This window comes from Corylus avellana, chromosome 9, assembly GCF_965113065.1.
Source record: "Corylus avellana chromosome 9, dhCorAvel1.hap1.2, whole genome shotgun sequence".
Taxonomy (NCBI): domain Eukaryota; kingdom Viridiplantae; phylum Streptophyta; class Magnoliopsida; order Fagales; family Betulaceae; genus Corylus; species Corylus avellana.
Genome location: NC_142498.1, coordinates 15,670,173 through 15,731,120, shown reverse-complemented (window position 1 = coordinate 15,731,120; position 60,948 = coordinate 15,670,173). Strand labels below are relative to the sequence as shown.

The window sequence follows — 60,948 nt, the reverse complement described above, 5'->3', positions numbered from 1 at the left end:
TTTGGCCCAATATAAATAAGAAAATGGTCAATTTTCTTTTGGATGATTATTAAGAAATGGTATTAGAATGCGTTTGAAATTGCGATTTTGTAAGAATAATCTGAGTTTTTAAAAGATATTGCAAAACATAAGGCGTTTGACATTGCAATTTAAAAAATACTTAATTTAAAATAAAAAATAAAAAAATCTGCGATTTATATAAACAGGCTAGGGGATACTTATTTGAAAAAACATGAATTTAAATTAAAACCATAATTTTGCATAACAAATATTTGATAAAAACTGTATTTTTTAACATATTTTACCAAACATCTTTACGATTTTAAAAATAGCGATTTCAAAAACACAATTTTAAATATCGTACTTATTAATACCACAATCTCAAACGGGCTCTTATAATCTGGTTTCATTTCTTTAATTTTGTTTTTCCTTTACATGGTGTTCGAAAAGAGGGAAAATTGGGAGAAGACACGTGCATCCCATCCAATTTGAGGAAAACTTTTTTTACCTCTTCCTTTAACTCCTTTGCAATGCAGTCCTCCAATACCAGCTGATTTATCACAAGAAAGCGAAAGCTCACGCAGCTATTTCTCAATGGCCGATTCCTCCGGAGGCGTTTCAGGCAAAGGACTCGTCACTCACGTCATCTTCGACATGGACGGTCTTCTTCTCGGTAATTTTATCAAACGCTTACCCATTGCTCTCTTTCCTCTTTCATTCAATTCCTTCTTAATTTGTTGTTGAGTTCCGTGTTCAGATCTCTTGAATTTGAGCCAGAATTTTATTGCTGATACTGCTTGGTTCAAGCGGCTGTTGTTTTAAGCTAGAATTACCCAGATAGTTCGTATGGCTATCCTAATCTATTTGAATTTGTTACATAAATTTTGCAAACGAGTGAGAAATTTCATGCTGGACATAAACGTCTTCTCCTAAATATTTTGCTACTTATGAGCGCTATTTGCTGATTGTGAATATTGTGGTCAGAGTTGGAGGTTAACGGTGTGGATATGCGGAGTATCTGCTGTTTTGGCCCTTACCCTCAAGTTTTGTTGTCTACCCAATGTTTAGCAACATGAGAAATGCTACACTCTCACTCCCACTCCCACACTCCAAGTGCCTAGTCCCTGACATGACAGTAAAAATCACCATTAGATTATGGATGGATCACGTTTGATCCAATGATAATGTTCACTGTCCATCAGAAAATGTGCATTTGGGAGTGCGGAAGTAGGAGTGTTTTTAGCATTTCTCTTAGCAACAGAAAACAAATTGGATCCATTTGTTAATGCTTTATAGAGGGTATTCTTGTTTGGAAAAGTGTCCTGATGTGATATAAAAGTGAAAATAGTTGAGTGTTTCATGTTTTGGGTTGAGAAAACAAAAGGGAGAAAGAAAAAGTTTTATCAAACAAAGCCAATGGCTGACTCTGGCCATAGAGACTGCAAAGATGTACCTAACAAAGTCCTACTTTTTTGGTGTTTGGTCCAAAATAGTCCTAATGGGTTGAGCAGTTACGCTGGTGAAGCTCTATCATTTGAGAGCCAGCTTTGCACTTTAATTTTAACATTGTCAAAATAATTTTCCTGCTTCTGCTGCTGCTGCCCTTGTTGTTTTGCAAAATTGAAATAAAATTGATAGGTTGGGGACTTGTACTTTAAGCCAAAGTGCTGGAAAGAAACTAAGATTTTGATGAAAATATTGCTGCAGACACCGAGAAGTACTATACTGAAGTCCAGGAAATTATACTTGCTAGATACAATATACCTTTTGATTGGTCCCTGAAGGCAAAAATGATGGGAAAGAAAGCAATAGAAGCTGCACGGGTCTTTGTTGAAGAGACTGGAATCAGTGATTCTCTTACTGCTGAGGACTTTCTTGTAGAAAGAGAGGCCATGCTGCAGAAGTTGTTTCCAAATAGCGAGCTCATGCCAGGTATTACCTTTTAGAATATAACATGCTTCAAAGAATTAGAAAATATATTTTCTTATGATACTTAAGGAGGAGATAGTTAAGTTAATGTACATGCTAGGATGTTCTCTAGTTTATTTTTAAGGATATTGCAAGAGAGCTTAATAAGTGCACTGTGATAAAAGGTTATCATTGTTTTCCTGTTAAATTGGATCATCTAGGAAACAAAAACCACAAGTTTAAACAGCACTATATTATCTTATTCATACTAATATTTGGTGATATTAATTTTGCTATATAGATTATGAGAACAAAAATACAAGCCTCGTCTGATTCCCCGTAAGACTTGTCCAGAGACAACTACCATTTTTTTGTAGAAAATGGGCGGAAAATAAAGAGAAAAAAATAATATTTTTTGTGACTTTTTTTCTTGCAACCAATTCTCTCTCCAAATCTCTATTACATTGAAGAAGATATTTTGGTGGATGTCAGAGGAAAGTTTGGGATTATTTTATTCTCTCCTTTTCCCTTCTCATTTACTACCCAAACAATTGAAAAGAAGACGAATTTTAATATTTCACTTCTTTTACTCTCTAGTTGTAAACCAAACAATGTTAGTGATATGAGTCTAAGCCCAAAATTGCTTCTTCTTTTTTTGTTTGCCCCTGAACTAAACCAAAACAGATGCTTAGATCTTTGGTAATGGGATGACGGAAGTGATGGGAGTGCTCTTTGATTATTTTTGCATAGTTTCACTTATCAAAAAAAAAATATTTTTGCATAGTTTCTTCCCTCACTCTCTTGTGGTCAAAATCATTAGTATTGCCTTATGATCAAGAGAAGAGAAATGTGTTAGGAAGTATATGTTAACCAATGGGATGAGTGTCTGGTGTTGGGGTTCTAAAGAGTCAAGGACTTCATAGATGGAACGGCTCTCTAAATGAATAGTTCGTGGACAATATTGTACTATTTCCTTGGTTGTATTGATTTTCTTTGGGGTGTTGATAAATTTAAGGATCAAAGGTGCTGATGATTTTCCAACATGGTTAATTATCATATTGTTTTCAGGGTAAAAGTTATCATTCCATCTTCTATGGTGATTCTAATCTTCAATAAAATGAAAGACAAGATGAAGTGATTTGACAAGACACTACAAGATTTGGTGTGCTGTAGCTGTTAATAACACATTAACAAATGAAAAGTATCAGGGGTGTGATATAATGGTTAAATTGTTATTGGTGACATCAACCAGTAGCTTTAGCAACAATCTTCAAATTTATGTAGACTACCCAAATGTGTGCTGAAAGGTTTGATATATGTGTAGGGGCTAGCCGCTTGATCAGACATCTTCATGCAAAGGGAATACCAATTTGCTTGGCAACAGGGTACAGTTTATTCATCTTTCTCACATTTAATGTGTTTTAATTGCTTTTCTTTTTTGTATTTTTTTTCTTTTTTTTTTTTCAGAAAGAGATTTGGACTAGTTCTTGTTGCAGCACATTTCCAATTTATTTTAGATTTGATGCAAAATTTATGGAATTTCAGAAGCATTACTCATTTGAGAATGTACCTTACAGTTCTCACAGGCGGCATTTTGAATTGAAAACACAACAACATGGTGAACTTTTTTCATTGATGCATCATGTTGTTCTTGGTGATGATCCAGAAGTTAAACAGGGCAAACCATCACCAGATATATTCCTTGCTGCTGCCAAGAGATTTGAGGTATAATCATCTTGCAAATCTTCCTTTCTGACTTTGATTGTTAACAGTATTCTCTACTGGAAATTATTGTTAGTTATGTTCTTTGATTACCCTAGAAATTTGTTTTTTGTTTTTTTTTTTTTGTTTTTATAAAAAAAAAAAAAAAAAAAAAAAAATTATACCCATGAATTACAATGTAATGGCTCATGATAAATTTGTGGCTCCACAGGGTGGCCCTGTAGATCCACATAAAATTGTTGTGTTTGAAGATGCGCCATCTGGAGTTCAAGCAGCTAAGAATGCTGGGATGTAAGTGCATTTATATATATATATTCACTTTTGAAAACTAATGATAATTATGTTATTGGTAGTTTATTTTGTCCACAACGTGCAAAGTTCATTAACATCACCTAATTTGATGGGTCGTTTATATTCCTTATGTATGAATAAGTTACTGTTCAATGAATAGAATTGCTTAACAATCAACTAGGAAGCACGAATGTTTAGAAATCCTGAAGTCTATTTGACATGGCTCATTCACGGATACAACTCAGTCATGGTACATATTTGATGAATTTTTTTTAAAAAAAAAAAAAAAAAAGAAAAAAAAAAGAAAAAAAGATTAAATTCAAGTCGGATGCTTTGGAGCACAACAGCATACTTTGACAATATGGCGAAAGACAATTGGGATCAAAACAATTTTTTTTTAATAAAAAACGTGGTTCTAAATGTTATTTTTAAATGCTTTGGGATCAAATATTGGAAAGAAGGAGCTGAATGCTTTATTTTTAAACATTTGAAAGATCAAGTGGTGAATTGATTAATATTATTTTAGGAATATTCATGAATTTGAGGGTATTTATAAATGCTGGACATAGATGATACTTATTTTAGACTCTAATATGTTTTTTTTTTTTGGTCCTATTTATTATTGTTCAAATATTAGTCGTAGATATTTTCTTTATCCTTTTGGTGCTTGGTCTTCTAAATAAAAATAATAATACATGTGTCCTAACCATTACGTATCCTAGTTTTTCATGGATTTTTGAATCATTGTATCTGTATAATATAGCACCCGTTATCTTGTTGGTATCAGTGCTTAGATTATTGATATGTTGCCACTATATCTTATGATTTTACATTGATTTGATGTTGGTGTCAATACTTAATGGAACAAGTCTAATGGTAACAATTTACCTTCCAGCTTCAGTATGTTAACATGTGGTTGAAACTAGGGTTATGTTTGTTAATGTGTTTTGATGGGTATTTTTTGTTTTTTGTTTAAAAAAGTGTCTTGATGTGACATAAAGTTAAAAATTAATTTTAGACGAGTTTTTTGGTGGGGTCCACATTTGAGAAAATGTTTTATATATAGTGCACGTTCTTATTGAGAAAGCCAAACAGATGTAGAGCCCTAAATTAAAAAATTATGAATTAAAAAGTCAGCTGCAGTAGCCGTGTAGCCACCCTGAACAGCACAGGGATGGCCACATTGTCACCCTAATCTTTTATTTTTAAACATAAGTTAGCTTTTCACCCCTGTAAAAGCTAAGCACCTGTTTTGTTAAAATATTTGTACAACAAGGAGAGAAGATAGATTTATAAAACTGTTTTGTATTTTGGGTTGTTTAATAATATATTTGTCTTGAGGATAGAAAATAAAAAATAAACAAAATGGCCAGTATTATCTCAAATAAATGATAAGGAAGAACTCTAATACATTAAAATCACGAGTTTTTGGTGGCCTATGCATCTAGATTTTAACAGATGAGTTTCTTTAATTTAAAAATCGGTCATGCAAGTTCTCTGTAAGAAACAAGCATACGCAATTTTTTATTTTTTTAATGGATATTTGCTAATATTGAATTTAACACATCGAGTATGCTTGTTCATTTTGTTTCCTTTCTAGAGGGAATTTTTTTTTTTTTTTTTTTTTTTGTCTGGGAACCTCTCCAAGGTTGAACCCTTCGGACCCACCCCTGCAGAGTAAACTCTGGTCCCGTGCACTGCACTCTCAGAAGTTTCTCTATACAGAACTGGTTAAATCGCTGGCTTTCACCAAGGGGTGTTGCCCCAAATGATTGTTTGCACCCATAAGGTGTTGAACCTTGGACCTTGAAGGGGATGATACCTCAAGACCAAGGCCTCCACCACTTGGGCCAACCCCTTAGGGTTCCTTTCTAGAGGAATTGATTGGAGGGTGACATTTTTGCAAAAATTAGGGTCCACATTTGGTAAAGCAGCTTGTGCCATTGTTCCATTACTTGCTTGAGAGGTTTTAAGTTATTTTTGTTATGTGTCATTTGTTTTGCCATTCTCACCCGTTTCTCAATTTTCTGCTTTGTCCTTATGTGACATCCCAAAAAATTAGTTTCACATTGGGAGGATGATTTACTCATATAGAGTGGTAGATTACAAAAAAACTCATGAGTGTTAAATTTCACATTAGTTTCTTATTAGGTGAGACTAAGCTTTATAAGTGATTATAAGGAGTTCTAGTTGAGGATGATTTACTCATATGGAGTAAATGGATTATAAAGAAACTCATGAGTGTTAAGTTCTACATTAGTTCCTTATTAGTTGAGATCGAACTTTATAAGTGATTTTAATTGCAACCTAATTAGTTTTTTTGGAGTAATAGCGCAAATGAGGTTATCGTTTTCATTGGATCGTTTCAAATGGTATTAGAGCAATCTAGTAACACCATGTGACATTGAAACACTATATGATGTGACTCTGACGAGGGAGACTGACATCCCAAAAAATTAGTCTCACATTTGAAAGATGATTTGTCACATTGGATTATAAATGAGCTCATTGGTTCCTTAATAGGTGGGACTAGGTTTTATAAATAATTGTAGAGAGCTCTAATTGCAACTTGACTAGTCTTTTTATTGTTATAATGCAAATATAACTAACGTTTTCTTTGAGTTGTTACACCATTGAAGTATATATCCTCCTATACGTTTTTTAGATTCTTATAAGAACTCCTGGTGATTAAGGCCCTCTTTCCTAGAGCGTCATGCTAGAAAATTCTCGACATATCATATTTTTCTTGATGACTGTTGAAACCTATAAACACATCAGATCATAAAAAATATTCTATGTTGATTAACTGTCTATCTTTTGCTTTATTATTATTGCTCCTTGCTGCATAATTGTCAAACTGCACAAAGAGCAAAAATTAGAATTACATATGCTTTTAACAATCTGAAACACAGGTTTTAATTCAACTGTATAGTTTCTTCTTATTCATGGCTGCTAGGTTTTTTTAACATTTTATATACAGGTCTGCGGTTATGGTTCCAGATCCAAGGCTGGATAGCTCTTATCATGGTGCTGCAGACCAAATTTTGAGCTCACTGCTTGATTTCAACCCAAGTGATTGGGGTTTGCCTCCATTCGAACTAACTGCAACCTAAACTTGCATATCCATCAATGTTGGTATATTTCTGATGAAGATTGAGGAAGAATTGCAATTATTGCCCATTTTTAGTAACTTACCCCACACTTTGATTCAAATTTTGCCAGTGTCAATGACACATGTTTTTTTTTACCATATCCACTTCCCGGTAAAAACATGACTCTGGGCACCTATACTGTTTGATAAGGATCAGCTTTGAGGTATTAGAGGGTGTATTTTTTTTTTTTTTTTACTGCTGAATTATGATAGGTAGAAAGAGATTTAGGATTTGAAACACAATTGTTTGTTTGGATGTAAAATGCTTTTTAAGAGACTATTTCCAGGATACCACTTATTTTCCATTAAGAATGATGTTTGAATACATTTTTGGGTGATGCATTATTGTTGACGCATGTGAGCCAAGGCTCTATGGATCTAAAGCTGTGAAGCCTATGAATGGGCAATCTTTTAGGGCAGGCAAACACGCAATAATACGCAACAACTTTTGCTTTCTGAAAAATTGATGAACAATTATGAAAGCACTTTTTAGAAAATTAACAAATAATAAATCTAGTGACAAGACAGTTAGTTGAGTCGAGTGATATATGTTGAACCTTGCCTTTGTTAAAGAAGGGTTCCTTGGAATTGAGTTTGTTTGTTGAATTAATTGTTGCCATCTCTGAAAGTGAAATAATTCATTTCCTCTCTTAATTTTTTTTCATTTTGATAATTTTTAAAATTACCCTTAGATCTATAGGCTAATGTGCAAGACTCACACATGAGCCTACATAAATGATATACTATTAATTAATGCTAACCATAGTAGGCACATAAATAGTGGGGGAAAGAAATCACTAGTCTTCAAACATAAATGGAACCTAGCACAAAAGAATGTGAACACCTAACTGAACACCTTTCCGTTTGGGCTGTGTTGTTGGGGTGCCCAGCTCTTTGTTGTTGTCCAACTCATTGTAACCCGCTCTCCATTATTTGAATAGAAAAAAAAAAAAGGAACAATTAATGGAGTGAATTATTAGGTTAATTTAGGTACATTAGGTATATATGTGGGTGTCGATCAAAAGCTAATTCTCCATAGTGTACAACATAGCCTTTGTGCTAAAGGGATATTAATTCTAGACATTGAAATGCTTCAACTAGCTAGCCTTCGCTATTGGAAAGCATACCTACCATCCATGTTATAGATCATTCATCTTTTAAGTAAAGGCCTTTTTATTTATTTATTTTTGTTTAGAATGAGTGGGCTAAAGGGGAATAGAAGGTTTAAAGTTTTAGGCCGGTTTGTTTTGGTGTAACATGTTTTCGACTGAAATCATTTTTCCAAGAAACTTATTTCAGATGAAAGTATCTTTCGGCATTTAGCTCGTACTGAAAATCAACAAGTATTTCTTAAATTTTCATATAATTTGAGGAGCTGCAAGCAAAAAAAGTGACCGCAAAAAAGAGCTATGAAAGAAGAGAGTGTGTAAGAATAGATAGAAGGCCTTCGTAAGTGAGATTAAGATCCAGTGTAATTCCATATTTATCAATTTGCCCATGCAATTATGAGAAGCCCCTTTGTGGAGCTTACTGGAAGGTGGTCAAGCAAATAGGCCTCATAAAGGGGCCCTCTCACAATAGCCTGTTCAAAGCATAGGAGAGCAACAAAAAATGATTTACCTAAACGACAAAATGTTTTACTTAATCGAGAAGCGTAAATCATTTTATGCTTTATGAAGATTATTTTACTTGATTAATTAAAAACGTTTTTAAGTTTACCAATATTTTACGTGGTGCCCAACACTATACGATAAGGAAAAAAAAAAAAAAAAAAAATCTATTTTCAAAAAATATTTTACACCAAATCAAACGAAACCTTAAGCTAATAACCTTAAACTGTGATCCATTAATTTTACACTTTAAAGTTGGAGTGCGTATTAAGTGGTAAAGTAGATTGCAATTAAAGTGGGAGGTTGGAGTAGTAGTTTATAAATTCCATGTGCCATATACAATTTCAACTACTCAGCAACTTTGAATTCATTGAGATTCTCCAAAATATAATATTAATAATTAAGATCGAATTCTTAACAAAAGATGTACAGCAAACAAGGATGCATGCTGGACGGTTTGGCCACTTTTTGAACTACTACAACCGTTTTTAAATATATGCACGTGCACATATATATATATATATATATATATATATATATATATAAAAAAAAAAATATAAAAAAAAAAAAAACTCTCCAAATTATCAGCCGTTTTCGATTTAACTTCCTAATGTTCCAAAAGTGATAAAATAACCTCCCAAACTATTGCATTTTGGCCACTCCGTTAGTCAAAACCATCAGTTTGAATGAAAACTGTAAAACGACGTCGTTTTGTTATGGGTAAGTTACTACAATGCCCTTTTATGAAAAAAAAAAAAATTTTGGGGAAAAATATAAAAAAGCCCCCCAAATTATCAGCCCTTTTTATTTTAGCTTCTTAATGTTCAGAAAGTGATAAAGTAGCCCCCAACAAAACGACATCGTTTTGCAGTTTCCGTCCAAACTGACTGTTTTGACTAACGAAGTGGCCAAAATGCAATAGTTTAGTAGTTTTGGGAATTACTTTATCACTTTTAAAACATTATAGAGTTAAATCGAAAACGATTAATAGTTTGGGGGACTTTTTTATATTTTTTCATATATATATATATATTGTATCTCCTCCAAAGAGGGTAGGCTGTAATTTTTTTATTTTTTTTTTTTGAAAAATATTTTGGGGTTTAGTCAGTACAAAAAATGAGCAACAGGGAAAAACGGCTGACGAAGTTGCGTTATGGCAACGTCATGCATGCATGTGATGTGATGTGATGGTCCATAGTGAAAGTAGATTGAAAATGGCGGTTGAGCGTATAAAGTTATAAACCATATCGACAAGTACTTTCACAAGAAGATTTATTATATTGTTGCATGTTGCCTGTTGGGGCCTTGATTGGCAACACTTTTATGATAAAGCATTAACAATTATTTTTACATTTATATTACGTTATAATTAAAAAGCAAAAAACACAAGATAAATTTTTTGCCAAACGAGCCCTTCACGTGATTGGTCAGGTCCTAGCTAGGCCAATGGATGGTCATATTTTGCTGCTCGATCAACTAGTTATCACGTTACACGTATGAGATACACCTAACTAATTAAGGAAAAGTTTAATACTTAAACACGACTAAAATCCTATAAAATCACTAGAACAACTGCCTTGCATGTTTGAACGGATCAACTAGGATATAATTCTAAATAAAAATTTCCAATTACATGCATGCATCTCGTAGATCTGTCTTTCGAAATATGTGAGCAGTAAGATATTATTGGTGAATAAGTATGAATTCATATTTTTTCATTTTTAAGGAAAATATTTTCCGATAAAGAACAATCAAAGTCGACAAAATGTTATATAACAAAGTATAAATAGTCCAAAGTTTATGTTGTGCTCAAATGGGGGTAGCCGAAGAGGGTGGTCGAACCATGCATGCACCTTCTAGCCATTCGGAAGTGGTTCGGTCACCTCATGACCATTTGGGAGTAGTCGAACTACTTCTATAACCAAGACAATGGTTCAGCCACTCCTTATTCCTTTTTTTTTTTTTTTATTAAATGTATTTTTGTTATTAGAGAACATTGACAATTATGATAGTTTGAAAGAAACATTATCGCAATCTAAAGTTTAGAGAAATATTGTAAATTGAGTAGTACATGGACTTTTTCCCAAAAAAAAAGAAGAAAAGATTGGAAGGGCATGAATCTTTCATCCTTGAAGATTAAAGACTTGTTTTCAAATAAAGAGCAAAATTTACAATTGAAAAAGTAGAAATGCAATTCCAATAAGGAATAGAAAGTTACATTTCCATGTTCCCATTGGGGTTTTTTTGATTAATGTAACTTCCCAATTGCCAACACCACCACCCACAAAATGCCATAAACCAGCAAGGTTTTATATCATATCCCTCCTCCTCTTCCCTTCCTCTTTTTTTTTTTTTTTTTTTTTTTTTGACATGTCCACACAAGAAGGGGGATTCAAACTAGTGATCTCCGGTCTATGAGGGGTAATCCCGAGCCGATTGAGTTACCCCTTGGAAACTCCCTTCCTCGTATTTGACTTCACGGGCAGTATCCGAATTCTCTTTGCCACGCGCACAAAATCCCTGTTCACAAAAACTCACAAAACTAATTAACTAATTAATTTTTTTTTTGAAAAAAATAGTTTCAGTTTTTTTCATGAAAAATAATAAATAATAAATAATAAATAACGTACTTCCAATTAAGGTCGCTGGCGAGAAGAAGATCGTTTTCTATGTCTTCATAAGCAATGAGATGGCCGGGAATGGCGTTAGAGAGGTCAAGATTATCGTTCTCCGAAGTGAAACCATCGTCGCCGCCGTCCACAAACATCTCTCTCAGGGCCTTCGCTAGGCTATGGTAACTTGCATGCTTATGAAGGCTGATGCGCTGGCAGATCGAACGGCCTTCCAGCACGATTGTCACCGGCGGAACCACCGTGGAAACGATATCATCATCATCAAGCTCAGGGAACCGCCCCAGAAAATTGTTTTTCGGGTTGGGTCCAGAAGAATTAGTTGGCGGAGCTAGCGCTGCACCACCACCGACAATATTCCTCCTTTTCAAAGAGTCTTGTCTCTGAGCATCAAAACCATTCATTTTTTCTCTTCTTTTTTCTCGCTGCTTGCTTATCTTTTGGGAGGAGATATATAGGTAGGTAGAAAGCTGAGAAGGGTTAATTTGGTCCTTAGAGAGACAGGAATTCATGCAGAGAAGTTTGGTGTTTGGTGGGACAGATTGTGTGTGTGAGTGAGAATATGGTGAGATGAGAGAAAGAGATATAGGGAGTGAGAGTGAGAGTCTTATTAGGCCCAATATATAAATAGATGATCAAACGATTCCCAACAATTATCTGTTTGAATTGTATGCAATTAATTTGAGTAGATAACGTAAGAGTAAGAGATTTTATATGAATTTTTTAACTGTTTAAATAAATTTTAAGTTGTTCGACTACATAACTATCTGAACATATAGAATTTCTTACCTTTTTTGTTGAGAAAAGTCTACATACCTTATTCAAATTGCCACCTAAATGACAATGTCCTCCCCCTAATCTACCAAAAAATTAGCAATATCTCTCTTAACGCCAACAAAAAGACAAAAATAACCCTAAAATTTTTTTCATAAGATAAAAAAAATACTCAAATAAATTTGAGAAAAAGAAAAAAAAAATTATTTAAGAAAAAAAATGAAATTCTTTTGAAATTTCATACCTTGGTTTTTAATTTTTATTTTTTAAAAAAAATTTAGTTTTAGTTTTAGTTTTTTTTTTTATTTTTAATTTTTATTGTAAAGGTGAAAGACATTGATAATTTCTGATAGTTTAGGAGAACGTCATCACAATTAAATTTTTTTAAAAAATATAATCAATTAAATGGTAATTTAAAAAAAAGGTACCTTATGTTTAAATTGTTGGCATGGCTAAGATGCAGGGGAAATAAAGAAGTGCGTGGGGGATGTTTGCTTGTGAGTGTCTTAGTTTTTGCTGTTTTATAAAAATCCTATTGATTTTGCATTATCTAGGGCAGGTGTTTTTGTGACTAATTATTTTTTTAATACAACTTACAAAAAAATATATATTTTTTTAGTATAATATTTATGGGGATGGTGATAAGTCGCGTGGAGAACAAGCAAGCTGACAACAACAAAAAAAAACAAGTAATTGAAATTTAAAATAATGAGATTATTAATTAAATAATGCAAAATACACAACCTTGAAAATCGAAAGGCATTGGCTACGGAGCCGACCGCGTTGCGGTCGCCGAACGGCTCGCTTCTTTGACTCTCAGATGGTCGGAAGCACCCGCCATTTGCGCCTTAGAAATTAATACGGGCCGCTCCCACTATGGATAGTAGAGCATCACCATGTCCACAAAAAATCACCTAATTTGCTTCTTTCTTTTTTCTTTTTTTTTTTCTTTTTTTTTTTCTTTTTTCGCAATTTGCTTTGCTTAAATTTGATGGATATTTTCTTTTTGGTCTCGTGCAGCAGATACAATTGGCCTGTATATGGTAATTGAGATGATTCATTTCATGGTATATATTAAATTTTATAGATTTAATAGTGTATATGTTGCTAGAAGGTAAATATGTTATCACGTCTTTTGAAAATTTTAAATGATATGATATCGTGTATATTATTAGAATAATGTAATAAACATTTCATAAAAAAAAAAAAAAAAAGAATAATATAATAAAAGAAAATGTTAACGGTAAAATAGATTCTATTCCATGTACGGTGTACCTCTATTCTTTGGTTGAAAAATGCTAGATATTCCAAGATTTTCTTTTTAAAAGTTGGTTTCCAAATGATGTGTTACCATTCTATGAGTTAGTAACACACTTCTCAAAATAATAAATCTTATGAGATTGTGACACATCATTTGAGAACTAACTTTTGAGAGAAAAATTTAGGATGTATAGCACTCCGCTTCTTTGATTTTGTTTAGATTGCGTGTGTAATAACTGGGGTAAATAAATACGAAATAAAAATAGAGAACTAGAAATTATAGATAAATGTCAGGTTAAATAGGAATTGGATTGAGCACAGGGAGGGTTGTAGGCGCTCAGATCAAAAGGGGAAACAAAATATTAAGTTAGAAACTTTAGAAATTTGAGAAAAACTCAATGAGGTATAATTTTCTTACACCATCTTCCCTTTATTGTCATTTCCTTAAGTTTATGGATTATGACATGTAAATGTTGAGTTTTGAAGTTGTTGTGATGGTTGAATGGAAGTGTATTATAGTTATTGCTAAAATGTTTAAGGTGTGATTTGGAGAAAGTGGAAGATATAGAAAACTAGGATTTTTCACAACCAAAACAAAAAGAAGAAGAGATTTTTAACGTAAAAGTTGGTATTTTTAGATGCATGATTGATTGGTTGCAAGGGCGGAACTAAATGGGGGCTCGGGGGCTTCCAAGTTTCTCCAAAAAAATTTTAAAATGCCTTGATAATTTTTTTAAAAAATTAGAAATTTACCCCGTCTTCTTAAATTTGTGATTTTTTTAGTTTTGTCTTCTTCAAACTCTAAATGCCAGTTCTGCCCCGATTGGTTGTATGGACGGAGAAGAATTTGGAAGTGTTGGAAATCGATTTAAGTGAGTTTTTCATTAAGAAAAGAAAAACCCTAATGGTTAGTTTGCGTAGCTAGGTGATAAAAATCACAAAAGCTGCTTCATTAGCCCAAAACAAATACTGGTTAATTAGTTTGGTTTGACGATAAAACAAGCCTGGCTTTGCAATTTACTCTATATACTAGTTGGACTTGGACCCGTGAGTGGACTGCTGGCTTTCGACATTCGTTAGAGGGATGTGGCCCATGTCGCATTGGGATATATAGCAATTTTTTTTTTTTTTTTTTTTCTATAGCATTCCATATATTTTTAATAATTAATATGCAATTTAATTAACAGAACTATATATATATATATATATATATATATATATATATATATATATATGTTAAGTATTATTATTATTATTATTTTTGCTTATTAGACATGTTAAGTATCGAAACACCTTGTGAGCTCTTAATTTTCACATTAGATTATACTCAAAATTAAAATCTAAAATATCATATTTAGTTAATAAAAAATCCTAACAATAGAAGTGAAATTAAAAAAGATTGAAAGATAGAATATTCACATTATAACTTTTGATAATTCAACTATACGCAAAGAAATAAATAAATAACTAAACTTAAATGGAAATGAAATGAAATTAAAACAAAGGACAGTGTAAGGCATAATTAACTACCCTATTTAGTTAATTAACTACCCTACAAAAAAAAAAAAAATACCCTATTTAGTTTCATCCCTTGGAATTACCGTCATGACTATCACATGTGAAAAGACAATTGATTGATTGATTTTTTGACATGTCCATATAAAATGAGGAGAAGAATTCGAATTAGTGACTTTCGCTTCATTATGCGTGGTCTCAGCCGATTGAACTACTTCTTAGGGACAATTGATTAATTGATTAATTACCTTTTTTGGTTGATTTGCAACGCCGACTAAATTAAGATTTGGAATTTGGTCACCCCTTATTTTCAGATCCAGATAACCTTTTAAGATTAAGTAAATTAGTCATATTATCAATAATAATTAAAAAAATATATATTAAAAAATAATTGAACATTAAAAAAAAAAAAACTCCATTTAAATTTGTTGTCTTGACGAGTGTTTTGTCTTATACCACAAATACAAGGTGAGCAAACAAGAACGAGTAGAAGCTGTCGAATTAGGAGGAAAAGAAATTGTCAACATAAGACATGAATGCGTCATGTTTTTTGTTGGACGAATTGGGAGGCCTTCTATATTCTTCAGTCTTTTTTGGCAGTTTCGTTTGCTGTGGTTGGTGGAAGTGGCCGGGGAGTTGGTGAAGCCTCTACTTTTTGACATCATCATTATCAAACCTACCCTAATTATCTTTACAATAATCCATTATTATTATTCTACAACAAATTATAGTTTATTTTTTTCCTAGTGATTATAAATTATTTCTTGACTTTTTGAAACTGACAATTTCAGATTTGATTGAAACCTACAACTTCAACGTCAGGCCCCGTTCAGATAAAGCCATATATACATATATATATATATATATATATATAATCAAATCTTTTTACAGCACAAAAAAAATTTTGTAACACTTTTTAGATATATTAATTGCTTTTGGATTAAAAAAAGTGTTTGGAAAGTAAAATTAGTTTTGAATATTTTGTTTTTTATTTATTTATTTATTTATTTTTAAAAAAAGGATTAAAATGTGAGAAGTGAGATGCACACATGATATGTGGAGAGTACAAGGTACAAAGAAAGGACTCATGGTGACGGTTGTGGGGTGCATGGGTGGTGCGTGGGTGGAGGCAATGGAAGACTATATATATATATATATATATATATATATATATATGGCTTCCAAAAACGAAAAGAAAAAGGGAAAATAAGAAAGGGAAGGGTATATATTCTTTTTGGTAGCATATATTTGATATACTATACATGAGCAGTTTTTTTATTTTTTATTTTATTTTTTAAGTATACACGGACCATATTTTCATGTATAAAATATCTTGCTAAAAAAAAAAAACTATAATTTGAAGAGGTGGGAGACCCCAACAAACACCTTAAAATAGTCGTTATAGTGCATGAAATTAAAAATAAAATAAAACGAAAAATAGATTCAAAAAGATTCAGTCTCATAATTCATTGACCAAAAGGCCAAGGAGAGGACCGCCTTGATGGTGGTATATGATATAGGCCAATGAAGAAACGCTGAAAATAAAAGTGCACTGATGGTAACTACGATGCGGAGGTCTAAGAAGATCGCATTTCCTATATCCTCGAACAATAATGTATGCTATGCAGCAATTGGATCTAAACATCCTCAGTCATTCTCATTTCTTAAAGGAATGGGGGTGAGAATGAGCTCTCAAAGGGAAAAGTTGGCTCAAGACATAAGTAGGGGGCAATGCGTTGGTCTCACACGCCGTTGGAGAGGTTGGATGGTGGCAGGGATGGAGCGAGCTTGATTTTGGAGGGACTCAAGGCCAAAAAAATTTTGAGGAGTGACTAATTGACAAAAAAATACCTTAAATTATTATTTTTTTACCTAAAAATTGTTTTTTTTTTCTTGTAATCTGGGGGGACCAAGGCCACTGCCGGTCCCCCCCTAAATCTGTCTCTAGATGGTGGGCAGCTGAAGGTTGGGAGGCCAATGGAGGAGCACGTGTGCGCGATAGAGATGGACAAACAGTGAAAAATCTAACTTCCATCTTCCAACAAAGGAAGAAAATTAGAAAAAATAAAAATAAAAATACAAAAAATAAAAAAGAGGCAAAGGAAGGGAAGAGTAAGTGGCGGAGGAGAGGGAGAGAAAAGTGGGATCTGATGCCGCTAGGTGGTGGCGAGTAGGTCACATGCACCACTGGAGGGGCTGGATGGCCGGTGGCTTGTGGTGGTGGATCATGAGTCGGGGAAGGCCAAGGGGCGTGCATGGGCTAAAGTGAACGAATGGCAATACATCTAGCCTTCAATACAAAGACCGACTTATCTTTTTTATTTTTATCAGAAATCGCACAAGAACAGTTGTAGCAGAGATCATTACTTTCTGGTTGTCACATTGCTATTTGTCGCTTATTAAATAATTATATCGTTCAAAAAAAATAATAATAATAATTATATCGCTACCCTCGTTGATTTATTTTTTGTATCAGCGATAATCTTTGATTTATATTGAACTTGAATTCTCAGGCCAAGGGCAATCAATATCATGACAAAAAGAACTTGGTTACTTCATAGTAAGCATAAATCCACGCAATACAATTACATAAAAGGAGAAAATCATGTGTCATTGAACCATCTTGCTGGTTCATACAAGGAATATTGGAGCTCATAACCTCTGCCTACCAATAATTATAATACTTAATATATATATATATATATATATAAACAAAAAAAAAAAAATCGTTCATATGGAACATGTAAAAAGAATCACAGAACCGACTTCTAGGGGGTAAAAACATGTGCAATTGTCCTTAAACGGTAATTGAAGGCATCACAATAAGCCACCCGCCCGCACACTTGTTTTACCCCCACCCTTGTATTCTACCCAATTTCTATAGGCTTCTTCCTCCTTTACCAGATGCTGAAAGGAATCGTTACCATACATCACGCAGATACCTGCCATTCATTTGCAGATTCTTTACCATGCTCTCAGCTTTGGAGCTGTTGAGAGATCCCTGAAATCCATAAGCCAGCTTTATTAGTGATTTAAATAGATAATATGAAAGAGTCTATATGAGATTCACCCGACTCGGTAAATGGTCAGCCATCCCAAAATTTATTTGTGCGCAAATATCTAATCAATCATTTTTGACTTCACCTGTTCTTGCACGATGGTGTGGAGCGTTCGGTGGACATCCCTAGCCATGCCTTTGGCATCCCCACATACATAAATGTAACCTCCTTCGGAAATCGCATTCCAAATATCCGCAGCCTGCATGAAAGGGAAACACGTGGCTTAGCATTTTTGAAGTTATTGTGAATTTTACTCCTGAGGCTGAAAAGGGGTGGTGGGTGGGTGGGATAGGTCTGGTACCTTCTCGATCATTTTATGCTGCACATATTCCTTTGTAGGCCCCTCACGCGAGAAGGCAACAACTAGCTCAGAAAGAGCACCAGTCTCCACAAAGTTGTTCAGCTCATCTTCATAGATGTAATCCTGGGAACAATAAAGATAGATGATGTGACTACACTTTCTTTTTTTTCTTTTTTTTTTTTTTCCTTTTTTCTGTCTTTTTTATTTGATAGTTGCCTGACTTACCATTTGACGGTTCCTGCATCCAAAGAATAAGATGGAAGATCCCAGTTCAGCTCCCTCTCTTTTGAGAGCTAATCTTTCCTGAAAAAGTAATAATTGCTTGCAATTAGCTCAAGCTGCTTCAATGCAATATGAAGAATCACGAACAAAGTGACTGAATATCAATGCAAGTTTTTTTTTTAAAAAAAAAACCTGTAGGAAACCCCTGAATGGAGCAAATCCGGTGCCAGGGCCAATCATAATAACAGGCACTTTAGTATCTGCAGGGAGTTTGAAGTTTGATTGCCTAACAAAAATGGGAGCCCAACTGCAATCATGGCTTTTCTCCATGGGCACAGCATTCTGGAAAGGAACAACGAAAAAAGTGTATCACTATAAGAAATCCAATTGACACATTTAACAGCCACATGAATTTAAAATTGTTTGCTGAGAAAATCATGGATATAAAGAGAATGACAAAATAAACTAGCTACCTTCATCCAAGTAGAGCAAACTCCTTTGTGAATCCGCCCAGCTGGTGTTTTCTCATAAACTAATGCACATGTAACATGAATCCTAGAGGGCGCCATCCTGCAGAACATATTTGCATATCATGATTAGATAGATAACAAAATAAATGAAATGCCAGGAAGAGTGAAGAACTAAACAGACAGTAATCTATCTTATATCATTTGCCTGGTAGTTAAGCAAGTGAGGATTACTACATTGTTTTCCTACATCAAAACATCCTTAGCACCTCCTAAAGTTCCCTTCCTCTATTGGGATTATGAAAATCTGACATGTAAACATATTTATCCTCAAGACCTCAACTATAAAAAATGACAACTTTTCCCTTTAGTGGGACCAATCCTTAAAACTTATTTTGCTCGAATTCAAAGAAACAGTATTCAGTCAGCATAACTGACAAGCATAAAGCAGGAAATAGATAAAAATCTTGATACGATGTAGATCATCACAACATCATTGGTCCAAGTATCACGAAACCTCTCTTCTCTGAATAACATGGTTGAAGTCTGATACTTTACTATTTGCCAAAGAAAGAAAAGGGAGACAGAAAACTAAAGAGCATACATATGTACCTTGGGGATGATGAGATTGAATAGTATCTGGGCTGCAAGCGTGGGGCAACTGCTGCAAAGAAGACACCAAGTGGGGGCTTTGCTGATGAAAATTCAGCCATGACTTCCAAGAGGCTTCTCTGACTAGCAACCACCCATTGTGCATATTCATCCTGTACAGGTTTACACTAAAACTTACTTCGATGTATAAATTAAAAAGGTCAATAAGTGACTAATTTCATATCAAAATATTCACAACCTTTCCAGCAGGTGATGCAAGATGTCTTAATCGGTCAGCTTCAGTTGGATCAGAAGCATGAGCTGCTAATGCGAGTAGGGAAGACTGGAATATATGCACTTGGGTTGTTAATCATTCAAAGTAACAAACAAACTTCATTGGAAAACATGTATGAAACATTGACCCAAAACAAACCTTTTTGGGTGAACTCAAAAGATCAGCATATCGAGTCAGTGCTGTTCTTAAAGAACAGGGTGGGAAAGGAGGTAGTAAGGAGCCTCCGCTAACTGGTGTGCCATCCTCTCTTTCAGTGTGGATGGAGAAATAAGTATCTGGTGACAAACCCAATAAGCTTAGTGCCTCCTCTACAATTTCGCTTAGATTCTCGCAGTAAACACCAACATGATCCCCAGTTTCATATCTGAGAAAGAAACAAGAATGACTACAAGAGGAAATATTTACGCATTACCAATATACAAGTAAGTATTTCTTTCAGCTTTTTGTTAATCTTCAAATTGTCACCATTTCTAGTACGAGAAATATTTGATAAATCATCAGGAACAAATGTAATTACGTAATTACACCATTTAATAACATATTCACCCCCCCCCCCCCCCCCCCCCCCCAAAAAAAAAAAAGGGGGAAAAGTAAGCAGGCTTACGAAAGTCCAGAGTCAGAAATGTCAAATTCCAGGTGGGTGCAAGAACGATCAGATGCAGAAGTGTGAAGCTCCTTTCTCACAGCGACATTGGACCTTCATGCAGTGATCAGCTAATAGGTTAGTTACAAAGAAAAAAAAAAATTGAAATGAATTGCAAACTGGAAATCCATAAAGTACTTTCACCATTCATACCTGCATGGATGTTGAGCATCATAAACCGCATTGCCATTTCCATTAGCTAAACTTTTGTCAACTACTGATGCATCAGCACTGTCATAGAACACAACCCGATATTCCAATACAGCAGCAGTGTACGGGGTAGTAACTGTTGTTGGATCATCCTCATCTCGAAGCAATTGATCCAACTCAGGCCACACCAATTCCCGCCTAGACATAGTAAAAATCAATGAAGAAAAAAATGAGTTGCTTAAAACATAATAAAAATAAGTAAATGGTAGAAAGAAGTTTGTGCAGTCGATCAACATAGCAACTAAGGTTCCCATACCAAGCAGTGAAGTCATCTTCAATGCATTGATCATCATCTCCAAGACCCACTGGAACAAGGCGCTTCCCACCTGAAAATGCAAAAATAAAGATTATGTTGGCAAAGAATATCTGCTTAGTAAAAAACAAAATTGTTGGCAGACAAGAAAATTAAGGAGAAAACATATCAGTACATATACCATGTCAGAAACCTTTCAAATTCAAGGTCCACATTGCCGAAAGGAATAACATTTTTCTCCAATAATCTTTATTAGTCATTTAATTTCTGTTTATTCATTTGGATACAAGATCAACAATTCACCAAAAACAACCTATGCATTTTAGAGAGAATGAAACCAAAATAGCAAGTGCTATTCTTATCGAAAATTTCATAATCAGGGGAGCAAGCTGGTAAAGTAGCATTAAAAGTAACAATCACGCATGTGAAAGAAGCTATATATATATATATATATATATAGCCTAACATCCATTCGATAAATCATCATCATATCAGAGTGGAACATCTTATAATCCACAAATTCCTAAAAATTTCAACACCGACGAATAATTAGAAAACATAAAAACATACCCTGCTCGGTAAGGATGTCATCCACCACCTTGGCAACCTGTTTCCCAGTGACAGTAAACATGAATCAAACATTGCCCAACACAAGGAAACAGAAAAACCTATAACTCCATAGCCCGGCAGCTATAAACTGGAGCGACATGAACTCAATATTAAATAAGAATCTGAATGCCAACCTTGTTGAAATGTTCATACTGCCTATTGCCAAGCCCAAACACTCCGTACTGAAGGTTCTGAAGCCACTCCCCTCTCTCCTTCCCCTGAATCCACAATCACACATTAAGAAACGAAAAAGATTACCATCAAATCTAGCTCTTGATAACCCAGAGTTATAATCCTTCCACCCAAAAAAAAAAAAAAAAAAATGACATATCCGGGTTTACCTCTGAAAACCATTTATAGAACCTGGCCGCATTGTCGGTCGGTTCACCATCTCCATATCTACACATCCACAATTTACCAAATCGATTAACCACATGAATTTTTTTTCTAAATAAAATAAAATAAACATTACAGCATAGAAACTTACGTGGCCAAGAAGAAGAAAGCCAAGCCCTCTTTCTTCATTTTCTCCTCGTACTCTTCGTCGTCGGCCGCATAATCGTCCTACAAAGTCGATTACCAGACTTTCAACAACGAAGAAACGAAATTCAATTCCACATAAAAGTCAACCATACATCCACAAATACATACCAGATCAACTACTTTAAACGTCGCCTTCTCGTACCGCACTTTCGCCTCCTCGGCTAATGCCTAAATCGAGTCAATCAAGATAAAGCAACCATAAGCTCAAAGCCTCACACATACATGCACGTGTATGTATACATAGAAATGAAATTATGTATGCATGTAGAGGCGAACCTTTGCGAATCCTTCGGCAGTACCGGTCTGCGTGCCGAAGAAGATGGTGACCTTCTTTGAGCCATCGTCAACTTCCAGCTCCGGCGCTTTAACGATCAACGGCTTGAGAGGCTCCACGGTTTTTGGTTTGGAACCGTTGGATCTCCGCCAAATCAAGACGATGACGCAGCCGATGAGGACCGCAATGGAAGTGGTCAAAATCATTACAATCTCACGGTTCTCGAAGATAAGGGAAGCCACCTCGTTTGCGGAGTCGGACGACACGTTGGAGGGGTCCACTTTGCCCTTGATGATTGCCGACATGAGATCCAACGGCGAGCTGGACGACGATTGCATAGTTGTGAAAGACGGAGAACGCCGGCGAAGGAAACGATTGCAGCAGGTAAATTGGAAGAAGCGTAGGGAGGGAAATGAAGAGAGCCTCTCAGCTTGGGTAGTTGGTGGGTGCGAAGTAGTTGAAGAGAGACACCCTGAGAGAGAAAGGGGCGGGGTAGGAAGGGGTTATATTGTGGAGGGAGGGAGAAAGTGCGCGAGCGTGCGACGAACCTCAACCAAACCAACGCCCACCAAACCAGACTAGTCAAACCCACCTAACACCCATGTTAACCATGGTTAACACCCTGGGTCAGCTTGCATTTTTCCCTTTCCTTTTTTTTTCTTTTAAGCCGTGGCTGAATGAATGCGACAGATTTTTTATTTTTTATTTTTTATTTTTTGCGCGCTAAAAATAACGCAAAACAGAAATTGGAAAGGATAATTGGAGTTCCGAAAATGCCATTTTCCGTCTTTTTCAGGAAAAGGTGGCGAGGAGGAAGGAAGGAAAAAAAAACTGCCCTGGTGTGCTTCGCTCTTCCACAGTCCACACCAACCATTTTTTAGTCTCTCCCTAGAAGTTTTTCTTAGATTTTGGTTAAATTTAGAAAACTAAACTTCTTTTCTACTTTTCTATTTAGATAAATTATACGACAACTTTCATTACTCTTTTTCTTTATGCTATTTAATTTTATTTTATTTTTCAAATAAATATTAAAAAAATTATATTAAATTAATATTAATATAAGTAAAAGTGCTATCTTACATGCCCTTGCTTGGTTTAATCTAAGATAACACTTTTAATTCTTTGGTGTTCCTTTGGTAGGAAGTATGTTTGCATATGGCTATTTTTTTTTCTTTTTTTTTTTAAAAACATTTAACATTTAAGGAAGAAAATGAGATCGAAGACGGTTGTTAGTGTGTTAACACTTGAATTATGTGAATCGTGAATCGTGATTTTTGCTATAAAATGATGTCTCGTTCAATAATTTCTTTTTAGGGAGATTTTATTTTATTTTTAAAAATGTTTTAATGTGACAAAAGAAAAACGTTACTCAGCATTTTTAAGTAGCATTCTTGTCTTTTTTAAATAAATAAATATGAATATACCACGTAAATGCTATTTGAGATTGAGCAGCATCATTTCTCGTGACAGAAATAAAGTAATTTTAAATGTTTTGTATTTTGTATTATATTTTTTTAAAAAAAAAAAAAATCAAAGTGAATATTTTTAAAATTGGATTTTTTTTTTTTTTTTTTTGGGCATCTGAATATGTGACCCGGGTTTTTTTTTTAAGGTTTCACTTTCACAAGGCAACAGACGCCGGGGTACACCGCACACAAACGTTGGGCTCACAACACGACGACGTGGAAGAAGTGGAGTCACAGGAATCCCAGTGTTTCAATTCAGGTGCGCCTACGTCACGCCCCAAGTGTTTTGATTGGGCAATTTTGTGGGTTAAGACCGAGTTTACCATCCAAGCCAAAATATATTAAAAAAAAAATCAAGTTTGTGGGATTGGGATTTGCCTCGATTTTCACGTCAGTTGAGTGCCGACCGTTTCTCATCCAACCGTTTGCTGGATGGGAAGACGTATCGTCCTGAAGAACTCTTTTCGGACAAAGATTCCCTTCGTTTCCCTCATAATAATTTCATGATCACATTTCTAATAATAATTTAATCCAAAAACTTTAATTAGAAGTTTTGAGAAGATTACTCAAATTCTAAAAAATCTCAATTATCCAATTTTTAATAATAATTTAATTGAAAAACTTCAATTAGAATCTTTAAACTATTACATATTTTGAGAAAATTTCTAAAGTTTTAAAAATTCTCAATTTTACCATCGTAACTTTAAACATGATTAAATGGCATTTATATCTTTGAATTTTTTATAAAATTTTAAATTTACCATTTTGGCCCATATATTTTTCTTTTAAAAAACGAAAATTAAGGGTATTTTTGTCAATTTTTGTTAAAGTTGACAAATGGGATATATTATGTCAAATTGAAAGTTTAGGAGTTAAAATTGAGAATTTTTCTCAAAACGTCTGATAGTTCAGGGTCCTTCGTAAAGTTTTCCTTAATTTAATACTGTATTATCCCTTTCCTTTGGACAAAGAAATTAAATTGCTGTTCAAAAGGGCAAAAAATTTTTTAAAAAAAATTCAATAATGTTGGTTGATCACGAATCGAAGAAGACAATATAGCTCTTCTAATCAGTCTACGTAAGGAAATCTGGTGAAGATAATAAGCCTAATTAATAATTTAAACTTGTTTATCATGCTGACATGTAAGTTGAAACTCGGATTGGTAGAAAGAGTTGTTGGGGCAGTGGAGAGAACAGCTATTCCTTGGATTGTCAATGCACTTATTCGTTCTCTCCTTTTCTGTATACTTATCATACCACGTTTTTTAGTGAAGAAAATTATGATACCACCAACTTACAAATTATGTGGGGATATTCTTTTTCTTTTTTTTTTTAATTCAATTAGCACTTTTATTATTGAACGCTAAGGAGTTACAATTTTTTTTTTTAAGAGAAAACTTCACAAAATTCTCATGAACTTTATCAAGTTCTCCCAAAATGAGGGAGAAACAGAGCAAACTCTTCTATGCGGATGAAGAACAGAGCAACCAATTTGGAAAGTTTAGTATGCGGTAGAGATTGAACAAGAACCAAAAGATAATCAATTAAATATCTTCTTTGATTAATTAATCTCGAGTTACAATAAGAATGAAATATACTTTATACACTGGTTACATTGAGCTTCGAGTTAACATAATGATAACAAGAAGAATAACTAACGGTTTAAACTAAGTCAATACAATTGCATTAACAACTTGAACTATATTTACAACTGAAAAATATTAGTTAGCTATGTACACGTGTGTGCAGCTCTTCGTGTCTTTGACTTGCTAATAAACTTCTACGCCTTTTAAAAGTATCTTCAAAGTTCAAAAGCTCTCAATTAAGGTTATCAAACTTTCAATTTCTTTCAATGAAAAAATACTTTTTTGCCCCTTATCAATGGTGTAACAACTTTATTTCCGTTTTTTACGAAAGTTTGACGGAGATACAGTCTCTGTTTTTAGCCATTATCTAAATACCATCTTTGACACAAAATGAAACTGAGGGGGGAAAAAATAAAGTTGTTAAACCACATGGGGTCAAATGTATTTAACCCTTCTTTTAATTACCCTATTCCGGTAGAATTTTTCGTTAAATCTTATTAAAATTTTCAAAATATATTATTTTTTTATTAGAAAAAAAAATGAAATAAAAAATTATAAAGATTCATGTGTTTATTTTATTTTTTAAAAAAACAAAAAACAAAAAACATATTTTTAATATACAAGGTAAACTGGATGATGTTCTTGTTGCTTAAGCATTGCCTCTTCTTGAACAAGCATATTGACCAATTCATTTACATTTCACTTATCCTTAATAATTTTGTAATGAATTAAAATAGCCCATACTGAGGAGGAAAGGGAATCAGTATAATTTGCAAGAAAAGAACTCGTCCACATTCAACCCAAGAGCTTTTAGTTTAGCAGCTAGATTTGTCATTTCAAGGATATGCTCATGCATCAAATTCATAGTAGTAAGTTCAGTCATCAATGTCACAGTAAGAGACTTTTAGCTGAACGTAAACGTTCTTCCATAGTTAGGAAGCATTAACTTAATATTATTCGCTATGCTCATTCGCATAAACATAATGCTCAATCTATCAAGACCTGTATACAATCTTTTCTTTTGCACTGACTGAATCAATAATAGCAGACAATTTCTCGGTATGAAGTACCGAATCAAGATCTAGAACACCAAGGTGAGACTAAGCTTGTTCAAACCAATTTAAGAAATTCGTTCCATTAAGAATTACAACAAATGAAGCATACAAATGTAGCGAAATAGGATTGACACTTCAATTAAATAAATGCTCACTACATTAATGATTTGAGTTAATACACGTCAAATAATATTCTAAACAATAAGGTACTATTTTAACTCACATTTGGTTGAAAGTTACGATATACTAAAATTTAATCATTATGGTGATTCCCTTTCATATGTAGGAATAATTAATAATGCATCCGTAATTTGGTAGGTCAATTACCTTTGAGTATCTGGCTCCAACTCTCAATTAAGGATACACACTAATTATCATATTTCAATTTATCAATCACTTGAAAGGTAGTACACATTTGGGCCAATCCAAAATATTCATGTAATTAAAAAACCATAAAAATTTTGCAATGTCATTATCTCAATGCATGGGATATGGACAGAGACGGAGGGAGGGGGGACCGGGGTGGGCCATGGTCCCCCCCAAAATAAGGAAAAAAATATTATAAGTAAAAAAAATAATAAAAATTAAAAAAAAAAAGTAAAGTTAAAGTTTTAATTTTAGTTATTTAGCCCCCTCAAAAAAAAAAAAAAAAAAAAAAAAATTGGCCCTATTTTTAATTTTGTTAGCCCATACCCACTAAGTTTTTTTATTTTTGGCCCTTACTTTCAAATGTCCACTTTTTTTGGCTCTTACGGTAGTCTTTAGTTTATAAAAAACAACCAAAATAATTTTTTTTTTATAAAAAAAATTTTGGCTGGCCCCCTCCCATAGAATTTCCTGGCTCCGTCCCTGGATATGGATATTAAGTTTTAAATATATGACTTTAAATCTATTAATCTTTCTAGTTGGGTCACTTTGGTGATTACCAAATTATTTTATAATATAGATTTCAATTCGAAATAATGACAATGCAAAGCTAAAAATATAAAGCTAGACTCCAACTACACTAAAGGGGGATGAATCGATGTTTATCAAAAATAATGCGAAATTAAAACTAAGAAGCATGCAACAATCAATCACCGAAAATCATCGAAGCAATAAACAACAGACACACGAATTTTGGTGACAAAGTAGAAACCTTTGAAAAACTCTTCAAAAGGAAAAAACCACTCAATCATGTACTATAGAAAAATGAGAAATTACAAGTTGTTCACATTTACAAAACCTTTGAAGTTGAAACAAACTTGTTTAGACAAGCAGTGGCGGAGCTAGGATTTTGGTTCAGATGGGTCAAGATTAAAAAATAAAATTGAACAAAAATTTATTAAAATATTAAAAAAATATAGTTAACAAGATTAATTAATTAATTAATTAATTAATTATTGTTTAAAACATATAAATGTAAATTATAATTTATTTTTTCTTTTTATATTCATAAACAATTAATCTATATTGACCAATCTAAATATAAAATTGTAATTAGACATTTTTTATTCAATAATAAATTAGCGTGAAAAATTGATTACATACCTCTTAGAAAAAAATAATTAAACACTTTATTTGGATTTTTTAATGGCTTAAAGAAGAGAAATTTGGCTAATTGAATTTGAATTTGCAAATCACAAATTTGAAGTCACCAAATCGCAACACAGTTTATGAGTTTAGGTTTTACTTTATATATATATATATGTGTGTGTGTGTGTGTGTGTGTGTGAGAGATTACATACCTCTTAGAAAAAAAAATAATTAAACACTTTATTTGGATTGTTTAATGGCTTAAAGAAGGGAAATTTGGCTAATTGAATTTGAATTTGCAAATCACAAATTTGAAATCGCCAAATCGCAACACAGTTTATGAGTTTAGGTTTTACTTTATATATATATATATATGTGTGTGTGTGTGTGTGTGTGTGTGAGAGAAAGAGAGATTACATACCTCTTATAAAAAAAAATAATTAAACACTTTATTTGGATTGTTTAATGGCTTAAAGAAGAGAAATTTGGCTAATTGAATTTGAATTTGCAAATCACAAATTTGAAAATCGCCAAATCGCAACACAGTTTATGACTTTAGGTTTTACTTTATATATATATGTGTGTGTGCGCGCGTGCGTGTGTGTGTGAATCAAATGCCAGAACCTCTGACAGGCTTGTGTGTGTGAGTGTGTGTGAATCAAATGCCAGAACCTCTAACAGGCTTATTTGTGTGTGTGTGAAAATCAAATGCCAGAACCTCTAACAGACTTGTGTGTGTGTGTGTGAATCAAATGCCAAAACCTCTGAGAATCAAATGCCAGAACCTCTAACAGGCTTGTGCGTGTGTGTGAATCAAATGCTAGAACCTCTAACAGGCTTGTGTGTGTGTGTGTGTGTGAATCAAATGCCTGAACCTCTGACAGGCTTCTTGATTGTTGATGAAGAATGGCTTCTGAAATCATAGCAACACTCTTAAGAGAAAATAATTCTGAAGCTCTGAATACTAATAATTATCTCTTAGCACAATATAGAATTTGCTCCCTTAGTTACTTAGAAAAATCGTGCTCAGAAGAGCCATATAGTATTGTGTGTTGATAGAACATCTGACAGGCTTGTGTGTGTGAATCAAATGCCAGAACCTCTGACAGGCTACTTGATTGTTGATGAAGAATAGCTTCTGAAATCATAGCAACACTTTAAGAAAAAATAATTTTGAAGCTTTGAATACTAATAATTATCTCTTAGCACAATATAGAATTTGCTCCCTTAGTTGCTTAGAAAAATCGTGCTCAGAAGAGCCATATATATAGGCAACTAAGAATTAGATTTCCTAATTGAATTAAAAAACCTTAATTTGGAAATTCCAAGCGGTGGTGTTCGGACATTGCGTTCTCCCGTTCGAATGGACCTAGGGTTTTTAAGAAATCCAAGTTGAAATTGGAAACCCTAACACCGCTATCGCACATTGTCGTTCCGACGGTCTTGTCTACTGTTTGAATGCGGCAAGGTTAAACACCATCCTAAAGTCCCTCGTTCGAACCACCATGGAACGGCCTAGCGAACGAAGCTCTCTAGATTCACTATGTGCATTACCCAATCGGATGGCCCATCAAACATATAGCGAATGAAGTTCTTAGGTTTTACTATGGACTGCACTCGTTCAAATGGCCCTTCGAACGAGTGCAGTCTTCTTTATACTTTATCTGTTCGGATGCCTTGCAAACGCTCCAGCGAACGAGGCTCTCTGGAAATAGTACCGAGGCTTGTTGTTCAAACCACACCGAACATGCTTGCAACCGAAGCTTCAAATGAAGAAGAATTATAAAGTTTGAGCATCGAATTAGCCAATATAAATAACTAACAAAAGCAAATAGTCATAATATGCCTTTAACATTGATTGACATAAATATTTATGTATATAAATAACAAAATAACACATGAAATAAAACAATCAATGTTTTAAAGACAAAACCGTTAGTGCCAAAACATTGATTTCTATTATTTAAAGCAACAACAAATTTGAAGCAATGAATCTTGCGAATAGTAAATATGTTTATAACTTGCACTATAAGATATTTGTAAACTGTGCACTAAGATTTTTCCACAATAAAATAAAGAACTCGATGAATCATATGATAATAAAGATATACATGTGTACACAATAAACACTATATTGTTCATATGTATATAATAAAGATCGAATCCGCTTTTATTGCACATAATAGCCACAAGTTCATGCTTTTAATGATGCATATGTTCTATAATTATACACTTCATGCAAGCCATCGTTATATATTAAAATCATTGGGTAATTTCACTTAGCCCCCCTAAAATGTCACGCATTTTGCAAGCATCTCTCCAAACTTGAAAAACTCTCACTTTGATGTATCAATCTTTTGATTTTTTTCCAATTATCCCCCTCCATTAGGATTTAATAAAAAATCTTAACGGAAGGGTGTGAAATTCATAAAATGCCCTCATTTATTTATTTATTTATTAAAAAAAGAATTAGAAAAAGCCCATGACCCGTGGGTTCACCGTTGGATCTAACCCACCCACCTAGTGACCCACGGGTCATATTATTATTATTATTATATATTAAAAAAATAAAAGTGACCATTGAACGGCGGGTCACTTGGTAACCCACGACAAAGTGACCCAAAGGAGGGTCATTTGTGACCCGTTGTGGGTAGGGCTGGGCAAAAACCCACCCAACCTGCCCCGCCCCGCCCCGATCCGCCCCGCCCCGTGCGGATTTTAAGTGTATTTTTGCGGGTACGGGTAGATTTTTCCCAACCCGTGCGGGGCGGGGCGGGTCGCGGGTTTTGAAATTTTTTCCTTGCGGGTACCCGCCCCGCCCCGCCCAACCCCACATAAGTATAAAGCATAAAAAACCCTAACCCTAATATTTTTTTCTTGCATCGTTTCTCACTTTCTCCTCTCTCTCGTCTCTCACGCTTCTCTCTCTCTTGCTCTCTCTCCATCTCTCGTCTGCTTCTCTCTTCGTCCACGTTGCCGCTCGACATCCTCCGGCCACGGGCTATTGCGCCGCTCCCACCTCTAGACCACGATCCAGGTTTTTTTCTCTCTCTCAAGAGATCTCAAGTTTTTGGTCCAGATTTCAATTTTTTTTCTCCCTCAACCAGATTTAATTCCAAGTTCTTTGGTTTAGGTTTGATTCAAGGGTTCTGATGTAGGTTGTGTAACTTGTGTTTGTTTAGGAGGTGAAGAAACCTGCAGAAGAGATGAAACGAAATAGAGAGAAAAAAAGAAGAGAAGCCGGTGGAGGAAAGAAATGAGAGGATCTGAGGAATAAAGAACCCAACCCGCACAACCTGCCCCGATCTACCCCGCCCTGCAACACTCGAACCCGCGCGGATTTTCTTCATTGTGCTCGGGTGGCGGGTTGGAATTTCCAGAACCTGCACTGTGCGGGGCGGGTGAGAAAAATGGCAATACCTGCCCTGCCCCGACCCGTGTCCACCCCTAGCCATGGGTCACCGAGGTGAACCACAATGGGTCACTTTTTTTCTTTTCTTTTTTTAATATAATAATGATAATAATAATTTTTTATTTGTAAAGAAGGGTAAATTTGGAATGTTAAAAAAATTTTAGGGGTATAAAAGTCTTTTTACCCCTTCTACCGTTTGATTTAACTACAATCTCTAACAGAAGTGGGGTAATTGAAAAAAATCAAAAGATCAATACACCAAAGTGAGTTTTTAAAGTTTGGAGGGGTATTTAGAAAAAGCATAACATTTGGGGTTAAGTGAAGTTACCCCTAAATTTATATTCATATATGTCAAACAAGTATGCAAGATGGCCACTAAATAAATTAGCAAGCTGGTAAAATATGCATTATATTCCACAACAATAGCAAACTATTACCAGCAAGTGCAATTCATGTAAGTCATGTAGTTCTAAAAAAAAATAAATAAATAAATAAAGAAAAAAGAAAGTGCAATTCTTGTAAAAGGGTCCTAATTCTTTATTCTTCATACAATAACTTTGTTAGAAATCATAACCTAAAAGAGATCACCAATATGCTTATATATTGGAACTTTACTATAACAATGTTATTAATTAGTCACATACCATAATTATGAAAAGGAGTGTACGTGACATGCATAAATAAACACAAATTTCAAATTCAATGTACTATAATTATAAAAACCTCAACTTAGCATCTAGTCATTTTGTTTTTGCATAAACAAGTGACAAATACAAAACATCACATTCGTATGGGAAAAAAATAAATTAAATAGATACGAATTTGATTAAAAGGTTAACTATATATATTTAACATATTTCTAATAGAAAATCATGAAAATTATATAACATGTAAACAAAAATTGACATAAGATAACTTCTAAAATCTTAACTACCATGCATTTCACTATAAATTGATAAAAAGAAACATACCAGAATTCATTGCTTCTTTAATTATTTTTTGAAAGCTTACATATCATAAATCGATTTCTCTCGCTTCACCCACTTGAGATACACAAAAATGATGAAAATTGCTTATAGTTATAGGGATCCAGATCCCCTCCCATTAGTAGGAAATATGAGATCCTCATATTCCTAATCTCAGCCCTTAAATGAATCTAAGGGTCCAAAATATCTCAATATCAAAAACCAAAAATAAACACAACCACACTGAATTATATATCAAATTTGAATTAAAAAATTAATTAATTAATTTTTTTTAAAATGATAAAAACCAGAGGGGTGGCTCCGCCCATCTGGAGGCAGCGCATGGCCACCCCATCACCTAGGGGTGGCCGCGCACCACCCTAGATCTGCTAGGGTGGCGCATGGCCACTCCCAACATATCTAGGAGTGGCTGCGCGGCCACCCCCATGGCTTAGGGGTGGCCATCCGCCACTCCTAGATGGGCGGAGCCGCCTCTCTAGTTTTTTTTTTTGTCATTTTGTTTAAAAATAATTAATTAATTAATTTTTTAATTCAAATTTAATATATAATCCAGTGTGGTTGTATTTATTTTTAGGTTTTGATATTGGAATATCTTAGACCCTTAGATTCATCTAAGGGTTGAGATTAGGAATATGAGGGTCTCATATTTCTACCCTATAAATATTATTTATAGGGTAGAAAGAGGACTAGTTTCCTTATTCACCATTAATTGTACTTCACATCAAAGTAAGAGTTAAATAAAAAACAACTTCTCTTAATTACTTAAGTCTGTTTGGGAGTGCGTTTTTAAAGAAATAATCTGCGTTTTTAAACTAAATCGTAATTTTGGAGTGTTTGAGATTGCGATTTTAAAAACTCAAATTTTAAAATAGTGAAAAAATCCTGTGCGATTTTAACATGTTTTACCAAACGCTTATGCGATTTTAAAAAATGGCGATTTTAAAAACGCAATTTTTAAAATCGCATTTATTGAAATCGCATTCCCAAAATCAACAATTTATTAAGGATTAGGATTAAACAACCTCATAACTTTAAAGTCTAAGATCCACAACCGATTAAGCTACTTCTTAAAGATATCATGATTTGAGAATTATTGAAAGGATAAATCTTCTTCATTTTTTCTTCTTTCTATCAAAAGTATTATAGGAACGTGTTATTTTGCTGATGTTTTGCATGCCCAAAGTTCAAACACAACCAAATAAGAGAGTGCCGTTGTCAAAAGCATTATAGGAAAATGTTCATTTTGTTAAAGCCACGTTGTCAAATTATACGCATAACACCAAGTTGAAAGTACTGTATAGGTTGTTAGATTACTTTTCATTAAGAAACAAATGTTTGATTTAATGGTGTATTAGGTCAAGTTTGAAAGTGGAATTGTCAAAGGCTCCAAAATGTTTATTCATGCAAACAGTGAAAGTCAATTATTGTGTTGACCATCTGCTTGGATTGACCATTCCATTACCTTCATTTTCTCTTGTGAATCACATGGTCTTCTTCTATTTTTTCTTGGGTTAAGGAACACCTCTTATTATCTCCCAATTATTTTATTATGCTCGTGTGACATTCTCAATTCACCGGAATCAACCCTCGTTAAAAGATAAAAAAAAATATTGATAAATTAACAATTCCACATTAACATAGTAAAATAATAATAAAATAATTGTATGGTATAAAATAAATATTCAAGCTTATTTTATGTTCACAAACGATTCATTTATTTATTAAATCGAGATTAAATCGATTTTTTACTAACCGGTCCCAGTGGCCAGGCTCCTTTAACAGGCTGACCACAGATAGGTCATCTTTTTGCAACAAATCAAGCTTTATTACAATAGGCCTTACTCATCCTGCCTAGTTTGAAGGAGGATTTTAGAACCAAAAGCCAAGCCATGTAAGTACAATATATATATATATATATATATATATATATATATATATATATATATCAAATGATCATGTTAATATTAAAGATAATAAATCAACCCATCGTCCAGGAGGAAGAGTTCCTCTAATTCTATGAATTTTTCTATAATACTCTTTTCTTGCATGATATTCAAGAAAATTTTGGATTGCCTAATATCCCACCGATTAGTAACCCAAGATTTCAGACTTTTAGTAAATGAGAGAGATATACCAGGGCAAAAATCCTATAGATGCAAGATATAGAAGGGGAATGAATACTTTTTTTTTTGGCCATTTTTTCGTCTTTGAATTTTTAATGAACTCGCCTTATTCTCATTTGTCGACTCCATATGATATTAACTAATATTCATATCAAGAATTTCAAATATATATATAACGGAAATCTTTGCGATTTCATTGATAAAAAGATCAAAACCAAGCATAAAACTCTGAAAAATCATAATCCAATGTTATGAGATTACAAAGTCATAAATACAATTACAGTTCTTACAATTGAGCATTATTTATGATCTCAACATTTATGCTAACATGTACAACTGCAGTTTTGGAACAGATCTGCTCTCAGGCAGACTAGATCTAAGACATGGATAGCCATATTCCCAACCTTTATTTTCCGGCCATATTAAGTCTAGGGCAAAGATCAAGAAATAAATTCAATAGCATAATCAAGAAATATGACCATTATTGTTTTTCATTTTTTTTCTCACATAAATTTCTTTAAATAACTCTTATAATAAGAATATTGATGTATACATATAGCTCATGCTCTCTCAACGAGACAAAAATTAGCTATAAATCAGTCTAATATATTGTCATATGTCTCTTAACATGTAAAAAACACATATTTTTTTAATAACATATAATTTTCACGTATTTTTTTTATTAGCGTTAATAAAAAATAAAAAAACATATACTTTTCACATACTTTATGAACACATATTACTTTATTTGACTAATTTGTAACTAATTACTGTGGCTCTCAACATATAAAGAGAGAAATAGTGATCAAAATCCTCTATTTATACACACTTATTCATTATTAATTAAAGGCATGCATTTTCTTCCAACAACCAACAACTTCTTTCCTCGATAATTGAAACCTTTAATGCTGCATTTTAAAGAACTATTGTTTTCCTGCCTACCCATCTGTGAAGCAGTTGGAGAGAATTTTCTAATAAACTGTGATTCTTCATGCTAAAAAACCATGTTTTTGTTACTATATATATATATATATATATATATATATATATATATATATATAATAAGAGAAAGGCTATTTTTATAATATATAATCAGATGCTTCACATGCTTGCATTTTCATTTATAATTTCTCTCATATTAATATTGTATTTCAACTCTCACCAATTCAGCTACCGATAATAACCATAATTATTCATTCCAATTAAATGACAACCACCAATAACTATAGTTATGTCATCATCTCGCTCATATTTATAATTCCATATGGACCACCAACAATAACAATAGAGTAATGATACCTATCATTATTTTATGTGATTTTTATATTTATTATTGAATCAAAATTTAAAAATAATTTATTTCAAATTCAATAATAATTTTAAACATCCCATTTATTTTTAGAGAATAAAAAAAATAAAATAATAGCATATAACATTACTCGTAACAATAACCCGGACGAGTATCCTGAATTTCTTAATGACATTGTATTTGATTTATTATAAATGAATGAATGATAGCTGTAATAGCTGTAAAATTCTTTATTTGATAAAATTTTTTTTGGAAAAACTTCATATACCCCCTCTTTTATTTTTTATTTTTTGAAATCCATATATCCCCTCATTATGTAAGAGAGAGGCTGCCAGGAGGCCCCAAAGGAATTAGCAACATTCCCAGCATATTTAAACACCGAGAAAACATCTCGCATTCTCGCTCTCTTGTGAGCTCCCTCTTTCTCTCCTTTTGGTGAGACTTTTCTCAAAGACTTTGTCTTTCTTTTTCTGCTTGTTTCAAGGGTTTGGTTCCTGTCTTCTTCACTGTCTTCTACTACTTTGTGGTCTCTGTTCTAGCTGGGTTTCTTACTATGGCCGATATCCCAATCTCTCAAGATGCTCTTCAAGTGCTTTCAATTGGAATTAATTCAGTACAAGTAATGAAATGCTAGTTTTTTTTTTTCTTTCTTTCTTTTTTATTTTTCCTTAATTTTTAAATAAGCAAAAAAGGGCAAAAGGATATTGGCCATTAATTACTTTAAATCAAACAGAAAATGGACGACGTAAAATATCTATTGACAATGATAATCTCAAATTCAATAACGATTTTAAAAGTCACATCATATCATATTTAGAATGATTCAAGAAAGACTTTAATTCTCTTTCTAGTTTCTAGCTTCTATCATATTGTGCAATGCTTAAAATATTTAATTTTAAATGTAGGTAATTGACATCGAACTCAAAACCTGTATATAATATTATATTAAATTACCACTTGTCCTTTACATAAATAGATAAATTTAACCATCTCAAACTATCGTAGATGATGCAGCAAGTTCTTAAGGTAAAGCCAGGAATATTTCAATTCTGACTCTGATGTTCAGACCTCCGACGTCGTTTTTGGCCATTAACTCAGGCCGGTGCCGATTGATGCAGGGATGGTGCAAGACGCCATTAGCGAGAAGGTAAAAGAGTTGTTGGAACCACACTACACGTGGCTTGATTACAAGACAACAACAAAATTACAAAACAAAACACCCCAAACCGCGTGGTAAATAGTTGATACGGGGTATAGCGGTCGTTTTATTCAAAATGGGTTAATTAAAGAAGAAACACTCTATGAAGACATATATGTCTTAACCGTTTCCTAATAAAAAATTAAAATAAAACCAAAAACATGATCTCATAAGTTAAAGACAAAAGGTGTTTACTTTTTAAAATAAACTTTGATGTGAGAGATACGTTTCTAAATGAAGTGATCGACAATGATATGTAGGGACTCAAATCTACTTGAATAATTTGTTTTCGATTTTTTTATTTATTTATTTAAAGTTGATGTTTGACGTTCATGTGAAGTGGGTCTGCATTACTTATGTTGCGATGATTTTGAGAAAATAACAGAGAATGAACCAAATTATCTAAAATTATTTGTCTCTATTTTATTTTTATTTCCATAATTCTCTTTATTTTTCTATTTGTTTATATTTTCTTTGATCGAAAGTAGTCTAATTCTTTATAATAAGTAATTCTTTATAAGAAGTAATTTACACAATTTTTTCACACTTATAGTTGGCTTTTAAAACCACCATTGAGTATGACCAAAAAAAAAAGAAGTTAGGCGTCAATATATATATATATTTTTTTCCATATTTGATCAATCTCATCTTACATATCAATCATTAAATTTGTGTGGTGGACCCTTCAAATCTAATGATTGATTTATTTAATTTGTAGAAGAATATGAGTTAAATATGTGAAACTTATTGACCCATAGCATTTCTCAAAAAAAAAGAAAAAAAAAAAGAAAAAAAAAAAATGAATGTTAGGCTTACAAAAAAATCTTTTACAAATTGATGTAGCATAACATAATTGGAAATGAAATAAATTTAAATTTTGAGAAATCCAATCATATTTTGTTACATCAGTTTGTAAATTTTTTTTAAAAAATTTATTTGTAAACCCAACATTATCTTAAAAAAATTGTATAAAAGTTGATTAGTGTCCAAGGATAGGGAGCACTCTTGGCTATGTTTGCCAAGAGGCTGGGCTCGACCAAGACCTCAATACCCAAAAAAAAAAAAAAAAAAAAAAAAAAAAGTCTTATACATTCACCTCAAAATTAACTTCAACATTTCTAAATTTTATATCACATCAATTATTTTTTTTATTATTATTATTCAAATAAAAAAATCACTACAAAACAAATTTTTTACATATTTTCATACAATATATATATATATATATATATATATATTCATTTTTTCCAACAAAACATTTTCACTAAAACAAAAAAAAAAACACATTCCTAGTCAAACAAAAAAAATAGCACTACAGACCAGACCGGCCCGGTCCAGCCACTTGGCAAACATAGCCGAAAGAGGCGGCCAAATTGACCGCCAGCAAGGCATTTCCATTGAGGTCATTGATGACTGCTGAAGCAACAGCGAAGAGAAGTCAAATGGCCACGTCAAAGTTGACCTTTAGGGAGCCAAAGTGGCGACCAGTCCTCTCAGCAAGCAGAAATTTCATTGAGATGAATGCCCAACTGCAAATGGAGGTGAATTAAGTAAGGCCTTCGACCAGAACAGCAATGGGGAGAGCGCTGAACACGCAAGTGTTTAATGGCCATTTGGTGGGATGCACATGCTAATTAGCCTCTTTCCTTATAAGCCATGTTTTATTTTAATGTTTTTTCGGTGCAACTGTTTCACCATTATCTCATAAAATAATAATAATAAAAATAAAAATAAAAAAAAATAAAAATAAAAAAAGAAAAAAAAAAGAAAAGAAAAGAGAGGAACACAAAAAAGACCACTCCAAAAAGACTTCACTCGGTGACATTTTCACTTATGTGAAAATGTAGAGTCATTTTACTTTTAAATTGGTGGTTTCAATTATTTTACCCATGATGTCAACATTGTGTTGCCAGAAGTTGGGCGTGCCTGATTTTAAGAATATAATTGCTAAAAAAAAATGAAAATGAAAAATGAAAAAAAAAAAAAAAAAAAAACCACTCCAGAAGGACTTCACTCGGTGACATTTTCGCTTATGTGAAAATGTAGTCATTTTACTTTTAAATCGGTGGTTTCAATTATTTTACCCAAATGATGGTAACATTGTGAAGAGATTCTGACCATTAATTAGATAAAGGATCTGTTCCGTATAACAGTCTACTAAATAGATTACTCATTTATTTTAATAAAAGAAAACCAGAGTTAATGCTCACAATCTTTTGAAACATAAGGGATGTGATATTAAGTATTGAAGTTGCTTGATGAACATTATACGCCAAAAAGAAGAAAAGGGGTAAGCAAGACAGCCACCGGCCCACCAAGAACACTTAAATGAGTTACGATAGCACCCTTTAAACAATACATTGCCGGTCTCATTTGGTGGCCAGTGGCCACAGTAGGTAATGGGGAACCATCTCCAATTTCCTCTCTTGAAATATGAACTTCACTTTTTGACTTTTTTTTTTTTTTTTTGTAAGATTTTTTACTTTTCTTTTAATAGAAAGAAAACAGCCACTGACTAAGAGTTAAGTTAAAAATATATTTATTTATTTAGCCTTCTTTTTTTCTTTTAAATTTATAGATTAATTATGAAGGAGATGACATTTGAAAGGTGTTTGATATTAGAACATACTTCAGTTTCTATTTTCTATTTGAATTTTTTAAATGCTTTGTTGTAAGTTTGGATTTTGTAATTGTTCTTCTAAACATTTTATAATAAATTTCTTGTTTTAAGACATTTACTTGTTCGTTTTTTCTGTGTATTTTTGTGCTATCTTTCCTTTTTTCTAATTAAAAAAAAAAAAAAAAAGAAAAAAAGAAAAAAAAGAAGAAGATAGAATAGAGCAACCAACTAATATGACTATAGTAGCACTTACCCGCTAGAAACTAATGTCAGCAAGAGCCTAAACAATGGGAAACCACATGCCTTCTCTTAAACGTATGACTCAAAATGATTAATACTAATTAGGCAAGCTAGTGTGAAGATTCTTATTGACCAACGCTCTAATGCGTGACCAATCACTTAAAAAAAATTGAGGCCACTAAACCACCACCACTAATAATTGTTATCTTTCCCTTTTGTTATAACATTTGATATTTTGTGCAATTGAGTAATCACATATTAAGTTTATATCTCTGATATGGAGCGGTGAATTGGAAGTAACTTTTTTATCTAAATTTTTCACTACTTGTTCTTGCAGAACTTGGATTGGATAAATTAGTGTTTGAAATTGTGTTCCTAAAATTACTCTTCATGCCCTATTTTAATCAAAATAAATCTCGTTTTGAAACATATTCTATTAAAGAGAAGCGCATCTAAAATTTCCTAACTAATTTTAAGTTTCAATCCATTCGCAGAAGATTTTTCCTCTACTTAGATGGCATAATTCCTTCTTAGATACAATTCATATCAGAACCTAGTTTTTAAAAAAGATATTCAGTGTCTATTACAATTCTTATTTCTGTAAATCTTTTTTTTTTTTTTAATTTATTCTTCTAATTAGAATCAGTTTTGAAAATTAATATCCATTTCTATAATTGTGAATTAGAATTTTGGGAGGAAAAAAAGAAAAAAAACTTTGAAAAAGAGGTTAAAGGGGAAAGAAAAGAGAAATGCTATACACAAATTTTATGTCATTTTACTGATGTAACGTTGCAAATCAATCCTTACTAAAAATAAAAATAAAAAATCTAAACACTGATTTACAATGCCAGCAAAGTGAGATAAAAGTGTGGAATAAAAATATGGTTATACCGTAGCTCCAAAGAAAATGATGATAGAAAAGAACCCACATGCGCGAGCTTCTGGCATGAGAATATTCCATTCTCCTTACAACCAGGCTGCAACCACTGTAATAAAGATACTTCACATAGATAGAGGAAATAGCATCACATGTATAAGTTTGATTTCACTAAGATATTACAGGATGAAGCTAATTTGATTATAGATCTTGTAAGCATACAAGGGAAAGCTACATACTATTACATTAACATCACAGCTGAAAACAAGGGCTTCTACGTTTTACAGACAAAAGGATAGGATCAATGTGTACACTCTGCTCAGAATAAGTCTACAAAATTACAAGCTTGCTACCTGCAATTCGTCTCCGCATAAAAGCTTACTTCAATTCCTGGCATGACCCGAAACTTTGCCATACTTGTTAATTTCTTACCACCTGAACATCAGATAAGCACGTCAGACCAACATTACTAAAATTGTGGCTATTATGGTTGACACCACAAACTTCACTTTACATAATCTTATTCTTTCTTTTTAGAAGGAAACCCTAAGCTCCCAAGGAACTCTAATTATCTAAGAAAAAGATTTCAATTAAATAATAACAAACAAAGGAGGGATATAAATCCGTTGTCACATAAGAAGCCTGCATCAAACACATGGGGTGGGAAGAGCGTTTTGTGGGGAGAGGGGAGGAGTAGACGGACAAACTTTCAGGGAAACCTTGAAAATTGTGGTTGCTGCTCTCTAACTTGCTCCGATATATACCTAGATTGGGTACAATACCTAAAAGGTGCACATCCATTGACAATCAAGTTATTGGTAAGTAGCCCTCTAGCTTCATAATTTGCATTCTAATTGATGAGCTTAATCCCCTTAGACGAAGTACCACCTTATTAAATTTTTTAGTGCATTTTCTTATTTGGATATGAACAAAAAAAAAAAAAAAAGAAGTTTCAAACTTTTTATGTCCTTGACTAGTAAAAAGAGATATTTGTATTCGAAAGAGAAATATACTTTTGTTTTAAATAAGCAATTGGCCTAAAGGGAAGGGGGAAGGGGGAAGGGTCGAAAGAAAAACGTACTTAAAATATAATGATGGCTCAAACTCGTAACACCTATAGAATAAATGGAATCTCTTTTTTGGCACAAACTCTTAGCATCATATCCCGGGTTTCCTTTAAGTGGTCTTAGGAAACAAACCATTCAGCATCTCAGTATTTGTTTTCATATCATATGGTACTGATACACACTGAATATCATTAAAATTTGGGCACCGCTTTCAAATTTCAAGTCAAAACACTTGAAGAAAACAATTGACAACATTTCTTAGATCTTAGGAAATGGTTCATTTTAAGTAGTGATTTCAAATCCAGAAAAGACCAAACATCAACATCCCTAGCACAGTGGACTCCAGACTTCCACAATATCCTCAATATTATCCCATCAATTCACACAAATATAAGAGTGTTCATGACATTAATTTCAATGAGTACGTTTCTAGCATCTAAGCCAAATCCCATAAGCTCCGAAAAGAACCAAGAACTAATTACCATAAGAAACTTTCACCAATATATACCTAGTCTCAGTTTTACAAGATCCATTGCTGGAGTCCAAATGACAAGAATAAGAAATATGAAAGATAGAAAGAATTGTACCTCAGCTGGTGATGAAATGATAGAATCCCTGTCAAAATTAGTATGTCCATTTAGGCATAAAATAATGGTACATTTTTCACCAACGGACATAAGGAATATGGGAATACCTTGGCCTCTCAGATTTAGCAAGATGTTTAGACATTATTGATGCCTGTAGTGAAGCAATTATTGTATTTCTATTAATCTTCAAACCAAAGACAATAAATAAGGGACAAATGTACTAGATTATTAGATATTTGAAATGTAACCAGTTAGATGCGAGCCATGGTTCTAATTAAATGAATTGGAAGGGAGGAATGCATTGTTTCACAGACAAATATTTTTTACAAACTACAAATTAGAAACTTAACTCGACTGAAAAGACTATCTATCATAGCAGTTTTCTTCTTCAATGTGGAAAGCAGTAGAATACCGAGTGCACATAGATGTACTATTTTTAGGCATCATTGAACAAGTTCTCCAGAAGTTCATGGTTTACAGATCTAGATCTTCCATGCAATAACTCAAAAGAGCTAAAATCGATCAATCCCTCCTAGCATTGTGTAAAGTATTCAGAATCTCAGATGTAATTAGAAAGCTTGCTTATAAAACACGAATTATATGGTTTTCATCTATGTAAGCTATAAAATGAGCAAAGCAAGACTATAGGGATAAATTAAACAGAGAATAACTGGGTATGGACATTCAACTTAATAACATTGGTTTCACTTGGAAGGTGATCCATATCATAAAAAATTTGCAATAAGATAAGCAAGGAGCAGAAATTTTTTTTTAAAAAAAAAAAACACACCTGATCTAGATAACAATAAAAATAGGCATTATTTTTAATATCCGATTGAAATAAACGGAGTGTAATACCTGCTCCTGAATTATGCTCCTCGCCTCAACAAGTTGAGCTTCAAGCTCAAGTTCTCTCTCAGTTGCTTCAGAAGTAACTTCTGCATCTTTCTGGGCATCTTGCAATTGACCCATACGCTCCTTGAAATTTCAAAGCATAAACACCAAACATGTTAAAAAATGTATTGTGCACAGGAAGCATAAGATGAACTGGTAAAGAAAGCCAAAAAGAAAAAAGAGCTACCTTTATGGAAGCCATCTTATTTCGGAGACTTTCCTCTATTTGATCTCTAGCCATGCGGAAGGGTAGGTCAAAGACATCCTGCAAGCATTAAACTCTTAAGGCTTACATGCAACACCATAGCCAAAGGAAAAGAACGCGCTTGTATCATTTAGAAAATTGACATACCGTCCTCCCTCCCAATGGGGACTTTGAGGGGTCAGTTTCAACTCCTTCATTGACAGCCGGAGAATGCTTGGACAATCCATTAGGAGCATTTAAAAAATCACGCATATCCATCTGTAAGCCAATCATGCCTGCAGGAGTTAGAACCCATTGCTCTACCAACAGAAATGGAAGTTTCTTATATGGGGGGGAGGAAGGAGCTTGGGGCATTTGAAGTGAAATTTTAGGGTTCTGTTTTTATATATATAGTCTAACATGCACATGTGCAACTGTGCAAAACTGCCATGGAACGTGTACAAGCTTTTCTTTCTTTTCTTTTCTTTTCTTTTTTTGTTAAGCAAATAAAAAATTGTAGAAACATTGGAATCCCTTCCCCAACAGAGTTGCATCACAATTTCAGTGGGAATACACATCCCAAAACTCAGGAAAGTTGAGGAATGCAAATACTGAGCTACCACGATAAACAATCTGTCAATATAGTGAGTTTGTTGGATAATGCTTAAAGGAAAGTAGTGCACTTTGCAATATATTAGAGCATTGGAAACACATAGGGTCTAGCATATACACAAAAAATGTATCACTGAAATAAATTACTATTTTGATGATTGTTTTACTATGTATTATCTTGCAAACAAACACAAAAGCATCAAAAAATATATATTTAATGTAATAAAATTTGTAAAAGACATTTAAATATTCGGAGATGCCATTTGACTGTGTCAAAACACACATTGGTGACTGTTTACAATTCAAACCATATAATAATGACAACAAAATGTTCTCTACATTTGTATATTCATATACGTGAACAAGGATTTTGTTTTAGCAAACCTATCTTATTTTCTGATGTAGGACATGTGTGTCCCCACCCCCAAGAATAAATAGTTTACTTTTAATCCATTCCCTACTAGGAGTATATTTACTTTTCCTATTAGAATTATGTTTACTTTCCCTACTAGGATTATGTTTACTTTTCTACTAAGATTAGATTTACTTTCTCTACTAGAAGTAGGTTTACCTTTTCTCCAAAGATTTTTCTTCTATAAATAGGCTAGTCTATTATGTAAAACTCAATCAATTGAATTATTATCAAATCAGAGAATTATCTTTCAAATACTCTGCGGAGTTTATCTATTTTTTAGCTTGCGGGCTTATTTTTATTTTTTTTCGGTAAAAGACGAAAACGCTTCTCTCTACAAAATCAAAGACGTCGCTCTTAAATTAGTTACCTTAGTCTTCTGCTACGTCAGTTGGTATCAAAGCAGGCTTTATCCTGATCATGACCAATCAGCGCAACGGTGACAAACCCCTTAACGACGCTGCTCGTGACAAGGAGGCTCCTTCGAGAGCCGAATTCCAAGAGTTCCAGCAAATCCAGCAAACGATGCAACAGGAGATACGACGGGAGATGTGCCAGATGCGGGAGATGATAGAGCGCATGCACATAGGTCCTAATTGTAATCACAAGGACAATGATGCCCATGATGACGATGGGATCCGAGTGAGGCCTATTCCTCACTAACGACCTGCACCCATAAAACAACCACCGGCCTATGACGATCTTAGTGATGATGAAGACTTCGCTGAAGGAGTATTTGGACGGGACATTGGGGTAGATCGAAGGGGAGGATTATGTAGAGGAGTCGGTTGTGGCGGCGCAGGCTTTAGAGGTTATGAGCACAGTGGAGCTGGCCATATGGGGAATGTCTATGAAGGCCTTGGCTACCGAGATGCTTATGGAGAGCAACCCAGACGTCATGATTACGGTAGGGAGGAATCCCACGAATACCGAATGAAGATTGATCTCCCATCATTCAACGGGCATCTTCACATTGAAGATTTCTTAGATTGGGTGATGGAGGTAGAGAGGTTCTTCGATTACATGAGTATTCGCAAGGATCGCAAGGTGAAGTTAGTGGCATACAAGTTCAAGGGAGGAGCTTCTGCTTGGTGGGAAAAATTACAGATTTCCCAAGCCCAACAAGGGAAGGGACCTGTAACTTCATGGTTGAAGATGAAGCGGCTACTCAAAGCACGGTTTTTACCACCGAACTTTGAGCAACGGCTATTCCAACAATACCAAGAGTGTCAACAAGGAGGTCGGACCATCCAGGCATATGCTGATGATTTCTATCGCCTATCTGCTTGAAATGATCTCATGGAGACAGAGGATCAACAAGTTGCAAGGTTTATTGGTGGACTGCGTGTGGCAATACAAGATAAGGTTTCTATGCATCCTATCTTTACTTTGAACGAGGCAGTTAGTTTGGCAACCCGAGCAGAGAAGCAACTGAAGAGGCCTAGAGCACCAACCTAGGAGCAAAACCCGAGTGATTCGACGAGATCAACACAGGGTCGGGGAAAACAACCTCTAGTCCCGACAGTGACACCAAGTCAACCAGTGACTTCCACGGGAAAAGGAGCCAGTAGCAGTTCAAGCACCTCGAGACAACCAGCCAAAAATCCATACACACGGCCCGGTCTAGACAAGTGTTTCAAATGCAACCAACCGGGACATAGGGCGCATCAATGTCCCCAGAGGCAAATGGTAAACTTGATCGAACCCGAGCCAGAGGAAGGGTCTGAGAATGGAGATATTGATACATCCGAGTATAAGGAAGAGGAGTTGAGTGAAGCTGATGAGGGAATCCCACTTTCCCGATCGTTAGTAATTCAACGTTTACTCTTAATCCAGAGGCAAGAGGATCAATCTCAAAGGCACAAGATTTTTCGTACTCGCTGCACAATCAACCAGAGGGTATGTGATGTGATTATTGATAGTGGTAGCGAGGAGAACGTAGTGTCTAAGGAGATGGTTTCAAAGTTGGGTTTGAAAACTGAGAAGCACCCAATTCCATATAAGATTGGATGGATCAAGCGGGGAACCGAGAGATGTCGTTTCACATTTTCGATCAGTAAGTATTACTCGGATTCTATTTTGTGTGATGTTGTGGAGATGGATGCATGCCACTTAATCTTGGGAAGACCGTGGCAGTTTGACATGGATGCCCAGCAGCAAGAGCCAATGTCTACACTATCTTTTGGGATGTTCGAAAGATAACATTTCGACCCTTACAAGAAGTCGAAAATTCTACTCATTCCAAGGGAAAGCCGGTCCTCCTATCCACTGGATCAGAATTTATAGAAGAAGTTAAGGAGGCCCGAGACATCATAGCATTGGTGACCGAGGGAACCCCGGGCTCCGTCTCACAAGAAGTTCCCGAGATAATGCGACCGATGTTAGAAGAATTCCAAGACATCGTGCCTGAAGAGATGCCCGAAAGACTGCCGCCCATGAGAGATATCCAGCACTATATTGACTTAGTGCCGGGAGCAAGTCTCTCGAACTTGCCACATTATCGAATCAACCCAAAGGAGAATGCTATTTTGCAAGAGCAAGTAGAGAGGTTAATTTGGAAGGGACGCTTGTGAGAGAGTATGAGTCCATGCGCAATACCGGCCCTACTTGTACTGAAGAAAGATGGGAGTTGGCGAATGTGCGTGGATAGTCGGGCAATAAACAAGATCACGATCAAGTATCGGTTTCCTATTCCCCGAATAGGTGACATGTTTGACATGCTATCTGGGGCTAAGATTTTTTCGAAGATTGACTTTAGGAGTGGATATCACTAAATCCATATACGACCGGGAGATGAATGGAAAACTGCATTCAAGACTAAAGAGGGGCTTTATGAGTGGATGGTGATGCCTTTCGGCCTTTCGAATGCACCAAGCACTTTCATGCGACTCATGAATCAAGTACTGAAACCGTTTATCGGAAAATTTGTCGTCTATTTCGATGATATTCTTATCTATAGTCGCAACCCGGTAGATCATGCATCACGTGAGGAAAGTGTTGGAGGTCCTCCGTGAAAATAAGTTGTTTATCAACTTAAAGAAGTGTAGTTTCATGATGGATCAGTTACTCTTCCTCGGATTTGTAGTCGGTGCCGATGGAATCCAAGTGGATGAAGAGAAGGTGAGAACAATCCGAGAATGGCCCACACCCAAGTCAGTGGGAGAAGTAAGAAGTTTCCATGGGTTAGCAACTTTCTATAGAAGGTTCATTCGGAATTTCAGTAGTATGGTAGCACCGATCACCGAGTGTATGAAGAAAGGAAAATTCAATTGGGGTGACGAAGCCAAGTCAAGTTTCTCAATCATCAAAGAAAAGCTATGCACAGCACCTGTACTTGCCTTACCTGACTTTGACAAGCTGTTTGAAGTTAAATGTAATGTATCAATCGTCGGGATAGGAGCTGTGCTATCTCAAGAAGGGAAGCCCGTAGAATTTTTTAGTGAAAAATATCAGAGAAGCAAGACAAAAGTGGTCAACATATGAGTTGGAGCTTTATGTTGTCTTGAGAGCCCTCAAGGTGTGGGAGCACTACCTGATCCAACGAGAGTTTGTCCTCTATACCGACCATCAAGCATTAAAGTTCATCAATAGTCAAAAGAATCTGAATCGGATGCACGCTCGGTGGGTTTCTTACATCCAACGATTCACTTTTTCTCTCAAGCATAAGTCGGGAAAACTGAATCGTGTAGCTGACGCTTTAAGCCGCCGAGCTACCCTGCTGATCACCATGAAAGCTGAAGTGACTAGATTCGAGTGCCTAAAGGAGTTATACGAGGAAGATGAAGATTTTGGTGAAACCTGGAAGCATTGCAAGGCGAGGCAATCAATTTCTGAGATACATATTCAGGAGGGGTATTTATTTCGTGGGAATTGGCTGTGCATTCCAAAGAGTTCCTTACGGGAACAAATAATCCGAGAATTACATGCTGGAGGATTGGGTGGTCATCTCGGAAGAGACAAGACTATTGCTCTGGTAGAGGAGCGGTATTACTGGCCGCAACTGAAGAAAGAAGTAGGTATTTTTGTCCAACGATGCCAGACTTGTCAGGTCGCCAAGGGGCAAACCCAAAATATGGGATTATACATGCCTCTACCAATACCAGAAGCACCGTGGGAAGATGTATCCATGAATTTTGTATTGGGTCTCCCGAGAACCCAACGAGGAGCAGATTCTATAATGGTAATTGTGGATAGATTTTCCAAAATGGCTCACTTTGTTGCTTGCAAGAAAACATCTGATTCTGTTCAAGAGGCCAATCTATTCTTCCGAAAGGTGGTTCGATTGCATGGAGTCCCAAAGTCTATCACTTCTGACCAAGACACCAAGTTCTAGTCTCACTTTTGGCGAACATTATGTCGGCGGTTCGACACAGCATTGAACTTTAGTAGCACGAGCCATCCGCAAACAGACTGGCAGACAGAAGTTGTTAATCAAACTCTAGGTAATTTACTTCGATGTATTGCAGGTGACAAACCGAAGCAGTGGGACCTGGCTTTAACTCAGGCCGAGTTTGCCTACAATAACATGGTGAATCGATCTACTGGGAAGGCACCATTTGAAGTCGTCTATGGGAGAACTCCGAGACTTGTAGTAGATCTTGCAGCTTTACCGAAGCTACCAGGTGCAAGTGTGGCAGCGGAGCATTTAGCAGAACGGGTGAAAGCTACCCAAGAGGGAGTTCGTCAGCATCTAGAAGAATCCTATGCTAACTACAAGACGGCAGCAGACAAGGGTCAGCGATCAAAGATTTTTCAAGAAGGAGATCTTGTGATGGTGTATCCACGCAAGGGGCGACTGCCGACTGGTACTTCTGGAAAGCTGAGGAATAAAAAGTATGGTCCATGCAAGGTACTAAAAAGGATTAACAACAATGCATATGTCATCGATCTTCCAAAAGAAATGGCGATATCCTCAACATTCGACGTGGCAGACATTTTTGAATATTTTCCACTAGAGGAGTCGGAACTTAACTCGAGGATGAGCTCTTTTCAAGAAGGAGAGACTGATGTAGGACATGTGTGTCCCCACCCCCAAGAATAAATAGTTTACTTTTAACCATTTCCCTACTAGGAGTATATTTACTTTTCCTATTAGAATTATGTTTACTTTCCCTACTAGGATTATGTTTACTTTTCTACTAAGATTAGATTTACTTTCTCTACTAGAAGTAGGTTTACTTTTTCTCCAAGGATTTCTCTTCTATAAATAGGCTAGTCTATTATGTAAAACTCAATCAATTGAATTATTATCAAATTAGAGAATTATCTCTCAAATACTCTGTGGAGTTTATCTTTTTTTTAGCCTGTGGGCTTGTTTTTATCTTTTTGGGTAGAAGACGAAGACGCTTCTCCCTGCAGAATCAAAGACGCTACTCTTTGATTAATTACCTTAGTCTTCCGCTACGTCATTTTCTAAAAGAAATTAGGCTTCTTTGACATTAACAATAACACCATCCAACATTCCAAACACTGATTTTACAGCGTTGAGGACCAGAAATATTAAGTGAGATTTACTGATTTAGCATTTGTGCGCTAAGAAACAAAATTACCTTCGATAGTAGTTTGTCATTAGATAAGAAAAATAGAATAGACCAGCTATGTAAATCAAGCATCACCATTTGTTAGTTCTATAAGGAAACAACGTAAACCTTAACCAATATTAGATATTACACTCAGTAAGCACACTTTACAATGCATTCAAATAACCCCCTTATACATGAGTGAAAAGTAGAGTCACTAAGCCCCAAAATGGTAACCATAACAACATTAGTAGAATGGTAAACATATACCTGCATTGACCGTAGTAATGCCCTTAAATCAGCATTCTCTGTCATCAACTCTTGATTTTTTGCCTCGTAAGCATCCACCTGCAAAGTTTACGTCAACCATACGTTAACTAGTTGGTCTACAAATCTAAATACGTCAATCAGGCTACATACAATCTTTTTATAGAAATCATTGTCAGCCTTTTTCCCATTCCACGTTCCACGCTGTCGCCCTTCTTTCTGTGCACATTTATAAAAGACCTTAGGTGGATAAATAGAAATCAATCAGACATATTGTATTGCCCTTATTGCCCAATAAGTACCTGAAGCAAATTCATTATCTCCATTCCTGATCTAGATTCCTTCTTTTTCTCCATCAACACTTGGTTTAGCCTTTCCTGAAAGTAAAATATAGTGATTCCACATGTTAATATCTATTGTCTTGACCACTCATGTAGACCTTCATTAATAAAAATCCTACTCTATGAACATGAATAGCCAGCTCCCAGGTGTAAAACAGAAAAAATGGAAGATTCCCCACCTGCAACTTTATGTACTCTTTTTCTTTTTTCTTCATCTCATGTACTTGTTGAGTCTTCACTTGCTTTTGCAACATCAGAATGTCATTGATATTTGTCAGGATTGGTTTCATTTCATGTAGTAGCTAGCAAAAGCACTCCAATAAATCAAAACTATTAACCTGATTGCCAATAACCATTCTTTGAAACTCATCTCGCTCCTGATGTAACTTTTCGATTTGGGCCTTAAAAGCTGCCGTAGCTTTAGCTTCCTAATCAGACAAAACTACTAAAAGATATCAACAAAACCATCAAACTGATTTAAGAAAAATGAAAAAAAAAAAAAAAAAACTTTACTTTGACAAGACAGTAAGTTACAAACCGTTCGTGTAATGGTTGCAATCTCCCTATCTTTGCCTTGTAATTGTGCCTCAAGCCTCTCAACTTTGGCCTCTAGTCTTGATATGTCCGATAGTAGCCTATACCATGAAAAAACAAGAAGCATTATTTCAGATACTGAAATTCCAAAATTCCAATTCTTGCTTGCTAAATTTGAATGTAAGATCTACCTGAATCACACCATTCTAAAATGCATCAATCTGTTACTGGGCTCAAACAACCGCCCCTCAAAATTCTAATCAACCTTAATTTAATAAGTTGAAAAAAAAAAAAATTCCACAGATTCTGACCTAATATATGCAAAATGAGTAAACGCTCTAAATTACTTTTACATATATCTATACCGAATGAATGAAAATAAACTCAGAGACATCAAATCATAAAAGGAAGATTCCAGACCAGATCATCTGAACAAATGCATCATCTAAACAAAAATGATCAACTGAATTCAGATTCATTAGAAATGTCACCATGAACCATTGTTAAAAATAATCAACTGAATTCAAACTAATCAGACAAGTTAATGCGATCAAACAGTACAGAAATTGAGCTCAAATCGGTTACCGCTGTCTCTGCTCATTAGCAGAGTCTCTAAATTCAACATCACGCTGCCTCTGCTGAAGCAACGAGTATACACAATTGCAAGTCCTCGCAACCGAAACCTACAAAGCACAGCAAGGACAGTTAAATAAAAACAATAACAACATGATGTACAAATCCAAGCAAAGCCAAACCGAAGATCAACATCAACACGCACCGGATCATTCGCGAACAGATCGAGCGAAGCCTGGAATCCGTACGTAACAAGCGTTTGGTTCAGGTACTTGGTGCAGTGCTCCAAGTTTCCGACATCCGCAAATGCGTACTCTCTGAAGCACAAATCAGAATCCTAAACATCAACATATACTAACACACATACATACACATATAATGTGCACTCTCTGATGTACAAGCACAAAATCAAAAACCCTAGAGATCGGCATGGACATGTGAATGGCTGAACGTAAGGGAATATGGAGGAATAGAAACCCTAAAGTGAAGAGAAGCTCACCCGATTGCGATGGCAGGCGGAGGGGATGGCTGCAAAGTAGTGAGAGAGACAGAGAGAGTTAGAGAGAGAAAATGAGAGAATTCGAAGCGCATTGTTAGGGTTTAGAGAGATCGTACTCTGAGATCAAAGCCCGCGTCAATCGCTGACATTGTTGAGAGCTGAGTTTGAGAGAGAAAGAGTGTGTGTGTGTGTGAGAGAGAGAGAGTGACAGTGTGATGGGGCTTCCACCTTTGGAGCCTAGAGTCTCTGCGGATCTGACTTGTGATGAGCGGTTGGGAAATTTAAAAACTTGACATTTTTGTAAAAAACAAAAAAAAAAAAATGTAAAAAACGGATTTGATTGGACTTCGGTGGAAAAGGTAGTGAACCGGTGGTTAAAGTCGGGGTGCTTTGAATCAGTGTAGCCGAATGTAACGAGATTTTGTACAACCTGCTATAATATTTCCCTAATAATTTTTTTTTTTTTTTTTTAAGGTAAAGTTCATTTAATCTCCTTAAACTATTACTTTAATGATAATTTATCTCCTAAACTATCAATTAGGACAATTTATTCTCTAAACTACCAAAATAATGACAATGTATTCCTCAATGCTAACAAAATGACAAAATTACTCCTATAAAATTTGGAAAAAAAACTAAAATTTAGTATTTTTATTTTTACTTTAATAAGAGTAATTTCGTTATTTTTTTAAAATTAGAGGTACATTGTCATTATTTTATTTAAATGCACTCCACAAATTCTCTAAATATTTTCCTATACCTTTAAATTGTTGTTTTTACTTCTTTTTTTTTTTTTTTTTCATGCCACAGGAGTGAGTGAACAAAGGGGAATAAAGAAAAGTGTATCCATTGAGGTCAAATGAGGTGTTGGAAGAGAAACTGCCCAAATTATCTGTTCCCAAGACACCTATCAAGTTGTGCATAATGCGCAATCCTGCTACAAGATACATCCACATTTAGGGTTGTTCAGCACATGTGTTAAAAGGGAAGTTTGATAAGTTGGAACCAACGACAAAAGCATGCTTGTTTGTTGGGTATCCAAAAAGTACCGAGGGTACATTGTTCTACATTCCTGACGAAAGGAAGGTGTTTGTTAGCACAAACTCCCTGTTTCTTGAGGAAGACTCTAGGAGAAATGTCAAATACTAGAGCGAGCAAATCTCGAGTTGTCTAGAGATGATGAGGTCGTGTCAAATACACCACAAGTCATTATTGATGAGATACCTAGTACATCATAGTGTAAACTATAATTCATAGTCAATAATGAAATTGAGCATTCCATAAGTATTGTGGAAACACTACTCTTCAAGAAGGAATCTATAATCATTTGATTTAATCAAAGCGACATTAACTATCCTCTTGAGATCAAGTTATCAGGAATTGATTATTCAAAGTATGTGACCGAAACATTTTAGTAAGAGTTACTAAAATTAAATGTATAAAATGAAATGTGATTTCATGAGTACAAGAATAATCAAGAGATTAAATTGGGTACTCAAGGATTAAGAGATAATGAATTAAAGTAAGAATTTATTTATGACTTTAATTCAACTTTTAATTATTTGATGGATTGATCAAATAATGCATCGATAAAAACTCATTGGGAGATTTGATTAATCAAAATAAATACTAAAGTGCAATTCCAATTATTTAGTGAAATTAATTGTAATTAATAGTGACTTATAACAAGTCATGAGATGACAAGTATTTCAAGCTAATTATTAGGGGTAATTATCTTTTCCCCACATGGATTACAACGCATTTTCACTTTGTCCCCATGAATTGCCAACTCTGCTGCTCGACCCCTATAAACTACCATTTTGTGCCCAAAACCTCATTTCTGTCAGTCAAAGGCGTTAACTCAAACGGTTAAAGTGACAATGCATTGCAGTTCACGGGGCAAAGAGACGATGAATTTTGGGATAACATTGGTCGAATTGAAAAAAATTTGCAAGTTTTGGGGGGTGCATTGCAAAAATTGAAACATTGGAAGTCGAATTGAAAATCGCCCCAAACTTTAGGGGGGTAAAGTGTAATTTTCCTTTTTTAAAAAAAAATTAAAAAAAAAAAAAAAAAAAAAAAAAAAAGGTCAAAAGGTGGCCCAACCGTGGGTTACCTTGTTTTTTTTTTTTAATAATTTTTAATTTTTTTTTTAATATGAAATTAAGGGTAAATTTGGAATTTTATAAAAAAGCCAGGGGTATAATGGTCATTTGATCACTTTTAACATTTTGAAATTGACGAAATAAGGTAAAGTGCATCAAATTGAAAGTTTAAGGAGTGAAATTTAGAGTTTTTAAAATTTATGGAGGTCTTCTCAAAACGTGTGGTAATTTAGAGATCTAAAGTGAAATTTCTCCTTCTTATTATCTAATTCCCTCATTTCTTGATGCAATAAGAAATAGTCATTCATTACTTGTGTAGTACTAAAACTGAATATCGTACACTTGCTAACACTACTTCAAATTTTCTTTAGTTATATTGGTTATTGCAAACATGAGTGCCACTCAAGCCAACTCACCTATTTGTTATGACAATTGATTTTTCATTCACATGCACATAATGTTGGGAATATATATCAAAGAGATACAACAACAACAAAAAAAATCCTTAAGAAAGAGCACGAAAAAAGCATAGCATCAAATTACACAAAACAAAAATTTGCATAGGCATGAGATTAATGTACCTCCAAAGTCAGCTACTTGGTGTAGAGGGCTGATTGAATCTCTTGCTTTGTACACCTAGGCTTGAGTTTTGAAACTTCTAAACATTCTTCTCAATTATGATTATGAAACTAAGAGTCTGTTTGAAATTGCGATTTTAATAAGTGCGATTTTAAAAATAGCATTTTTTAAATTGCTACTTTTTAAAATTGTAAAGGCATTTGGTAAAACATGTTAAAAAATACTTTTTTATTAAATATTTGTTATGCGAATTCATGATTTTGATTTAAATTCGCACTTTTTCAAATAAGCACCCCCTACCCTGCTTGTTGAAATCGCTTTTTTTTCTTATTTTAAATTAAGTGTTTTTTAAATCGCAATGCCAAACGCCTTATGTTTTGCGATATCTTTTAAAAACACAAATTATTTTTATGAAATCACAATCTCAAATACACCGTAAGAATGTGGGCTTTTATGCCAACACAAGATCCTTTTATATAGAGCATGTAAAACCTAGTTGTGCTTGGACTATGATTCCTTGTCAAATTAAGTAGGACTTGAAAAATCTAGAACTCTATCCTTATATACACCACCATATGGGGCAAATCCTTGTCCAATTAGGTCAAGCCCCTTAAAAGACAATAATTGGCTTGAGAATGGACCTAAAGGAAAAAATAAAACTAGCTATAATAGGTCTAGGAAACTCGTTATCTCATGGCTTGTTCTAGATTACTATTAATTATAATTTATTTTATTAAAAATTTTAATTTCACTATATTATTTTATTTTTATTAATCAAAACTCCCTTGATTTCTTATAATTGCTATTGACCCCTCCATAAAATATCCATAGTAGAATTAAAGTCATAAAGCATACTATCACTATCATTCAATATCTTTTTTATCCTTGAGTTTCCAATTTAATTTCTTGATTATTGTTGTACTCTTGAAAGCATATTTCATTAGTATATTAAATTTTAAGTAAATCCTTATTTTGGCCAAAGATTTAGAATAATCAATTCTCATTAAATTTTTTTGCAGGGGATACTTCATATATCTACGCTTAAAAACAATGTGATTAAGTATTCCATCTTGAGGAGTAGAGTTCTCATAATGCTAGATATGATTACTCAACACGTTGAGTTTTTGACCATGAAAGATCTCACTCCTAAATGTATCAAAGTGACATTCACTTCACATTTGAGTTTACATTCTTCTTAAGATTGAAATTAAGTCATGCTATAGGTAGTCGTGAGTTCAATTATTCATATTGACAGTAGTTAATAGAATAACAACTCACTTGGTCCAGTTTAGTATACTATAACCACACCAAAATATCAATAAGACACTTCCACTTCCATAGTCAAGATAAGTCACCAATATATATATAAGGCAAAGAAACAATATGTTTTTTCCTGTGCCAAAAAGCAGTAGGAAGGTCAGAACAAACAGTATCAATTATCAGAGTATTAAAAGCATTAATCTTTGATTGCAACAGTTTATCAAAAAGTTGTTTAGCAATTTTTTTGTATTTGACTTCTTGTTTCAAGAAGTTCAAATGCTTAGTTTTAGCAGAGATTATCTTCAATCTACTAGTATCAATATCAAATTTCGAAGCAAAATGAAATTTTATTTCGACACCCATTTTAACAACTAAAACACCAGTTTCATCAACAAAGAAAGGATAAAGCATGGCAATAAAAAGGAGTCTAAGAATAACTTTATCAAACATGTTTTTAACAAGAATGGAAGGAATGTGAAAACAAATATTGTCTTAACAAACATGAACATTATTCAATTCATACTTAATATGTAGGCAGTTACCACTGGCAGAGTTTAATCTTTCAGTAAATTTTTCAAAATATTTACTGGGGATTAGTCCTTCTTGAATGCAATTCAAATCAAAATCAAAATCAATCATGGCAATAACATCAAGAGTATAATCTTGGGAAACAATAATACTTACCTTGGAATACCATTTAGGAGGAACAACTTTGTTAATAAGACTAACAATCTTATCATCACCATTTGAAAAGATTACTTTATTGCTGGATTCCGCTTCATCAGTTTGCACAGATTGCTTCACATTTTCTTCATTATCAGAATTGTTATCATGAAAACAGTTTTGAAGATTCAAACGCAAAAGTTGTTTTTTTAAATCTTTATTATTAGTTTTAATAGTATGTAAATCATTTTTCAAATCAATAATTTCCTTCTTGATATTACTAATCTCGTGTTGCAACTCTGAGATAGTAATCACTTTGGATTTTTGTTAAGAAAATCTTTCCAAGGTTTCATCAAGAAAGATTGTTGAGTTAATAGGCTTAAAATGGGCAAAACTGGTCTGCCACAAAATATTAGTATAGAAAGTGAGGTCTTCAAAGGATGTTCAAGGATTTAATGAAACCAGTGAGGAAAGTAAGAGAGTGCCAATTGGGAAGGTTCTTTAATAGAGGTACGGTTAATTTCAACATGAAACAGGTGTTGTGAATATGGAACACGAACATAAGCGGAGGCTTGTTCGTATTTAACAAATGGAGTCCTGGGTTTCTGTGAAGAAACAACAAATGGATCATAAGCAAAGACAATGACACTAGAATAAGTAATAGGAGATGCTGGATTAAAGGCCGAAAATCGATTAGCAATAGTAACATGTGAAGTAATAGGGGAGGACTTTAGTTTTAAGACCAGAGCATCAGCAATCTTCTTGTCCTTGTCCTTTTTGCTTGCCATGGTGGCACTGTAAAAATTCACGGGTAAAAAAGTCTGGAATTGAATTGTCACTGCCTTTAATATATTCAATATAAAAATCAAAAACACTTAAAATAGCTTGCCATATATATATAATATTTGATCATTTATGGCAACAAAATGCGCCGCTAATGATAGAAAGTCGCCGTTAATAGCTTTCCATTACAGCTTCAACATAGGAAAAAAATGTATGTCAATTTATTAGCGTCGACAAAATTGTTGCCGCTAATAGTCGCTCATTAGTGGCGACTCTTGGGTTGCCACTAATAATCTTGATGCTAATGATGCAAATTCTTGTAGTATATATATAATATCATAGAAATAAAATTGACTTTTATGACATAAAACCTAGCACATAACAATGTCTTCCATGAGCACACTAAATACATAGAGGTGATTGTCATTTTGTGTGGCATAAACTACAACAGGAACTTTGTGCCTATGTCATATTGCCTTTACCGATTAACTGGTCAATGTAATCAGTAAAACATATCCTCCTAGCAATTTCTCTGACCTCATTTTCAACTCAAGGTGGTATCTATGTTCTTACCTTAGAGTTGAAAGAATATTTTAGAATCCAAGAAATGATAAATGATAAAATTCATTCTTTCAACCATTTTTATATAGTGAATGAATGAATTCACTATTAAATTTATGTGAGACTTACACGAGTCAACAAATCCAATGGTCAATTTATTGGATTTACAAAAAAATATGGTTGAAAGATGGTTATTTAATATAAGATATCTTGCATTATATGCTCTGTATTAGATGTCCAAACCCAGAGGATCTTGTTACCTTATTTGTTTCGTAAAAGATATCGATATCTCGCTCTATTTGCCATGTGTTTAGTTTATTAAAGGGAAAAATATAGTTTAGCCTTCCAAACTACCAGCCGTTTTTGATTTAGTCCCCTAATGTTTCAAAAGCGATAAAGTAGCCCTCCAAACTACCAAACTTTTGCATTTTGGCCACTCAATTAGTCAAAACCGTCAGTTTGGATGAAAACTACAAAACAACATCGTTTCATTAAGGGTAAGTTACCAGAATGCCCTTTTGAAAAAAAAAAATCAATTTTAAAAAGTGTTTAGGAAACGACATCGTTTTCACTCTAGTCCCTAAACACACAGCAGCTTCGTTTTCACTCTCTGTGTTTTTGTGCTTGTTCGGATTTCATGGCGATGTGGCAAAGGTGGCGGGTTCTTGGCATGGGAACGTACGGCACTGTGTTCTTGGTTGAACCCGGTGATCCCACGGCTCCATTGATCGCCGTTAAGACGTGCCCTCTTGAGAAGTCGTTCTCCCTCCTGTTGGAGGAAAGAGTGTTGGTGCAACTGTGTGGTTGTCTGAATATTGTTTCCTGCCTTGGGAGTTCACTCACCGTCAAAGACGGTACCAGACTCTACAATTTGTTTCTTGAATTTGCGGTCGGAGGTACTCTTGAAGATTTGATCAAGAAAGAGTTGGGTTTGTGCGAGTGGGACATGCGCTGCTATGTGCGTATGATCGTCCAGGGTCTCTGTTCTGTGCATGGAAAGGGTATGGTGCACTGCAATCTCAAACCCAGTAATATCTTGGTCTTTCCCGATGAAGGAGGTGTGCTGAATGTTGATCGGCTCAAGATCGTCGACTTTGGGCTTGCCAAGGAAGGCTGAGACTACAAAGAAGAAATGGGATTTTGGAGGTTCAAGTTTCGGGGCACCCCTTACTACATGTTGCGGGAGTCGGTTGCTTTTGGCGAGATTGGGGTGCCGTTGGACATATAGTCACTGGGTTGTATTCTGGTTGAGATGGTTATTGGGAAGCCTACCTTGTGGAAGTATCGAAATCTGAACGCCAAGAAACCAGGTGTTTTTTACAACATATGGTTACTTGATCTTGTTAGCAAATTCTTTGGATCTTTGTTCTCAATTTTAATTTCAAAAATGGAAACGGCAAGAAACCCTCCTGATGATCATCGTTTCTCTGCCGGCAATGGCAAGTCCGGCATCACACACCTCGTCACCGAAAATTCTGTTTAGTTTCACCATCTCTGCTTTGACTTTATCCAACTCTTTATAAATGCCTTCCATTTCCCTTACTTTTGAATGTGGATTTCAAAGAATCTAAACTCTAACTAAAAAGCCAAAACAACAAACCATAGGAAACTTACATCGCCTGGTGCTTCCTACACAAGGTAAAGCCCAACCCAAAAACACAGGAGGAACACAGAACAGGAGGCACAAATCCAAGAACAGAGCACATGAAACAAATGAGGAATAGGGGGAAGGAGAACGTACCCAAAATAGAAATTTGGAGAAAAAATTTCCTCTAATTTGACCCATGCCGTGGGTCTCTGGTGACCCAAGCGGGTCTTGGCTAGAGACCCGTCGTGGGTCTGTTGACCCATGACTGGGTCTGGCAGCTAGACCCGCATGGGTCACGGCGACCCACGTCTCTCTCTCTCTCTATCTCTCAGGCAGCCACTGTTTGTCCTAGAAATATCAACAACAACACTCAACGAAACTCTAGAGCGAACCGATCTAGTGCGGATGAATGATTTTCCAGTGAACTAACCTTGCCGGAGGAGCCCTTAAAACCATCGCAGCCTTCGTCGGATCCGTGGAAGTCACTGCGAGTGAGCCAGCCCCAGTGATCTTCTCTGGAGTCACAAATTTTTTCGCATCATCGGGTAAGCAAGCTTTCTTCGTTTTTGTCTGCCCATGTCAGTACTTGTAGCATTTTTTCTCTAGTTTTTTTTTTTTTTTTTTTCAACTTGCCAATGGCCACGTCAGTAAGTAAACTTTGTTTGTAAAAGTTGTGCATAGACGTAGCAGCTCTCTTCTTCGTTTTTACGGTTGTATGGAGAAGAAAACCAAGAAACCAAGCTGTTGCGACGTCGTTTCCTAAACCCTTTTTAAAATTGATATTTTTTTTTTCAAAAGGGCATTCTAGTAATTTACCCGTAATGAAACGACGTCGTTTTGCAGTTTTCATCCAAACTGACGGTTTTGACTAATGGAGTGGCCAAAATGCAAAAGTTTGGTAGTTTGGGGGGCTACTTTATCACTTTTAGAACATTAGGGGGCTAAATCGAAAACGGCTAGTAATTTGGGGGGCTAAATTATATTCCCTTTATTAAATTTTATTTTCCTTATATTCTTTGTACTACATATATATTATACGAACAAACTACAGTACTCCAATATAGATAGGTATGGTGTAACAAACCAGTCTCACTTTAGGGAGAAAATTAGTCCACATAGACTGGATGGATAATAAATGAACTCATAAGTGTTAAGTCTCACGCACATACACATGGGTTTCTTCTAAGTAAGACTGGCTTTATATGC

General features: G+C 34.5%; 5 protein-coding genes across 5 annotated transcripts; 2 read left to right on the top strand and 3 right to left on the bottom strand.

Annotated features, from left to right (window-relative positions):
• The first annotated feature begins 520 nt into the window (after window positions 1–520).
• On the top strand, window positions 521–7,257 carry GS1 (Haloacid dehalogenase-like hydrolase (HAD) superfamily protein). The gene is made up of 6 exons (XM_059604496.2): window positions 521–673; window positions 1,708–1,932; window positions 3,233–3,293; window positions 3,486–3,633; window positions 3,842–3,921; window positions 6,902–7,257. The coding sequence occupies exons 1-6, from the start codon at window positions 595–597 to the stop codon at window positions 7,032–7,034; spliced, it is 726 nt and encodes a 241-aa protein (XP_059460479.1). The 5' UTR covers window positions 521–594; the 3' UTR covers window positions 7,035–7,257.
• A 3,866-nt stretch (window positions 7,258–11,123) lies between these two features.
• Window positions 11,124–11,716, bottom strand: IAA33 (indole-3-acetic acid inducible 33). Its single transcript, XM_059606125.2, has 2 exons — window positions 11,313–11,716; window positions 11,124–11,202 (listed from the first exon to the last, which is right to left on the bottom strand). Exons 1-2 carry the CDS (start codon window positions 11,714–11,716, stop codon window positions 11,124–11,126), a joined length of 483 nt encoding a protein of 160 aa, XP_059462108.2.
• A 5,675-nt stretch (window positions 11,717–17,391) lies between these two features.
• On the bottom strand, window positions 17,392–22,848 carry LOC132189271 (NADPH--cytochrome P450 reductase). Its single transcript, XM_059603934.2, has 18 exons — window positions 22,331–22,848; window positions 22,163–22,222; window positions 21,999–22,075; window positions 21,853–21,910; window positions 21,646–21,729; window positions 21,473–21,509; window positions 20,906–20,975; window positions 20,593–20,787; window positions 20,401–20,493; window positions 19,935–20,160; window positions 19,761–19,844; window positions 19,523–19,674; window positions 18,917–19,013; window positions 18,636–18,785; window positions 18,447–18,524; window positions 18,222–18,344; window positions 18,006–18,119; window positions 17,392–17,862 (listed from the first exon to the last, which is right to left on the bottom strand). The coding sequence occupies exons 1-18, from the start codon at window positions 22,664–22,666 to the stop codon at window positions 17,782–17,784; spliced, it is 2,115 nt and encodes a 704-aa protein (XP_059459917.2). The 5' UTR covers window positions 22,667–22,848; the 3' UTR covers window positions 17,392–17,781.
• Window positions 22,849–40,818: 17,970 nt separating this feature from the next.
• LOC132190659 (Afadin/alpha-actinin-binding protein) lies at window positions 40,819–52,462 on the bottom strand. Its single transcript, XM_059605699.2, has 16 exons — window positions 52,320–52,462; window positions 52,204–52,232; window positions 51,910–52,021; window positions 51,717–51,814; window positions 51,136–51,232; window positions 50,936–51,025; window positions 50,777–50,839; window positions 50,559–50,633; window positions 50,410–50,475; window positions 50,260–50,337; window positions 43,615–43,725; window positions 43,450–43,527; window positions 43,227–43,346; window positions 42,476–42,519; window positions 42,369–42,396; window positions 40,819–41,149 (listed from the first exon to the last, which is right to left on the bottom strand). The coding sequence occupies exons 1-16, from the start codon at window positions 52,350–52,352 to the stop codon at window positions 41,135–41,137; spliced, it is 1,137 nt and encodes a 378-aa protein (XP_059461682.1). The 5' UTR covers window positions 52,353–52,462; the 3' UTR covers window positions 40,819–41,134.
• A 6,329-nt stretch (window positions 52,463–58,791) lies between these two features.
• LOC132190964 (mitogen-activated protein kinase kinase kinase 20-like) lies at window positions 58,792–59,271 on the top strand. The gene has a single exon (XM_059605989.2). The coding sequence runs from the start codon at window positions 58,792–58,794 to the stop codon at window positions 59,269–59,271; it is 480 nt and encodes a 159-aa protein (XP_059461972.2).
• The last annotated feature ends 1,677 nt before the right edge of the window (window positions 59,272–60,948 follow it).

Coding starts and splice junctions, on each gene's coding strand:
- IAA33 (XM_059606125.2), bottom strand. CDS start 11,716: ATGAATGGTTTTGATGCTCAGAGACAAGACTCTTTGAAAAGGAGGAAT. Junction 11,203..11,312: donor GCCAGCGACCTTAATTGGAA/GTACGTTATTTA, acceptor TTTTGTGAACAG/GGATTTTGTGCGCGTGGCAA.
- GS1 (XM_059604496.2), top strand. CDS start 595: ATGGCCGATTCCTCCGGAGGCGTTTCAGGCAAAGGACTCGTCACTCAC. Junction 3,634..3,841: donor CTGCTGCCAAGAGATTTGAG/GTATAATCATCT, acceptor GTGGCTCCACAG/GGTGGCCCTGTAGATCCACA. Junction 3,922..6,901: donor GCAGCTAAGAATGCTGGGAT/GTAAGTGCATTT, acceptor TTTTATATACAG/GTCTGCGGTTATGGTTCCAG.
- LOC132189271 (XM_059603934.2), bottom strand. CDS start 22,666: ATGCAATCGTCGTCCAGCTCGCCGTTGGATCTCATGTCGGCAATCATC. Junction 21,510..21,645: donor AGTATGAACATTTCAACAAG/GTTGGCATTCAG, acceptor ACTGGGAAACAG/GTTGCCAAGGTGGTGGATGA. Junction 19,014..19,522: donor TCAATCTCATCATCCCCAAG/GTACATATGTAT, acceptor TATGTTCTGCAG/GATGGCGCCCTCTAGGATTC.
- LOC132190659 (XM_059605699.2), bottom strand. CDS start 52,352: ATGTCAGCGATTGACGCGGGCTTTGATCTCAGA. Junction 43,528..43,614: donor CCCCATTGGGAGGGAGGACG/GTATGTCAATTT, acceptor TAATGCTTGCAG/GATGTCTTTGACCTACCCTT. Junction 42,397..42,475: donor GCTAAATCTGAGAGGCCAAG/GTATTCCCATAT, acceptor TAATTTTGACAG/GGATTCTATCATTTCATCAC.
- LOC132190964 (XM_059605989.2), top strand. CDS start 58,792: ATGGCGATGTGGCAAAGGTGGCGGGTTCTTGGCATGGGAACGTACGGC.